Genomic DNA, 69,856 nt, shown 5'->3' with positions numbered 1-69,856 from the left:
ATCTTGTTATGGGGTTGGGCAAATTCCTCCTCCCTCACCTTTCGGCCAGCCTTTCTTCACCCAAATGCCTTAAAACAGTCATTGTATGTAAACCATGACATTTTCCCTAGGCATCTAGGATGCTTGCTCCTACCCTTAGGAGGATTGAGAGAATAATTACTAGAATCATTTTCTGTGTTCAGAGGAGTAACTTAGTTGAGAAAGGCTCCAGATTATTTTCAGCCCATTGCTCTTCTTTCTATATACATTTTGGAATCAACTTCTCAAATTTCTCAACAAACCAACAAAAACAAACAAACACCAACCAACAAAACTGTTGGGATTATGACTGAAATCACATTGACTCTACAGATCAATTTGGAGACAACTGATATCTTTGTGTTGTATATTTCTAGCCAAGTACAGTATTTAGGTTTTTTTCTTTTAATTTATTTTTTTTAATTTACATCCAAATTAGTTAGCATATAGTGCAACAGTGATTTCAGGAGTAGATTCCTTAATGCCCCTTCCCCATTTAGCCCATCCCCCCTCCCACACCCCCTCCAGTAACCCTCTGTTTGTTCTCCATATTTAAGAGTCTCTTATGTTTTGTCCCCTTCCCTGTTTTTATATTATTTTTGCTTCCCTTCCCTTATGTTCATCTGTTGTGTCTTAAAGTCCTCAAATGAATGAAGTCATATGATGTTTGTCTTTCTCTGACTAATTTCACTTAGCATAATACCCTCTAGTTCCATTCACGTAGTTGCAAATGGCAAGATTTCATTCTTTTCGCTTGCCGAGTAATACTCCATTGTGTATCTATACCCCATCTTCTTTAACCATTCATCCATCGGTGGACATTTGATCTCTTTCCATACTTTGGCTATTGTTGATAGTGCTCCTATAAACATGGGGGTGCATGTGCCCCCTCGAAACAGCACACCTGTATCCCTTGGATAAATACCTAGTATTGCAATTGCTGGGTCGTTGGGTAGTTCTATTTTTAATTTTTTGAGGAACTTCTATACTGTTTTCCAGAGTGGCTGCACCAGTTTGCATTCCCACCAACAAGGCAAAAGAGATCCTCTATCTCTGCATCCTCGCCAACATCTGTTGTTGCCTGAGTTGTTAATGTTAGCCATTCTGACAGGTGTAAGGTGGTGTATCTCATTGTGGTTTTGATTTGTATTTTAGGGTTGTTTTGAAATGTTTTATTTATTTTTGAGAGAGAGAGAGACAGAGAGACAGAGACAGAGCACAAGCAGGGTAGGGGCAGAGAGAGAGGGAGACACAGGATCCGAAGCAGGCTCCAGGCTCTGAACTGTCAGCATAGAGCCTGACGCAGGGCTCGAACCCACGAACTGTGAGACCATGACCTGAACCGAAGTTGGATGCTTAACTGACTGAGCCACCTAGGCGCCCCTACATCACATCTTTTTTAAAAATTATGTTTTTATTTGTTGCTTATGTATAAAGATACAATTGAATCTTGTACGTTGATCTCATTTGCAGCCATTTTGCTAAACCCTTTTATTAATTCTAACAATCAGGTCTGAGAATCTTGGGGGCTATCTCTTTGCAGATAATCATGTTATCTAGGAATTCTGATACTTCTGCTTTCTAACCCTCAAGCACTGTTTCCTCTTCTTGCCTTATCGTTCCAACTAGTACCCCCAGCACAATATTAAATAGAAACGGGAATGCGGGCACCTGACTGGCTCAGTCGGTAGAGCATACGACTCTTGATCTCAGGGTCCTTGAGTTGAATCCCCACGTTGGGTGTAGAGCTTACTTTAAAAAAAATGAAAGTTTGGTAGGCTTTACCTACAAACGTCTCTAGTACTGGTGTATTATCTTTGGGTCAATTTTTAACTATTAATTCAAACTTCTACATCCTCAATAATTATATGACTGTTTAAATTTTCTACTTCTTCAGTCAGTTTAATAAGCTATGTTTTCTATTAACTCGTCTTTTCCATCTACATTTTCCAATTGGCATAACATTTATTATATACTCTAATTATCTTCTTAATCTCAGCTACCTCTGCAGTTTCTTTTCCTATGTCAGATCTTGTTTATTTGGGAAAGTCTCTTTTTTCCTTGATTCATCTTGCTAGAGGTTTTACAATTTTTTTTTATCAGTCTTTTCAAAGAACCAAACTTTGGCTTTGTAGATACTAAGTACCAGGCACTATTCTAAATTATTTTTCTGTATTAACTAATTTAATTGAGTGTATATCATACTTTCTCATTCCATCTTCTTTATCATTCATATTTTCCATCTCCTTTTCTGTGTTTGGCATCCCAGATACTATTTTCAGATGTATCTCTCTCTTTTTTAAAAAAATTTTAATGTTTATTTTTTGAGAGAGAGACAGATCGTGATGGGGAGGAGAGACAGAGGGAGACACAGAATCTGAATGAGGCTCCAGGTTCTGAGCTGTCAGCACAGAGCGTGACTTGGGGCTCAAACCCATGAACCGCGAGATCATGACCTGAGCTGAAGCCAGGCGCTTAACTGACTGAGGCACCCAGGAGCCCCTACGATGTATCTCTTAATTCACTCATGCTTTTGCTAATCTGCTGCCTACCACATCCATTGAATTTCGGTGAATATATTTTTCATTTCCAGAAGTTCTACTAGGTTCTTTTTCCAGTCCGCCTGGTCAATTTTTGTGGTCTCTCGTTCTTTGTTCATTTTTAATGGCACATTTTTTCTACACACATTTCATACTTCTTTTTTTAATGTCTTACAATTGCAACGTCAGAAATTCATATGATTCTAAATCAGTATCTTGTTGATTCTGCTGATCTCACTCAGTGAAACTTATTGCCTTGAGTATTTGAGTTTTTTTGTTTGTTTTTTGTTTGTTTGTTTTTACTGTGAGCTTACGTTTGGTTGAGTATCTGCTGTAGGGATACTGAGAATCTAAACTGGTAATGTGTTCTTCCAGGGAGGATTTATGTTTGCTCTTCTTAAGGGCCAGAGGCTTGTTACCATGCTGGGCACACTCGAACTCATTTGAAGAATCAGGGCTTATGGAGGGAGGTCTAAGGGTACATGCTCCCATCCACAGGGAGCTCAGGGCTTAGCATCCCAATCCCAGGGCTGGTACTCACACCATTTCCTGCCATCATTACAGGTCCTGACTATTCCCACTCTGCTGTCATTGTATTATTCTCCCCCATGGCCCTACCAACCTTGGAAGTTGTTCTTATTTTCATACAAGCCTAGCAATCATTGAGGTATGTTTATTGCAATTTTCCTAGGATCTAGTTATATTATAGTAGGAGGGGCCTTTGGAAGAAATGATTTGCCATAGTCCCTGCGTGAGAAAATCAGTTCATTTTTCACCTTTGGATTATATCAAGGAGAAAGTCTGAAGGAATTGTCCTCGTGTCTTTAACACCTCCTGAAGACCTGCTAAGGGTCAGAGACTTCACCATCCAAAGTATCCAGCTGGAATTTAATACCATAGTTTTGTTATCATTACCTTTACCTCATGGTCACATTCTATTATGGAAAGTGACCCTGGGTTTCCATTTGCTATTGTGATATGAAATTTCCTTTAAAGAAGAGTTAATTTGTATACAAAAAAAAAAAATGATTTGATTAAAAGAAAATGCTCAATAAACAATAGAACAGCCTGCAGCCAAATGTTGCGAAAATCATATGAGGATGAGGGTTGGGAAACACCACCAGAATGTGTCTTCCTGACTCCTCAGATCCCATGACCCCCTAAAAGTTTGCCTTCTCAGCCCCGCCCCAAGTGCTTCCTCCCTCCTCTGAATGACTAAAGCACAGTGCTTCTCAGCCTCTCCCCTGCTAATCACACCCACTCTCTGTGTCATGCCCCCTAGCTCACTCCGAAACTCAAGTGAGCTCTTTGAGGACAGTCAAATAAAAAAACCCAAACCCGACTCCCCACAGATTGTCTCCTTGCACCTCTTTGTCTCCCCATGAGTCTTCATCTCCCCACGTCTCCCCAGGATCCTTGCCATGTGTCTTACATGTATTCTCGTGGCACTTGGTACACTCTGGTTTTGTTTGGACATGAAAACGAGTTGATGTAACCAGAAGGACCCAGCTGGGGGCGGGGGTCATAAGAGGCAAACCAGTCTCCGGTGGTGACAGCAAATGGGCTGTTGCTCCCAGACCGGCCAACAACTGGAGTGAAGGCACTAAGCAGCTTGTCTCCTGGCTTTTCATTTGTTTGTCTCATAAACAAACAAACTCAGGGCTTCTGTTTCTTGGGAAGTCAGTATAAACCCCTTCCCGTTTCCTGGCACTCGTGGCCAATGAGCCATCTGTGCTGACCACGGTGCTGGCCTCCAGTGGGCACTTAGGAGAGCAAAATTCTTACCTACTCCTGCTTTGCTAAGGTCTCATGACAGGCTTGCTTCAAGCACAGGGGCAACGCTACAGAGGTAAATGGGGGTGAGAGGGAGCTCCAAGTGGAAGAGGACGACAACTCCTGGCCCACGCATCTGCCTTTGGGAAACCAATAATTTGTTTTGTAAGATGTTGTTCCTTTTTCCACTCAAAGTTTATTCCTAGGACCTGGAAAAAAAAAAAAAGTACAATGAGGTTTTCTCTAGGACTTGCTACGGTCTGATAACTGTACTTATTTAGACTACTTTCTTTCCTTTCTTCAAGTCACAGCTGTTTTTTAATTCATGTATTGCAACAAATATTTACTGACAGCCTCTCTGGCTTGGAGTTTAAGAGCAAGGCTGTGGAGTCGGAACGCCTGGTTTCAATCCCCGCCCCCGCCCCCTGCTAACTGGGTGACCACAGACGTAGAAACTTCTCTGAGGCCAACTCTCCACTAAACGGGGATCGTAATAGTACCTGCTGCAGAGGGTTATGGTGATGGAATAGGATCATTTCTGTGAAGGAATCTGCATACTGCTTGGCACTTAATGGTATATGTTGGTGGTGGTGATGATGGGGGCACACGTCATATACCACGTTGGGTTCTGGGGACACCAGCATCAGTGAGAAAATGCCTTGCCCACAGGGGTTCACAAAACATCCATCAGATGTAGCAGGCGGTGGCGGAACACGGAATTCACTGGAACAAGGATGGTGTTAGTGAGAAATCCATTCCTTGGCCGTAGGTTCACGTGAGGTCAGGTCTGCTAGAGAAGCACTCTCAGACTCTTAGGAGAGGAGAAATGACCGGGGTTGGGCAGCTCAGAGAAGGTGCTGCACTGCCCATTCTCTCTGCAGGATGTCTTGTCTGAAGGTGCATTCTTGGCTTCTCCGAATATCAAGCCTACCTGACTGTGCTGGGTTCCTGCAGGGGGAGCCCCAGCTGTGACCAGGTGGCTAAGTGTGTCTACTTCAGGGAAGAGGGATTACCAAGTCCTTTGCGGCCATACATCTTCTGCCACATCCTCTGAGGCAGCTTTTTTTCATTTTAAAGCCATCATTTTGTTCTCCATCTTTCCTGTCTACCGGTAGGGAGCCTCCAAGATGGTTCCTGGGAATTCCTAGATGCTGGTATTTGTGCTCTCTTGGGGTGCCGTGTTGCATCAGGGGCGGTCTATCTGACCATTGGCATGTGGCAAATGGTGGCTGGCCACTCCCTCTCTCTTTTCCCCTCTCTCATCAGTTGCTTTGGGGGAAGCCAGCTTCAACATCCTGGGCACCCTTAGGGAGAAGCCTGCGTGGCAAGGAATGCCAACACCAAGTGAGGGAGCTTCGAAAGCAACTCCTCCAGCCCCCACTGAGCTCTGAGGTGACCACAGCCCTGGCTGACCTCTTGACCAAAATCTCTTAAGTGACCCTGTCTCATAATCACCCCGCTGATCTGCTCCCAAGATTCCTGACCCTCAGAAGCGGTGAGACAATGCACGTTTCTCATGGTCCGAAGCTGCCAAATTTGGGGAAAGTTTGTCACGCAGAAACAGATAGTTAACATCGTCTGTTTCTCAATTGTTGGTACACTCCGAAGGGGAGTAAAAGGTGTTATTGATCGGCCCCTTACCATTCCAACAGACGGCGCCCAGTAGACTCTGGTCTGCTTTGGGAGGAAACAGGGCTTGAGCACACACCTGAGTCTGAATCCTGGTTCCTGCAATTACTTCCTCCTCCATGATCATGGGCCACTCACTTTAACCATGGTAAGCCTCAGCCTTTTCAATTTTGTAAATGGAGGTAATAGCTACCTTGTAAAATTGTTGAGAATGAAATGAAATAATGCACGTAAGGAGCATAAGGATAAGAGTCCCCTCATGTGCTGGCTATTAATGTGAATAATAAAGCCAACTCTTTTCTTACCTCGAACTTGTGAGAGGTTCCCCGGGGGACAAGCTTCTTCACTGCCCACCCCCCATCTGCCATTCACCTGCGACCCAGTGGGGGAGGGGGAGGACCTCGGTTTTGAAAGCTAAGTGGGATGTGTTTATAGGATAGCCAACACTTATTTGCCTTTCGGAAGTCACCCCACACTTCACTTGAGTTGGTGCCACCACAAAATAGTCCCACACATGTGACATGTATACACATGGACAACCAGTTCTACTCACAGATTCGGTTAGAGGAAATTTGGGATAACTGGTCCCCTTCAGAGAGGGTCCTTTTTCTTTCCTTTCCTTTTCTTTTCTTTTCTTTTCTTTTCTTTTCTTTTCTTTTCTTTTCTTTTTTTCTTTTCTTTTCTTTTCTTTTTTTCTTTTCTTTTCTTTTCTTTTTTTCTTTTCTTTTCTCTTCTTTTCTTTTTTCTTTTTTTTCTTTTCTTTTCTTCTCTTTTCTTTTCTCTTTTTCTTTTCTTTTCTCTTTTTCTTTTCTTTTTTTCTTTTCTTTTCTTTTGTCTTCTTTTCTCTTTTTCTTTTCTTTTTTTGTTTTCTTTTCTTTCTTTCTTTCTTTTTTTTTCTTTTTTTGATTTCCAGGGTGGAATAGAGTCTGATTATTTTATCAAGAGTCCTTCTCAAGTGATGCCTCCCTAACAGACATGCAGGCGCTTGAAAGCAAGCATAATGCCCCGTATTAAGTTTACTTGGCTAATTTTAAAGCTCTGGGCATCCATCATGTACTTAGCTCTAAATTATATGGTGGATCTGGGTTTTTCTTAGGCTTCATCCACGCAGCAGGTAAATAAAACAACCCTGTGAAGGGACCGTAAAAAGCCCTGTAAAGGCCCAGTGTTTCTGTCCTCTCCTGGCAAGGGCTGCAAGTTGCCTGTCCAGGAAAGCTGTCCTTGTGCTGTTTGGTAGGCCTGTGACTTGGGACCATCCAGGATAAATAACAGCCCAGGTTAATGGAGGCCACCAGCCCAAGAAGCCCTCAGCTCCCCGGAGCCTCTCTGGCAGCTCACCAGTCCTCCTGGCTAAGTCCTTCACCATCGAAATCATCCCGTTACTCCCTCAGTCTGGAAAAATCACTTCTGGGCATACGCAGTGTCCGTCCTGACCACGAGAGGGCGCCGCAAGGCAACAAGCCTGGAGGACAGGTTTGCCTCCTTCCTTCCTCTCCCAGGATGACACCAGGAGACAGGACAAATATAACGTAAACAATAGTCAGAGGCTGCAATTTGGGTGCGACAGCCTCCGATGCCAGCCTCTTCTCCTTCTTTTTTTGACTTTTTTTTTTTTTTAAGATGTCTAATGAGAGGGAAGCGTGCTGAGTTTGGAAATAGAACCTCTATTTCAGGTCAAGGCCTGGGCTCAGATTTGCTGAGTTGGAGGAGGGCCCTGTTCCTTCTAACATGAATTAATAAACTCATTCACACAATCGACAACTAGTTATCAAACCACCATGTGTGGGGCACTCTGGGCACTCTGCAGGACACTGGGAACACAACAATATGCTCTGGTGCAGCTGGGGAGGAAAGTGCCCTCCAGGAGCAGGTGCTGTTGCGGGGTGGGGTCGGGGAGCGGGGGGAGAGAACATGCGCGGGGAAGGGGCAGAGGGAGAGGGAGAGAGAGAGAATCCCAAGCAGGCTCCGCACCATCAGTGCAGAGCCCTACGCGGGGCTCGAACTCACGACCTGTGAGATCATGAGCTGGGCTGAGACTAGGAGTCCAACGCTTAACTGACTGAGCCACGCAGGTGCCTCTAGCGGGTGGCTTTTGAGGTGCTGCTGAGGGCTGAGTGTGAGTGTGCAAGGCAAAGTTACCAGACACACAGAAGCCAGGTGAGGGCAGGGGATGAGCGAAAATCCGAGGCGTGACTGTGAGCCGCTGCAGGCACTTTGGCCTGTCCGTCTCCCCCACCACCTCTGCCTTCTCAGCTGGCTCCCTACTTACTCCCCCTTGGACCCCACTGCAACCAGTCCCACCCGGTGGCCAAGCGGATCTTTAAAAATATGAATCAAGTGGAGTCTCTCCCAGGCGCACAGCCCCATCACACCTTCCCACGGGCTACCGAAGTCTGCCTGATCACCTTTCTGACCTCCTCCTCTGCCCTCTGCCCTCTGGATCATGGGCCTTCTTACTAATTCTGGAAATTTCCAAGGGCTGTCAGACTGCTAGTCTTCTCAGGGCCCACTTCTTGAGCAAATGAGCTCGCAGTGACACGGAGCCCGAGCCTAGAGGGGCCCCACACTTCCTTCAATGCTCTGCTCACACCATCTGAAATTCTTCATGAGTTTGGAACCAGGCCCCATGTTTTCATTTTGCCCAGGACCGCAAGCATCATCTGGCAGGTGCTACCTCTACCTAGAACACTCTGGCCTTGGTATGTCTGTCTCCTTTAGTTACCGGAGCCTTCTTGGCTTGAGGGTCACTTCCTCAGGGAGTCCCTCCCTGGCCACCTGTCCAAGAAGACTCAGCAGGTCTTTCTTGGTCCTGGAACCGGTTTATTTCTCTTACAACACCATCTGTGTCTGAAATGACCTTATCGTTTCTTTCTGTCCATGTTTGTTGTCTGTCTCGTCTTGCTCACGCCGTCTGCCCACAGCTGTGTCCCCGCTCAGAGCACAGAGCTGGTTCAGTGGGCACCAGTGCCTGTGAGTGTTAGTACAGGAGTTGGGTGGGTGCGAGACAGTGGGGCAGAGCAGGAGGGAACTGGGCCATGCCGTGTGAAGAGGGGGGTAGTTCTCTCTCTCTCTCTCTCTTTAAAGCTTATTTATTTTGAGACAGAGAGAGAGAGAGAGAGAGAGAGAGTTAGCAGGGGAGAGGCAGACAGAGAGGGAGAGAGAGAATCCCAAGCAGGCTCTGCATTGTCAGAGTCAGCCGGACTCGGGATTCGAACTCACGAACCTGAGCTGAAATCAAGAGTCAGACGCTTAACTGACTGAGCCACCCAGGCGCCCGCCCCTCTCTTTTCTTTGTAAATCTCCCCGGAACACTGGCGTGCAGACCAGCCAAGCACCCTCTCTACCCCGCCGGCGCTGCTCTGTGCATCCATGATGGTGCTCATTTCTTCCAGCCGTGGCCAGTGTGAAATTCTAGACCAGAACAGGGGGAGTGGACTTGCCTCTGAAGTCAGAGATGGATCTGACCTGTGTCCTGAAGCCAAAGAAGAGAAGGAATGTGTGGCATTTTCTCTCCCACTTGGAGCCTCTCAGAGGTGATCGCCGAGACAGAGGCATGGCCTACCATCCAGACAGCCCTGCTCATAGCTGCCGGGCACTCAGCAGCTTCATCCAAGTGAAGTCAGGCTTAAGTTACGGACTAAATGTTTGCGTGTGCTTCTCCAGGGTAGAATGATCCAGAACCTTCCAAGGGCACCAGTGCTTCCTCTGAGTCTGTAATTTGTCAATGGATCGGGTCAGGAGTTTTCTTCTGAAATGTCTCCAGTGTGGGGGGAAAAATGTCTGAATTAAGGCTGTAACCTGGGGGACAAAGGGTTTCATTTGGACTGTATGCATTTTCTTTTTCAGTTAAAAGTGTGACTTCAGAGGCACCTGGGTGGCTCAGTCGGTAAAGCATCTGAGTTCAGCTCAGGTCATGATCTCGCCGTTCCATGTTTGAGCCCCGGGTCGGGCTCTGTGCTGACAGCTCAGAGCCTGGAGCCTGCTTCAGATTCTGTCTGTCTGTCTCTCTCTCTCTCTGTCTCTCTCTCTCTGCGCCTCCCCCATTCATGTTCCGTCTGTCCGTCTCTCAAAAATAAGTAAAAATTAAAACAAAATTAAAAGAAAAGTGAGACTTCATTACCATGATTACTATTACTATTGTTTGTTGATTTACCCAGAACCTGAGGGCAAGGCTGTCTCCCTCTTGGAGAAATGGAGCCTTTCATTCTATGCATTCAAGAAATCCTTATTGAACCCCTGCTATGTAACAAGCAGGGGGTGGGGCTCACCTGGGTGTCAGAGACTGAACCAGGGACAGTATGTGTGTGAACTCACTGGAAGCTGCAGTCACCCCATAGGGGTCCTACTATTAATCCCACTTGATGGCTGAGGAATCTGAGTCCCAGAGGGAGGTGAGGCCGCCTACCTAGTGGCTCAACTAATAACATGGACCAGACCCGTCTGTGCCACTCCAGTGCCCAAGCTCGTGACCACCATCCCGTCATGCCCGGCAGGTGCTTTCCTGAGCCAGGAAGAGAGATAATGACCTAAACCCTGGGGCTCTGTCTGCCACCTAAAGATGGGCCCACCAGCCAAAGTGAAAACCAGTCGCCTTACCACCACCTCTCTTGTTTGTCATCTTTGGAGATATTGCCCCATTTGCTCCATCCAGCAGAAAGTTCCATTGGGAATTGGCACAGCTAGAGCTGTGTGCATCTTATACCCCACCTCCAGGGGGCGCCATTCACACAGACAGCTGTCCCTGAAAGTCTGCAATGGCCAAGCTCTGGAAAGAAGACAACCCGTGTCCGTTTTCTATTGATGCAAAACAAATCATCCCCAAACCTAGCAGCCTCAAAGAACAAATGCTAATTATCTCACAAGTCCTGTGGGTCAGGAATCCAGGAGAGGCTTAGCTGGATGGTAATGGCCTAAGACCTCTCTGGAGGTTACAGTCAAGATGTCACACAGGGCTGTCCTCACCTGGGGCCGGGGTGTCCAAGCTCATTTACGTGGTTGTTGGCAGGAGGCTTCGCGTTCTCACTGACTGTTGGTGGGAGACCTCAGCTCTTGGCCACGTGGGCTTCTCTTTGACTTAGTGTCCTCGGTGGCAGCTGGCTTCCCCAGAGAAAATGATTTGAGAGAGAGAGCAAGAGAAGAGTGCCTGAGACAGAAATTAAAGTCTTTTCTTAACCTCGTATCAGAACTGAATTGCCATAAGTTACTGGTTGCAGTATGCTGTGGGAGGGGTATGCATCCCAGGGTGTGCATCCCAGGATGGTCGGGGGGACACTGGGGGCCATCTTGCAGGCCCACTGCCACGAGACTGCAAAACAGGAACACTGGCATCCTTAGAAAGTCACATTTCGGAGCCAGTGCCTAGATCCACCAGCTCGGGGTCCCCAGACTTTGTAGGCCTTGGGGGTTTCAGCCATGGAGACTTTCACTCCTGTTATGTGCTCTGCAGATGTGCCCCCCCTGCCTGTTCCTTCCCAGTTGAGCTTTGATGTTGAGGTCTCTGTCGTATTGCCCAGTCAGTGTTGCCCAAGCTGTCAGGAAAGTCAACAGATTTCATACAAGGTTTGCACTCAAGATCTAGACAGCAAAAGGTGGGGCTGCTTTCTTACCCTTCTGAAAGACTCTTAAGAAAGAAACCTGTTGGGGCGCCTGGGTGGCGCAGTCGGTTAAGCGTCCGACTTCAGCCAGGTCACGATCTCGCGGTCCGTGAGTTCGAGCCCTGCGTCAGGCTCTGGGCTGATGGCTCAGAGCCTGGAGCCTGTTTCCGATTCTGTGTCTCCCTCTCTCTCTGCCCCTCCCCCGTTCATGCTCTGTCTCTCTCTGTCCCAAAAATAAATAAACGTTAAAAAAAAAAAAGTTTAAAAAAAAAAAAGAAAGAAAGAAACCTGTTAGGGGGTGCCTGGGTGGCTCAGTCGGTTGGGCGTCCGACTTCGGCTCAGGTCATGATATGGTGGATGGTGAGTCCAAGCCCTGCATCAGGCTCTGTGCTTGGAGCCTAGAGCCTGCTTCAGATTCTGTGCCTCCCTCTTTCTCCCCTTCCCCTGCTCATGCTCTGTCTTTCTCTCTCTCAAAAATAAATAAACATGAAAGAAAGAAAGAAAGAAAGAGAAAAGAAAGGAAAGAAAGGAAGAAAGAAACCAAACCCATTAGAATCTGGGCTCCAGACCTGTTTCATTTAGCAGCTAAAGTTGTTGTTGGGGTCATTGTTTAGTGTTTTACTTTAGACCTTTAAACCAGATATCTCTGATGGAGGGGAAAATACTCCAAACCCAGAATCACCAGACCTGGTTTGAATTCGGCTCTGCCACTTTCAGGCGTGAACGTGGGTGAGTGACTTAAGCTGCCTGAACTTTATTATTGCATTAGAAAAAGAAGAAAATAATACCTAGTTCAGAGGTTGTTATGGGAATTAATTTAGATACAATGTAAAAATGTCTCATCTGGTGCCCCAAACTTAGAAACTACCCAGGAAATGGTGGTTGACACTGAAATTATTGTACCATATGGAGAAATAACCTTAGCACTTTATTTCATGTTCTTCAGCTTTTTTGGAATGTATTTTTTTTTTAATATAAGAAAATGGTCACTTCCAAGTATAAAAGCGATCACGTTAAAAGGGTTGCTGCGGTCTTAGCTGTGGTTTTATTATATCCTAGAGCCTAAGAATATTCTGAGGGCCCATTTTGCAAGGAGAGTAATGGGAAAAAAATGATTTAGGCTATAAAAATTCCAATTTGCGGTTAACTTTTCAGGAACACATCCCTTCCCTAAAGTGAGGGGCATGTGTATCCAGATGAGATCAGAAGTCCCCTTGTCTCTTTTCTGTTCATTCCTTCCTTCATAATCAGACAATGAGTGTCTTCTGGAGAAATAGCTGCCTGTCTACAGGCGCAATTTCTCAGAAATAATCACTTCGAAACTTCTTTTCCTGAGAGTCTCATCTGCAAAGTGCTTTCTCATCAAAGATACATTCCTATTTTCAAGGCAGGAACCGTGTTATTTTCCTTTTTCAATATGCATTGTCATTCTGCGCAGAGGGCTCTGTCTCTACGTTTTGCACTCGGGGATATTGAAAGTCGCCACAACCCCAAGGCAAGTGTCACCCATCAACAGCTCCCGAATAAGTAATCAGGGGTGGGAGACGGAGAATCACAATGCAGAACTCATTTTCTACTCCTACAGGGCTTGTGATGAAGCTGAGAAAAAGGCCTTGATTCACCCTCTGTGCGTGTTCGTGCTTGTGCCTTGCATTTGCTGGTGAAGGGTAGACCAGATGTCCACAGGGACTTTGCCTGTCGGGCCTGGAAACGGGATGGGGAGATTAGTAGTTAGGTGTCACTTCCTCTGAGGCATCCCCTCTCACCTCTTCCCATCCTTTCAGGTGATGAAATGTACCGTCTGCTGAGGTCATTTGCTCCCTGAGGAATCAGACGGCTGGCCTCCTAATAGACACTGGAAAGTTTCCAAATTCAGCATCTCCAATCTGATTTGAGCGGCCCTGCCTAAGTGCTTCTCCCCTTAAACCCAGTGATGATTAAGAACATTTCCATGATGAGTTTAGCCATGGGGAGATTAGAGTTTAATGGCTGCTGAGAACCAAGGACTCACGTCTGTGGCCCAGAACTTCCATTGCTTTCCTCTCCTCCCAAGGACCTGGTCCAGGACTGGTGCAGGGCTCTGCGTGCACGTAAGAGGTGCTCAATAAATGCTTACTGACCTACGTGTTTTCTTTCTTTCTTTTTTATTTTCGATTTTTTTACAGTAGGCTTCGAGCCCAGCATGGAGCCCAACACGGGGCTTGAAGTCACAACTGACCCTGTGATCAAGACCTGAGCCAAGATCAAGTGTTGCACGCTTAACCATTGAGCTACCCGGGTGCCCCTTTATTTTTACTGAAGAATAATTCACATATAATATGTTAGTTTCAGATGTGCAGCACAGTGATTGATATTCATATACATGATTATATGGTCACCACTGATAAGTCTAGTTATATCATCTGTCACCAAACAAAGTTGTCACAATATTATTGACTCTATTCCTTGTGCTGTACATTATATGCCTGTATCTTATTTATTTTATAACTAGAAGGTTGCACCTTTTCGTCCTTTTCACCTATTTCGCATCCCCCCACAGTCCTCCCCTCTGGCAACCCTCGGCTTGTTCTCTGTATCTATGAGTCTCTTTCGGTTCGTTTCATTTGCTGATTTGTTTTGGTTTTTTTTTTTTTTTTCTATATTTCCACATAGAAGCGAAATCACATAGTATCTGTCTTAATCTGACTTATTTCACGTAGTGTACTTCCCTCTAGGTCCATCCATGTTGTTGCAAATGGCAAGATTTCATTCTTTTTTTCCCCATTAATATCCCATTGTGCGTGTGTCATATCTTATTTTTAAAAATTTTTAACTTCTATTTATTTATTTTAGAGAGAGAGGGAGTGTGGACGGGGTGGGAGGGAGAGAAGGGCAGAGAGAGAGAGAGAGAAAGGGAATCTCAAGCAGGCTCCACACTCAGCATGGAAGAAGCTGCTCATCTCATTAAATGAAGTTTCAACACGTAGACATCATTTTACTTTTCTTTTACTCACCAGTACAAATCAAGAGATCAGTCAACATTCACATCAGAACTACAGGCGATCGTCAAAGATGCAAGCAGTTTCTTTGTGGAGTCAGATCAGTCATTTTGCCAACATGGTTGAATTGCACCCCTTGGATTGCTACAGATCAAGAGTTCTACAGAAGTCAGTGAGGGGTTCCTGGGTGGCTCAGTTGGTTAAGTGACCGACTTATGCTCAGGTCATGATCTCATGATCCGTGAGTTCAAGCCCTGCATCGGGCTCTGTGCCGACAGCTCAGAGCCTGGAGCCTGCTTCCAATTCTGTGTCTCCCTCTCTCTCTGTCCCTCTCCCACTCATGCTCTGTCTCTTTCTCTCAAAAATAAACAAACATTAAAAAAATTAAAAAAAAAAAGAAATCAGTGAAACTGTTTTGCAAGAATCATTTGGCTGTATGGAATTTATAATACACGTATTGTGTGACATTATCTGTAAATTATGTGCTATACATCATTTTTGTTGGCAAAATTTTTACTTATTGCAGGGCAGTTTTTTTTTTTTAAGTTTATTTTCAAGAAAGAGACAGAGCGTAAGTGGGGGAGGGGCCGAGAGAGGGAGACACAGAATCCGAAGCAGTCTCCAGGCCCTGAGCGCTCAGCACAGAGCCCGACTCGGGGCTCGAACTCACAAACCGCGAGATCATGCCCTGGGCTGAAGTTGGAGGCTTCACCTACTGAGTCACCCAGGCGCCCCCAATTTTTACTGATTTATGTACTTAAATATTAGTTTGGTTTTTGTTCTTGTTTTTCTGGAGAGCCAATGATTAACATTTACCAGCATGTCACTGGTTGCTATACATTTCTAGCGTGATAGGGCCCAACTTAAACGGGTACATTGCTTCAAAGAATTCCCCCAAATGTGACCATCCCACTGGAACTGCCATAAATTATCAAGACCCAGAGACATAGTTTTGGCAGCATTGAAGGTAAGGAGGACTGACACTTCATGGAAAAGGTAGGATAAATGAGCAAGAGACTGCTTGCTCAGAATTGGTGCAATTTATTTCCATCTGTCCATTGAAATGAATTCATTTCCCCCACTCAGAGACCAGTCTGCAATATAGACTTCAAATCTTCTTGTCCCCCAGAGTCCAGTCGGGGAACCAAGTTGTCTGATGTTTGAATGGATAAACAAAATGACACTTGTTTAGAGGACACTGCAGAAAATTCAGAACAAAACCTCTCGGCACACGAATAACCCATGAGCTTCTCGTATGCTTGCCAAGAAATACACATAATCTTCCGGGTAATTAATCTGGTAGGATATCCACAAAAGCACCGGTATGAAGTGCACTCTCCCTATCTCCCAAAGAACTTGGAACTCATCTGCTCTGTGACATCTGAGAAAGGGAACATTCTCAGTGGAAAACAGGTGCGCCTACCTTTTCTGCTCTTTCATACTCGAGTGAAGGATGGGTATGTCCTGGGCTTCAGAGGCGTGGGAGAAGGAGGACCTCACGTTTGCAAAGTGTTGCAGAACTTACCAGGAGCTTCATAGATACCATCCCATCCAATCCACGCAGCAAACTTGAAACACTTACTGAAATGCTGTGCTTGAGGGGAGCGAGCTGGGGCTCCGCGGGAGACACCAACTGGCTAGCCTCATAGGATTTCAGGAAAAGTCAGATTTGAACTCAGCCGGAAAACAAGCAAGAGCCAACTGACAAAAGCAGGCGGGAAGTAGCACCAGGGGTTTCCTAACTATCCCTGAGACGAAGAGAGGGTGGCTTTGGCGAGCGATGGTCAGAACTGAACAGCTTAGAGAAGAAAGTAAGAAAATAGAGCGTGTGCTGATCCGGCTTGCCGGTAACAGACACACAAAGAGGGAGACATAGGCGCGGGCAGGTGGCAGGGTTCACGGAGACTGGAAAAATACCTTCCCTCACTCCGACCTGGGTTCTGAATAAATTGAGAGTAAGAGGCTGGGACATTCTCTTTACTACTACGAAAGCTGACTTAGGAGAAGCTGGCTTAAATTCGAGCGCATGTAGACACCCTATGATGGATGGAAAATGGCAGGTGTGCCCGGGCACGGGCCTCCCCCTGCAAGGCAGAGCTGCTCCTGCAAATCCCCAGTTCTGAGGAGCACAGCTCCCCAAGAAGAGAGAAGGGCTGTGTTAGGCACACTCATTTTTCTTCCAGCTGCCCTTTTTCCCTGATGAGGAGGCCGAGACAGCTCCCTCTACGCGGCAGGAAACGTTACCCCGGGAGCCCTTTGAGCGCTGTGGCCAGCCGTGGCCTTAGCCGCTCTGCGTGGTACCCAGACCCTTCCTCAACCAGTGTTGAATCTGTGTGTAACCCATCACTTAGGCCATCGGGAGTTTCTGTTTGGATTTCAATATCTTTTTCTGATTATAAAATTCCACTTAGAAGCTTTGTTAATCTTTCATTCTTTTTCTCTGTGTGCACATCTGTAAAACTAATTGGAACCACAGTGCACGCACAGTTTTGTGAACAACCCATTTTCACCTAATGTTTTCCTCATCACCGAATGGTCTTCTAGAACAAGGTCTCTAAGTGCGGCACGGCATTTCATTACGTGGACATTGCACAATTTATGTAACCCGTCTTGTGTTGCTGGGTATTTGCTGTGGCCTGAGTGTTTTGTGTCTCCCCCGTCCAACAGATTCGCATATTGGAATCCTAACCCCCAAGGCGGCGGTGGTAGGAGGTGGGGCCTTTGGGAAGGGATTCAGTCATTAAAGTGGAGCCCTCAGGAGTGTGGTCAGTGCCCTTGTAAAAGACACCCCACAGAGCTCCCTAGACCCTTCCGCCATGGGAGGACAGAGCGAGAGGATGGCCATTTATGAACCAGGAGTAGGCCCTCACCAGACATGAACTGATTGCTGTTGTCTGTAAGACATAAGCATTTTGTTCTAGCAATTTGAATGGATGAAGACAATATTTCCAGTTGTTTCTTTCCCTTTCTTGCTTTCCTTCTTTCTTTCTTTCCTCCCTCCCTCCTTTCTTTCTTTCTTTCTTTCTTTCTTTCTTTCTTTCTCCTTCCTCCCTCCCTCTTTCTTTCTTTCTTTCTTTCTTTCTTTCTTTCTTTCACCATTATAAACAATGTGATGAACATCTTTGTGCACATCTCTGGTCATCAGAAGGCTCTAGGCAAAGATCAGATCTCTCTTTGGAAGACCACAGGGGTAGGAATGCTGAGCGAGATTTAGGTGGTGGCAGAGACTGGAGACAGGAAACCAGCTAGGAGAAATGTCTCATAACCATCAAGACGATGAGGCTCACTCTCCTGGACCACAACTGTGCTCAGCTGGGGAAGGGGATAAGGACACAAGAAATAGACGAAGGGAGATGTCCAGGACTTGCTGTCAGTGGATGTGGGAGAAACAGCAGCATCTGGGGACATAATAGTGATAATGGTGAAGACAATTAGAGCATTAGAACTCATACTTATCAAGGGCTATTCTAAGCTTGTATTATTCTTTTCATCCTCACGCAACCCTTGGACAGGGGTCCTATGATTCCCATTTTACGGAGGAGAAGAATAAAGCACAGACCGTTTAAATAACTTGAGCTAACCTCATGTAACTAGCAAATGGCAGAGCTGGGACTCAAATGCTGGCAGAGTTTTCTGCACCGTCTGCAAGCTTAGCTGGGTGCTCGCACTGCCCTCCTGTCCTTGCAGCCTGGACCACAGCAGGGTGGCTGGTGGCCCTTCTAACACGGGAGGGGAGGCGTTGGACAGAGCACGACCATTTTATCTCTGAATGGAGCGCAAAGTCCCTGAGGCCCCAAATGACCCCGTGGGATGCCTGTCTGCGTTCCCAGCCCAGTGCTTTGCGCCTGGATGTTTGCACAACAGGTCTGAAGTAAAGATTTGTCCAACGAGTACATGGCCATGTGACCAATCAGAGGCTCTGCCTTAGAAGCTGGGTGTGATTGGAGGAACACACTGGTGACTGGGACCGGCTAGGCTGCCTGCTTGGTTTGTGGGGTCTCGGTGCATCTGCAGAGCCCCAGCCACTGAGTGCCCCTGGACTGGCAGCCACCTGCCTGGCTGACCCAGGGCCATGGCTCTCACCTTGACGGCAGCCCGGAGGAGATACCACAGAGAGAAAATGCTACCAACTGGCTATTGACAGGTAACTTCAGTGTCTCCTTGTATGCTTGCCTTCTTTTCTCATCCCTGCTCCCTTCCAGGGAGGGGGTCAGCCTTATATAGAGGTGCAGTAGGCAGTGATCAGAAGTGTAGTGACCCCGAGGGACAGCCAGAAGCCCCCCAGTCCCAAATCTGCCCTGCCCCCCTCATTGTTACCTGTCCCCCCTGCACTGGCTGCTGCTTCCCAACCTCATGCCATCCCTCACCACTGTCAGTATTGGCCGTCCCCTCTGATGCACTCGACCATTTTCTTTACATAACCATACACTTTTAAAGTCACTTACTGACTTCTGCTTTGTGCTAAGCAGGAAGAGCTGTGAAATGCCCAGCCATTAAATGCAGATGTCCTGCAGATCCGCGGGAGGTCAGTTCTACAAGGGTTAGTCCTGGGAGACTCCGTTTGGTCAGCGCCTCCAAAAGGACCTTATTTGATGCAAAGGCATTTGCTGGTGAGTGAAGCTTATTAATCCAACTTTATCCAGGAGTAAGATTCAAAAATGAGTGGGTCCTCCATAAAAGCAGGTGCTGGTATATTCAATCGATTGGAATGGAGGGCGGTAGTGGAGGGGAAGTTGGAGGATGGCAGGAATGGACTATGGAAGGGATGTCCGGCACTCTCCAAAAGTCATGGCTGCCAGCAGACCTAGGAAAACAGCTGCGGGGGTGGTGGCTGTTGCTAAGAGTAGGCGAAAAATTGGAAGTCAAAGTCTGGCACCCACTGAGGACTTCCATGTGCCGGGCCTCTCCTTAATCCTCAACAACAGTCATATGAAGGAAGGATGTTGGTCCATTTCACGGATGAGAAGATTGAGGCTCACCGTCTCAGCTAGTCCACAGCTAGTAAATGGCACCAGGGTACAAACTCACCTCCCTCCAGCTCCAGCACCCTGTGTCCTCCTGGGAAGAGGCAAGGATAGTGGACCATTCACATGACAGGGTCTCGACATCTCTGGTCTCAGCCTGGAGCTGCACACCAGCCCGAAGTCCATTTGAAGTTAAGGCCAAGTCCCCTAGAACTATGCCCCCCTCTCCCCACAGTTGTCTTGGCTGAATTGTGTCCCCCAGCACTAACTCCTGCCCATTTCACTCAAGTCTTCCATTTGAAGATGAGGTATTGAGTAGTGAGGATAAGAAAAGGCAGGGTAGCGGGCTTTGGGGGCTCCAAAGGCAGGTCAGTGGGACCTGTGGTGGGCACACCCCCCACTCCACTCCTGTCCCTCACATCTGCCCCTTAAGAGATTTCCAGTCTCTTATCTCCCACTACCCAGACTACAGGTCAGAGCCCCATCGTCACCCTTGTTTTAAATAACGTTATTAAAATATAACTTACACACCGCCAACTTACACTCATTGTAAGTGTACAATTCAATGATTTTAATAAACGTATAGAGTTGTACAACCATCACCAAGGTCCAGCTTTAGAACATTTCCATCATGAAAAGTTTCCCCCTGCTTGTGTGTTAGACCCCACTGCCACTGTTTTCCGTGGGCAGATGTGTTTTCAGTCTCTCTAGATTTCTAGTCTCTCACTCATGATGTGCCACGGATCACTAGTTCCTTCTTTTTTATTGTTAAATGGTATTCCACTGTGTGGACGTGCAAACTTTATCAGTCTCCTGTTGGTGGACATTTGGGTTATTTTCAGTTTGGGGCACTTATGAATAATGCTGCTGGGAGCAGTAGCCTAGATGGTTTGGGGTGCACTTAGATTGTCCTTTCTTTGGGGTAGATTGCTAAGAGTGCTGGTGACATCATCTCCCCCTTAAATTGCTGTGGAAGTCTTCTAGAACTGTCTCTCCTGACTCCAGTCTCACCTCTCTCCAATCCAAGCCCAACGTTGTCCTCATAACCATCTCTCTGAAAGGCACACTCAGTTATGTCTTTTCTCAGCATAAAGCCTTGCAAGAGCTCAGAACAAGGTCCAGAGTCCTGACCCTGAAATATATATACAGCGTTCTCCCTGGTGCCACCCCACTGCCCCCTCTCGAGTAGCCCTCTCACAGTGGGGCTCACGTCATCCCAGGGATGTCATTGTATCCACAATATTCAAGCCCACTTAGAAGGCACCCAGTCAGTATTGCTGGATGAATCCATGGAGCTAGTAGCTGTGTGACCAGAGCTTTTCAAATACTGATACAACACCCAGGTATTGGGCCACCAGACCCTGGGACGGCTGCTAAAGAGGGTCAGATAAAAGCATGGACTAGGACTCAGGAGGCCTGGGTTGCTTTCCAGCATTGATTTTAGAAGTTTAAAGAGCCTCTCTCAAACATTCATGGCCAAATTCGGAAGGATGCTGTAAGATCTCTTTGCCTTTATATACACAGTTCTCCCAGAAACGTATTTTTCTTACGTGGAGCAGATTCCTCATCTGCTTGAAGAACTCCTATTCATCCTTCAAAAACATGGTCTGCCATCACCTCTTCTGTTGATACCTTGCCTGTTCCCTCCCACCCAGGGAGAATTATCATTCCCTTCCTCCTCTGTGCGCTGCATTTTGTATACATTTTGATCCGGGCATGTTTAAAATTCTTATTTATTTTTGAGAGAGAGAGAGAGAGAGAGAGAGAATGGGGGAGGGGCAGAGAGAAGGAGACTTGGCATCTGAAGCAGGCTCCAGGCTGCGAACTGTCAGCACCGAGCCCAACGCAGGGCTCAAACTCATGAACTGTGAGATCATGACCTGAGCTGAAGTCAGACACTTAACCGACTGAGCCACCCAGGCACCAAGGTCATGGCCTGGTTCACAAATTATTTGCTTGCAGGCCTGTATACGACACTAAGCTCCGTGTCACGGGATCTGGGGGAACTACCTCCCATTTGCCTCTTTATCCCAGGGTCTTGGCACACAGGAGCTCAATGCGGTTTATTCTTTAACTGAACTGAACACTCTCAAGCTTCTTCTTCCCCCGTTGTCAAAGGGGAATGACAACATTTGCCCTCGCCGCCCGAAGGCATTTTTTAAATGAGAGTAAAAGGACCAGTAAATAAAAATCCCTTGAAAACGAGCATGAGAGCCTCCATGAAGGCCAAGTCCAATAGATGCTGCTTGGCCAGAGCCTCTGGTTACTCAGCTGGACACAAGTTGACCTCACTTGGCTCAGGAAGTGCCTGGGGCTCTCCTAAGCCTTCAGGACCATCACTGTGACCATGGGTGTGGTTGGGGGGTCAGTTCAGAACTGTGATTAAGAGCTCATGACTGTCTAAAAATCTGTCCTCATCACCCTCCAGCCCCTTCCCCTGTCTTGTTTTTCTTCCTTGTCCTTATCACTCTGGGACATCATCCAATTTAGTGATTTGCTTGATGAATGTTATGCTGTGGCAACAGCGGCTGTTTGCCTACCCAGATCCTCTGGTCCATCCTCTTTGGTCTCTGGCCAGATCCCGCTCCCCAGCCCCTCTTGAGGTTGAATGTGGCCACTGGACTAAGTTTCGGTCACAGAAAAGAAAACAAGAATGACGGTTGCCTCTACCCCCAGGCCTAGGCTTTAGCACGCTGGTGGTAGTCCCTTGGTGCTCCCTTCCACATTCCTGCCCACTACACAGACATGGTAGCAGCCAAGCTCCCTCCAACCAGGTGAAGACAGTGTCCCAGGTGCTGAGCAGAGCAATGGCTTGGAAGGAACCTGGGTTGTCTCCAGTGACCATGAGGGGCAGGGCTGCCCCCCCCCCCCAATCTGGGAAACACGCCTTGAATTACTACTTGAGAGAGGAATCTACTTCTTTGTTCCTTGATTTAATACATCTCCAGATCTCTTTGTTACAGCAACCCAGCCTTCCCCTAACTAATGCACGCTGATGCTCTGGGATAGCTGGGACTTTGTCTTTTTTTGTTGTTCACTGCAGTGTTTCCACTGCCTGGCCCATAGTAGATGTTCGAGCTCAAATTTGCTGTATAAATAAATGAAGCCAGATGTCCAAGTTTGAACCGGGAGAAGCCATGTTACCCTAACCCTGTGGACCTCAGTTTTCCCACCTGTAAAGTAGGAATAGTTATGGGACCCAACATTCAGATTATCAGCAAGATTAAGATAATACAGTTACAGCCCACAGAGCAGTGCTTAACATATAGCAAGCCCTCCATGTTAGATACCATTATTATTAATTATTATTGTAAAAATGTCATGTTCTCAGCACCCTTGGAGGTCTTCAGTTATATTGAAAATGATTTCATGTCAAATGAGAGGAAATCTCAGGGAAAAAATGAGCCAAAGCAGCTAGGAGAGCAGATGTGTCTACTTTTGCCAGTGGCTGGCACCAATGAAGTATATTCACCCATTAATGGCTTGCTTCCTGAACTTGGGGAGTGATGGCTTTGGAAAATACATGCAGATTTATGCAAATCACATACAAATTCCCATAAAAATAGCCTCCGGTGTGCCCCCGCATTTGCTAGAAAGAAGTCGGGTGGCTCTACACTATTTGTTCCCATCTGCCCTCTCAGAAATTCCGACACACCTGGAAGGAGAGAGGTGCGTGCACGCACGTGGAGGTGTGCACGTGGGGCACGCGCAGGGCTGTGTGCGGTAAGGTGGGGGGAGGGCAGGAGAGGCTAGCGAGGACAGCTTAAATACTGCTGTGCAATCAGAGATGTGTGGCTCGTCCAAAATAAACTTTAAAATGCCAGGCTCCGAGGGCCTGCCTCCAATCAGTGCCTCCACTCTGCAGCCCCGCGTTCGTTACCACAGACCCCGCTTGAGGACACGGGAGCCACAAATGGAGCACAGGAACCTCGTTCCTGGTTTGAAAGAGCTCGCCAGCCGTGCAGAGCTGAGCCCTCCGAGTCTTGGTTTCCGTTAAACAGACACAATGACCCCTGGCCTGGTCACCCAAGTGCTTTAAGGACTATCTGCGATTATGGGTGGAAGGGGCTTTGCAGTCTGACAAGTGGTTCATGAGAGTGCTTGGGACCACCGTGCTTATTACTGTGAAGGAAGATGTAGGCAAGGGGCAGAAGCCACAGGGCCACGGAGCAGTCTGCAGGCCTTGTGGAGTTGAACAAATAGTTCTGTGGCATCATTACAGAGACCCATACCTCTTGAACTTTGCTTTGTTTTATATAGATCTTTTTTTATGCTTATTTATTTTTGAGAGAGACAGACAGAGACAGAGTGTGAGCTGGGTAGGGGCAAAGAGAGAGGGAGACACAGAATCCGAAGCAGGCTCCAGACTCCGAGCGGTCAGCGCAGAGCCCGACGCGGGGCTCGAACTCACGAACCGCTCAAGCTTTGCTTCAAAGCTTTGGAAAGCTTCAAATACTTCCATATGGCAGAATCATTCATTCATACATATGTGCACTCATTGATTCATTCAGCAAAGACATTGGGCACCTGCCCCAGGCAGAGCCCTATGCTGGGTTCCAAGATTCAAAGATGGCAAAGACACGATCTTTGCTCACAAGGACATTTCTCTGCTGTGTCCTTGCTCCCAAGGACCTCTTTCTTCTCACACCAGAGCTCACTAACCATCCAGCAGGGGAGACAAGTACGTCATCAACAACTGCCATGCTGCATGCAAGAAACAATAATAGAAGCCTGGAGAGCAAGAGGTGGAAAATAGAGAAGATTTGGCCGCACCTGGGAAGGTCAAGGCCACCTGGAAAAATGCATGGTGTCTTCCAGGGTGAGCAGGAGTCTGCCAGGTGGGCCGGCAGAGGGAATGCTGTGCGCCAGGGTACAGAAGCATGAAGCTACATGGCCATGTGCTCCAAGATCTGATTTGGGAAATATGGCCAACAGTGTCAAGATGTGCCTTTCCCCACTCACGCCAGCCCGGGCATCCCTGACGCCTCCAAATGCCTGTGACACTTACGAACCCATGAGATTTGTGTGGTGGTTATATTATACAGCGAGTCCTTGAATGGCTTGCTGCCTGCTGCTCCCGTGTGTCCCGTCTCCTCAAGGGGACTGTGAGTCATCTGAGAATAGAGGTTGTCTACTCCATCTCTGTCCCTCTAGGACCCAGGTCAGTGCCTTTCTTGTGACTATTAGGCAGGCAACAGACGTTTGTTGTGGGAAGTGTCCAAACGGACGACAGTGTCGGGACATTGCTACTTTTGAGATGTTGTGCCACATGCTGACTTGTACATTATCTCATTTAATCCTCCCAATGACCCTACGAAGTGGCTACTACGAGTCCCCATTTTACAGATGTAGCAACTGAGGCTTCGTGAGATTACTTGCAGATGAGATACAGCTTCATCCTGGTGAACTAGGATTTGAATACTGGGTGACTGGCCCAAGAACCGATGCTTTTAGCTCTGACTCTACCCAACTTTTACTGCCCTTGTTCAGTGCACTTAATAAAACAGTATGAATTGGAGTTTTACAGACGGGCATGTAAGTCCTAAGCTCTAACCAAATTGTGGTTATTTCTTCTCATGGCTGCTTCCTAAGCCATGGCTCCTAAAGCATGTGCCTGTTCTGTCTTTGTATCCCCACAACTAGCACGGCACCTATTCTCCCAGGATGGAGAATAAGGGGACCAGGGAATTGTCTGGGGCAATTCTGGAAGGACTCCCTGGAAGAGGCCAAGTTTCTTTGAGCCAAACTGGGAAGCTGGTGAGAGGCAAGACAGAAAGAAGGTGTGTGCGAAGGCTTGAAGGTGGGTGTGACAAAGCCATTTGCGGGTGCTGCGTGCTTTTGATGGAGTGGAGAGGAACTAGAAATGTATTTGGAGGAGCCCCCAAATCCCAGACTACTTTAGGGGTGTCACTGGAGCACTATGTGCTACACACACAGTTGCCTTTCCCTCCATGAGACCAGAGCTGAGGCCAGTTTTGGAGCGATGACAGTCCTTGCTCCCCGGAAGAGGTGGATGGACATCTTCAGGTGAGACACCACTGGAAGCTATTGATAAACTGGTAGGCTAGTTGAGAAGCATCACCTGCAGGTAGCAATGAACTTGATTAAACATTTCTTCCGGGCCTATTATGCTCTGGGGCTGAGTCTAGGAACTGGGTCTACATAATGGCCAGGTATTCCATTTAGTGGCAGAAGGTGAGTAAAGTAACAAGCAAGCTAGGTAATGTCAGGTGGTAATAAAAGCTTGGAAGTAGGTGAAACAAGATGGTAGCATGGAGAGTAACTGGGGAGAAAGTGAGGCCAGTGAAAGCCAGTCCAAGGAGGTGACAGTTGAGCTGAGGAAGCCTGATGACCAAATGGCACCAGCCATGCTAAAAAGCTGGGAGGAAATTGTTCCAGACAGAGTGTACAGATGAATTGGAAGCACAAAGGATCAGAGTGGCTAGAGGGTGGGGAGCCAGAGGGGGAGTGGTCCCCAAATGGCGTGGGAGAGGCATGTGGGGCCAGACTGCACAGGGTCTGGTAGGATTTTATGCCAAGTACCACAGTGTATTAGCTAGCTATTGCTGTGTAACAAGTTACCCCAAGAAGTAGCACTTTAAAACAAAACACGCTTTATTTTTACCTCCCAGTGCCTGTGGGTCAGGAATCTGGGATGCCCTCACCGTGCCCTCTACTTCAGGGTCTCTTACAGTCAGCCATCAAACTGTTGGCTGGGCTCGTGTGGTGGCTTGCTGCCCATGTGGTTGTTGGTAAGATTCAGTTCGTCACAGGCTGCTGGTCTGGAACCATCCTCACTTCTTTACTATGCAGGCCACTCCAATGTAGCAGCTTGCTTCATCAAAGCGCACAAGCCAAAGAGGCAGCAGAGAGAGAGAGAGTCTGACAGCAAGACGGAAGTGACCGTCTCTTGTAACCTAATCTTAGAAATGGCATCTGTCACCTTGGCCATATCCTACTCATTAGAAGTAAGTCATGGGCCTTGCCCCCGGTCAAAGAATATCAGCAGGGGGCATCACGGGGGGGGGGGGGGGGTCGTGTTAGAAGTCTGTTGGCCTCAGGGCGCCTGGGTGGCTCAGTCGGTTGAGCAACCAACTTCGGCTCAGGTCATGATCTCGCGGTCCGTGAGCTCGAGCCCTGCGTCGGGCTCTGTGCTGACAGCTCAGAGCCTGGAGCCTCTTTCAGATTCTGTGTCTCCCTCTCTCTGACCCTCCTCCGTTCATGCTCTGTCTGTCTCTGTCTCAAAAATAAATAAACGTTTAAAACAAAAAAAAGAAGTCTGTTGGCCACACACAGAAGGCCACTGGAGGTGTCTAAGCAGGGAGATGACGTGATCTGATGTATATTTTCAAAGGATCACGTTGACTTTCTTGAGCACGTGCAGTGTGGGCAGGGGTTGGGCAAGAATGGAAGCAGGGAGGCCAGTGGGGGCTTCTGTGTGAGATGATGCTGGTTTGGACTAAGGAGGTAACAGTGGAGAGGCAGAGAAGGTCAGCCAAGGATGCCTCACCAACCGATAGGAGGGGCTGGGGACAAACACAGAGGAACTGAGCATGACTCGTGAGCTTGCAGTCACATGGCAGCATGAGGGTGCCTTTGACTCCTGGGACGCACGCTCTGCGTTTCCTCTCCCCCTGGGAAAGAGAATCCTCCTCCTCCTCCGGCCCTCCCCAAGGTCACACGTTCGCTGGACGGCTAGCGAGCATCAGGAGCACCGGCCGGGAGCACAGCGCAGATGTCTCCTCGTGCCGGGCTGAGGGACTGACCCCCATGTCCTCGGTCTGATTAGTCCGCCCACGCTCAGACCAACCAAGCCAGCGAAGCGGGGGGTGTGGTTGGAGAACCGCTCACCTGGAACTGCACTGGCAAAGTCATTCAGCGCCCCCTGGTGCGTGCGTGCGCGTGCGTGCGCGTGCATGTGTGTGCGTGCGTGTATGTCTCAGAAGGTCTACGGTTGGAGTGGGGAATACGGTAGAGGGAAGGGAGAGTTCTGAAAACCCACCGTCAAGTTTTAGGGCGTTCCAAACAAATACGTTCCAGACAGGCAAACACGTTCTTCACCTGAAGAACACCACCTCTGTGGGTGAAATGAGAGATGATTATGTGGCTGCCATTTGTTGTGACGGCCCCGTGGCCAAGCACTTGACAGATACCTCACTTCATCCCCATAACAACCCAGTGAAGCAGGCACCAGGATTACCCCATTTCACAGATGGGAAACCCGAGGCTTCGGGAAGTTAAGCAACTTGCCCAAGGTGACAGAGCCAATGAGTGGGAGGGCCAGGATTTGATCCAGGTCTGTCCGACTCCAAACCCGCGTTCGAAACCACTACCACCTTACTGCCTCTCATTTAGGCCGATTGAAGATTCGTTTCCTGGCTCGAGGGATGAAACTAGGGGCAGGAGATCTTCTTCTAAGCGGGTCCAGGCTCATCAGAGCTCTCGTCAGCCCTGACCTAGTGGTTAGGAGACGGAGCAGTCACCCCAAGAAAGGGTCCAGCCCTTACCAGCGCAGGCAGTGGATAGCGTGAGAAAGGGGGGGGGGGGATATGGAAGAGCTCGGGGTTGGCCAGTTAGTTGGGGGGACAGAGTCACAGCAGTGTCCATGGGCCAGGGAGCTGGCTCCATGGAGTCAGGCTGTCCCAGGCACAGGGCCAGGGTGTATCTCCTTTCCCGGGGCCCTTGGGGTGTCCTTACGCCTCCTTCCCAGGTCAGCCAGGCGCTCATCAGAGGCAACACCCACCAGTAACCCAAATGACATCACCAAACACCAGCCACACTCATCATTCAAACCTAGCATCCGCTCCTAAACTCAGACTCCTGCACATACCATACTGGCATCATCTTGCTTACAATTTAGGGCCTGGGATTTTGGCTCATTTAGAGGTCTGTCTGCCAACCAAAGGGAGAAAACCTCATGACCGGATTGTTTCTGTTTACGGGGAGCAGGCCCCCACATAGGAAATTTCCTGGGGGGGGGGGGTCATTGTCCACATAGCTTCCCAAGACCCAACCTCACGGGGAGACAGATATGGGGCACTTATAAAACAAGGCGGGGAGGGCTCCGGGAGCACAGGAGGAGTGGGGAGCTCTGCTTGGCTAGTTGGGGAAGGCATGACATCAGGTTTTGAACACATCAGAATACCTTGGGTATTTGCCACCTCTTGAATAGGAATCACAAAGAAGGAGCTGGCTGACAGTCTCTGAAGGTCTGTCCCTGTCACCTGCAACATTTTCCCTCAGGTTGCAAGAGGCCCCCTTCCTGGGGCAGGAGCAGGGTGAGCAGAGCAGCTGGGGAGTCTGGATGCCTGTGTTCTATTTCCAGCAGCTATCACTGACTCACCGTGTGACCTTGCTGAGGTCACAGCTATGTTTTCTTTGCCTGGGGAAAATCAGAGGTGGCAAAGTTTGCATTTCCCCAAGGCATAGGAGTCCTGGGACATTAGGGGCCCCTCCCTGTCCCCCACAAACCCCAACAGAGTCTTCTCCCACTGACATTAATGAAAAAGGCTTAGATTTAGATTTGAGGGACTTTGGGGGAACACTCAAAGCAAGAAGCAAAGAGTTCTGCCATAGCGAGACTTACGGCCACTTTTTAATGTAGCGTTCCTCTAAATACGCTTCAGATCACGTCCCCTCCTGGTATTTCCCCACGTGGGCCTTACATAGTCTGTGGAAGAGGAGAGGGAAATTATTTTCTCCCTGGTTTCACGATGAGGAAATCCAGGCCAGGAGGGGGTATTTCTCAACATTTTTCATTACCGGGAGCCCCTTTTGTTACGTTACCATCCTGCATCTCCGTTTTGCAAGCCCTTGCTAAGTAAATACTCTGCATTTATTAAGTAGGAATGCATCTCTGTTTTCATTCATCAAAGTCATCCATGAGTGCCAGTTTCTGCTCTGCACAAAAGAACTAGGGCTACCGTCAAGTTCATCACCAAGAATTCCAGCATTGGCTCCGGGTGACCTCTTCACAGGTAAAGGTCCAGTTCTCACCAGAGTTTTACAAAACTCTGAAAAGAGTTCACCATCAAGGGGCCCAAGGACCCCAGGTGAAGAAGTGCTTCCCCAGAGACATCAAGGGGCCCGTGAAAGTTTCTGTGGCTCGCGGTGGGGCCAGGACCGGGGCCAGGAGCCTGACTCCCAGGCCAGGCTTCCAGCAACCACACTACTTTGGTAGGAATGGCTGGCACACACTGAGACACACTCGCAAGGTGGCCGCCACCAAATGCAGGTGTCCCAAAGCAAGGACGCTGAGGGCTCAGCCCGGTGACAAACGGGTTCTCCTGGGGACTGCAGTGAGCAGCCGGAACGAAGCCTGAGACTGGAAAGGGGGAGGAGGTAACAGATCGGTGCAGGGTGTTCCCGGAGAGTTGCAACAGGGGGACTTGTCTATTCTGCCACCGGCCTGTGCTTTGTCTGACATTAAAATACTACCTCATTTATGCAGCCTGGGGTACTCTCACCCACTCTAGGAGGATTCGGATTATTTCTCCCTGCACCTGGCTCTTCAAGGGGATGATGCCAGAGCGGGGGTTGAACCCCTGCACCTGGGGATGATAAAGGCAAGCGGGGGACCCTGGGAAAGCAGGGGCACAGAGGATTCGGGAGGTCTGGAATGGTGGCCTGGAGTACAAGCAGAGAAAAGAGCTGCAGGGCCCCAAGAGCTGTTCCCTGGAACTCTTATCCATGACCGCTCCCCACCCCCCACCCCCACCCGCCACCACACCCTGGTCTTCTGCAAACACTTGTCATCTGTTGAGCTGGTGGCTCAGCCCCAGAGGCTCAGGTTTTTGATCCATCGGAAGGCATCAAGACTGCATGTACCTTTGGAAAAAGGCTGAGGCTTAGCTCTTACGGTTTTAGAATCTGAGCCTCCACCAGTCTGTGTTGGGCCAGGGACCAGGGCAGGGTCTCCGGGGGCCTGTTGCCCAACAGCTGTTCCCTGGGTTATTTTGGTTCAGTGGGAGCTTATCAATTCCAGCGTATTTGGATCAAGAGAGCCAACAGCAAGACAATCTCCGGCTGGTTCTGTGGGGACATCTCCAACATTTCTGAAATGAGCGGGGGTGGGGAAAAGAGTTTGCTGGGGGAGTAGTTTCCCCAGGAGGGAAATCTCCTGCCAGTATCATACCTATCACCTTCTCCAATTTTATGCGGGGTCCAGACAGGCGGAGGCACTGGAACTGAGGCCACACCCCTGGGGAGCCAGGTCTCTGACCCCAGACCACAGTGCCTCTCCGCTAGGCCTCGGGCAGACCAGCAGCCAGGTCGGATCGTGCCAAGGGGGATTCCGGTTCCCGACAAGCTCCGGCCAGCATGGAAAGCGCTGACTGGCCCTGGCTTCCTTTTGGGCCACAGCGAGGGGGGGAGGGGGGTGGGGCAGGCAGCTGCCCGCCTCACTGACCCCGAGTGCCTCCCTGAGATGGGTCGAGTGCGGGTGGGCGGAGTGAGGCAGGAAAACGAGCCACTCTGGAGCCCCGCCCAACCCTAGGTCAGCAGCTCCTGGCTTGGCCCCCCAGAGCCCGCGGGGACTGCCCCCGGGGCGCAGAGCCAGAGGGACCCAGGCCGCTTTCCCTTTGGCAACCGGCCTGGCGCCCGGGGAGCGCGCTTAGGCACCAGGCGGGCGCACGCCCCCACACGCCCTCTGGAAATCGCCGGGGTGGGGGGCGCTCCGTAACCGAACTTAGTCGTCGAGCGCGCTCCTGGCAAGTCCCAGCGACAGGTCTTATTGCCGGGTCTCAGAAAACAAGCGGCCCCGGGTGGGGCCGCTTCGGCGAAGTCCCCTCGGCAACCTCTATCGCTCCCGCCTCTCCCTGGGATTTTCCAGCGGGTTAATTTCCTGTCCGGGTAAGTCCTTCGCGAGTGCTCGCCCCTCCCTCCCCGACTCTCCCCTGTGCGTCCCCGCCGCCCCGGACTCCCCCAGTCCGTCCGCGTCGCGCTCGGTCGCCCCCGCGCGCCCGGGCGCACGCCCTCCCCGCCCCGGCCGCCCTCCAGCTCCCAGCGCCCGGCCGCCCGGGGCCCCGCGCACCGCCCCGCGCCGGGAGGGCTCGCCCCGAGAGCCACGTCCGCGTAGCCGCGGCTCGCGCGGGTCCCCCCCGGCCATGCGCCCCCGCGCCGTCCCCCGCGCCCCCTCCGGCGCCCCCGCCGCCGCCGCCGCCGCCGCCGCGCTGGGCGTCCGCAGCCTCCTCCTGCTGCTACTGCTCCGGCCCGGGCACGCGTGCCCCGCGGGCTGCGCCTGCACCGACCCGCACACCGTGGACTGCCGCGACCGCGGGCTGCCCAGCGTGCCCGACCCTTTCCCCCTGGACGTGCGCAAGCTGCTGGTGGCCGGCAACCGCATCCAGCACATCCCCGAGGACTTCTTCATTTTCTACGGCGACCTGGTCTACCTGGACTTCAGGAACAACTCGCTGCGCTCGCTGGAGGAGGGCACGTTCAGCGGCTCGGCCAAGCTGGCCTTCCTCGACCTCAGCTACAACAACCTGACCCAGCTGGGCGCCGGCGCCTTCCGCTCGGCCGGGAGGCTGGTCAAGCTGAGCCTGGCCAACAACAACCTGACGGGCGTGCACGAGGCCGCCTTCGAGACGCTGGAGTCGCTGCAGGTGCTGGAGCTCAACGACAACAACCTGCGCAGCCTCAACGTGGCCACCCTGGCCGCGCTGCCCGCGCTGCGCACCCTGCGTCTGGACGGCAACCCCTGGCTCTGTGACTGCGACTTCGCCCACCTCTTCTCCTGGATCCAGGAGAACGCGTCCAAGCTGCCCAAAGGTGAGCCTGCAGGCGGGACCGTACCCTGGGCTGGGGGTGACGGGGAGGGAGCAGGCGGCCTCGGTCCGGCCCGGACGAGGCGGGACTGGGTGCTTCAGAGCAACTGCCCCAGGAGTGTGGCGCAGGCAGGTTCCCAGCCTGAACGTTGCCCGGAGGTCTGCCGGGGACAGCGGGTGGGCCAGCTCGCATCTGGACTCTCTGGGGTTTCTGGGCCCGGATGCTTCTACACCTGTTTCTCCAACAACTCACTTTCCAAAGTTAGGGACCTACCATCCCTCTGTTACCCACGTCCGAGATGGACGCATCGGGCTTTGGGTCCTAGTCCTGGTGGGTACAGATTATTTAGGGGCCCCTCCTAAGGGCAAGACGCCCTCCCGTGTGGGAAAGAGCTGAGTGCCGTCTTCGCCACGCTGAACGTGGAAGGATCCAGCCAATTCTGAGGGCTCTCCGGCAGCCTCCAGAGCCTGAGCAGGTCTGTTTCTCAGCTCTGGTGTCTGAGAGGGATGAGAGGTCTTTCTGGTGAGGAGTGATGGCAGCCTGCTTAACAGCCAGTGATGCAGTAAAGATTTGCAGTTCTGGGGCTTTGCAGCCCAGATGTGAAATAGCGGAATAAAAACCTTGCAGGCCGGTGCCCCCTTTCCTTTCCTGGCGTGCTTTTCCAGTGGCGACATGGGCATACGGACCCCTCTGGCAGATGGGGACACAGCGGGCACAGAAGTTAAGGGGCCCTGAAGCGAGGCAGAGCTGAGAAGAGGGGACCCCGGCATCCACAGAGATGAGCCCCAGGATGGGGAGCAGGCAGAATGTCCCTACCCTCAGTGGATTCCAGTGTTCCACTGGCGAGCATGTAAGCATCAGTCCTAGCAGTGACCTTGCGAAGCCTCCCACCTTGCCCCCAAGGCTTTGGCACAGTGGGACCCAGAGCTGTAAGTCACACGTTAGAATAGGTGACATAGATGCGGGTTTCGCTTTGGTGTATCTTTTTTCCATTTCTTGCGATTTCAAGGACGTTGCTCGTCTATGCCCTGAATTCCTGTGATCCCTTATTCACTCCAGACTTTCCTAAGCACGGCCCCCAGGCGTCGGGGGCAATCACTCCCCTGCAGACGCAGGCCCCTGAGCTGGCGTTTTCAGCCCAGGCCGGCTCTGCCACGTGAGCAAGTCCTAAGCAGATCTGACCTGCCTTCACTCAGCTGCCTGGTTCTCCGCACCTCCCCACCTCCGGGAGACCGGAATGTCCAGATAAAAACGTCATTGTGGGATGGCGGTACGCACTGGTTCTCACCGCTGCTGCCTTTGCTTTTGGGTGGAGTTGGCCTCCCTGAGCCCTGTTAGTAGTTGAGTTGGCATCATTGGTTCCACTTGCAGGAGGGCAAGGTGTTATAGAGTTGGAGGCTCTAGATTTCAGTCTCACTTCTGCCACGGATGGCTGTGACCTCGCACAGGGCTCGTACCCTGTCTGGGTTTCAGACTCCTCATCTCTAAAGGGCTTTGCCTGGGGGCCACCTGGGTGGCTCGGTCGGTTGAGTGTTCGACTTCGGCTCAGGTCATGATCTCGCAGTTCGTGGGTTTGAGCCTCGCGTCGGGCTCTGTGCTGACAGCTCGGAGCCTGGAGCCTGCTTCAGATTCTGTGTCTCCCTCTCTCTCTCCTCCCTTCCCCTGCTCATGCTCTCATTCTCTGTGTCTCTCAAAAAATAAGTAAACATTGAAAGAAAGAAAGAAAGAAAGAAAGAAAGAAAGAAAGAAAGAGCTTTGATTGACCCCTGAGGTGTCGACAGAACCCTGGATGTAGAGTCAGAAGACACAGGTTTGAGTCCCGGTGTAAAACACCGGGTGAGTCTGGCCAGGTCCCTTAACTTTTTTGAGCCCTGTCTTCCTCCCATGTGAAATTGGGACACGGATAACGCAGGGTGGCCCATCTGACCGCGTGGTCGTCCGGATCAAAACCGGATAATGTGGGCGAAAGTAGAGAGCAGTGAGACAGCAAGGTGCTATTCCTCCCAGGGTCTGTGATAGAGGGAAGAAAAGGGACACCAGATGGGGATGTGTGGCCGGGGGAAAGGATGGACAGGTTCAGAGCAAGGAGCAGAGTCCGGGCCCTGGCTGACGGTCGGTCTGGTTCAGCGGGGAGAGGACAGAGGCAGCGAGGAGGGAGCGCGTGGTCTCCATGGGGGCTGCCGTGAGCGTGGCCAGAGCGGCGTCCCGAGAACCGCGAACCACAGCGGGGTGCGTGGCGAGGGAACTAGCCCGGGGCCTCGACGCAAGAGAGCTGAGTTCCGATTTTGACTCACGTTTCTCTCTGAGCCTCAGTTTCCCTTGCCTCTGCCCTCAGAATGCAGTAAGAGTGTCCCCCGCGTCGTTTGCAGTGAGGTTTGAAGAAGGTCGGTTCTGGCGAGGGCGCAGCGGTGCTTAGCACAGCAAGGGTGCTCTCTGGAAGCCAGCCGCCCCGTCCCTCCTCCTCCCGCCTTGCGTCTTCGCAGAGGCTCAGGGCAGCGTGGCTGAGGAACCAGACTGGGCCCAAATGCTGCCTCGACTTCTTGCTAGTTGGGTGGCCTTGGTTTCCTCCTCTGTGAAATGGACATGATGCCTAGCACCCACCTCCTGGGGTTATTGGGAGGATTAAAGAGGTTTGGTTTATGAAACACCAAGAACAGTGCCCGGCACCCAGCAATCCTGTGGAAGTGTTAGTGCTGTTGTTATTATCCTGTTTTAACAGGAAGGCCCGGAGAGGTGAGGGCACCGAGAATTAACAACAGCTGGGGGGGGCACACGGGGACCTCAAGGCTTCCAGCCCCCTGCCACGATGTGGCCACCCACTTCCTGCCGAGGAAAATCGGGCTTCGTGGAGTCAGTCCAAGCTGCAGGGTTTTCTAGACAAGTGCCCTGCCTCCCCCAGGGGGAGGGGGTTCAAAGGCAGGAGCAAAGGGATCCTGTCCTCATTGCCTTTTCCTCGCCTCCCTGTCCCCTCCCCCAGAGAAGCAGAAAGGAGCAGAGCAAGTGACCTTGACAGGCTCAGACATTTACAAAAATACATTCATCCGCCAGGCGAACCTCTCGTGCGGCCGCTGTGCTGATGGGAGAGCTCCTCTCACAGACCACACCACAGCCGGGAGGAAGGGACATGTTGGGGATGACGGGTCCCCTCCATCCAGGCTCCTCTGGGGCTTAGGGCTGGGGCTGGGACCTTAGGAGGGACTGCCGGGCTGGGGCTGGGTCTGAAGGAAGAGGAGACCGAATGCCTGCTGGAATGCCCATCAGCCAACTTAGCAACAAAACAAACAAAGCTGACAAACCTAAACAAACAACCAAGGGACACCTCCCCCAGGATGCCTAATTAACTCTGAACTTCAGATAAATAATGCATAATATTTTAGTATAAGTATGCCTCACGCAGCCCCTGGGATATACTTACACACAAAGTTATTTGTTGTTTTCTGAAATTCAGCATAACTGAGCCACCCTGGCTCGACGTAACTGGCCTGACCTTGCGGTGTACGTCACTTTGTAGTTTACGAGTGCCACCCCCTTTAATACAACTGGGCCCAGCAGGTGCCTTTGCCCACAGTTTACCCAACAAGATGCAAAGAGGCGGTTTGTGGTCATGTGGTTAGTGGCTGAGATGAGTTTGTACTCAGGAGTGCCTGACCCTACACCTCATTCTTTCTGGTGGGCAGCGATCAGGGAGGAGGGCGAGAATATCCCCAACCCCCTCCCCCTAACCCCCCCCCCGTCTCTGATTGCCCTGGGTGACAGCTGGCGGACCTTCCAGCCCCAGATCCCGCACCTGGTCTGGTGAGACAGTGGGTTCCGGGCAGGTTGGGACAGTGTGTTGCCAAGGGGACAGTGACCATCCCTATTTAGGTAGAAAGGACTCTAGACCTGGAAGCAAGAGTCCTCAGCAACCACTCAGGCCAGCCACGGGGTAGAGAGGGAGAGGGTGGGAGTGTCTGGAAAGAGGGAGCAGCAAGGTAACACCCTTGAGCTCTAAAGCTTCGTGCTGGCCCAGCACCTGGTCTCTTTAGCAGCCCAGTGAGATGGATTGGGAATGAAGACACAAGGGAGCTCGGTTGAAAAGGAGATTCTTGGGCCCCCAGGCCTACTGAGTAGGCCGCTGCAGGTAGGGGCCCAAGGTCTGCATTTTTAACCCCCTGCCCTGGGCCTTTCAGTATACACGGAGGCCCCTGCAGGTAGGAGGAGCCCTGGAGGGCCTCTGCATCTCTAGAAACCCAAGGTCTTGTCTTGGGTCAGTAAGCAGCTCATTAGCTATGTGCCAGTATCTCAGATTTTTCCTTTGTGAACAAAGGAGTGGGTAGGCGGACTTTAAGGCTCCTTCCAACTCTAAAATTCGATGGTTTCAAGGAAGGGGGATCTTGTCCTCATTAAGGATCAGGAAGTTGAGGTGAGGGGAGGCCAGGTCCCTCTAGAGAGTCCTCTGCTGGAATCTAGGGGGCCGTGGTCTCTGTGTCGTAGTGTGGGGGCAGAGCACTCAGGACTCGGCGCTCCCAGGACGCCTCACCTGTCCCCAGCCTAGATCTGGGAGCCACAGGGAGGAAAGGCTGCTGGGTTTGAGAAACCCTAGGGACAGGCAAGGGGCTGTGTCTGTGCTCCACTTCGGAGGTGCATGGAGCCCGCGGACTGTCCACAACCCTCACCACGCCCCAGAGTGCCTCAAGGGCACATGCGGGTCCCAGGTGGAGGCCAAATTGCCTAGACATCTTCTTTCACCGTCTCTAACCACGGTGCACGTGGCCAGCAGGTCACAGCCCCCGGTCCCAGCGAAGAGATCTGAGGTTATCTTGTACCCCAAGGCCTTGACACAGGCAGCTATAGGGAGGAAAGGAAGGGCTGGGGGTGGGAAGGGGGACAGGGGGGCCACAGGTCATGCTTTGGGTCTGTAACCCTGGTCCCCTGCGTGGGCAGCCTCCTAGAGAAGGTCCACTATAGTGCCTGGAGTATCCAAGCGTTTGGGGGGCTCAGCTCCTGGGGGTCCCCGAGCCCTCTCTAGGAAGGGGTGTTGTGACAGGCAAGGTCCTGGACGAGTGACATGACTAACCCCTCCTTCCAGCCCCGACTCACTGCTCGCTGGGGGAGCTGCCCCCACTTGCCGGTAACCTACTTCCTTTTCTCATGTCAGACATAATGAGGGCCTGCCTTGGTCAGACGAGTGGGGACGTCTTGTCATACTGACAAAGTAAACAGTGTTTCAGCGAAAGGGACGACAACTGACGCTTTGCTGGAGGTAATTCGGGGCTGCAGGTGACTCCAAGGTGACTCTATTTCTTTTTCTTTAGAAATAAAAGCAGTTTGATTTTCCCAATTATAATATAACAGCCTCCTTGTATACGTGGGGAATATAGATGAGTATCGTGAAGGAAATAGAAACCACCCGAAATCCCACCACTACTAAAGTTTTGCTGTATTTTATTCCGGTCGTATTCTTATGCACATACATAGTTTTTTTTTTTGTTTGTTTAAAAAAAATTTTTTTTTAACGTTTATTTATTTTTGAGACAGAGACAGAGCATGAACGGGGGAGGGTCAGAGAGAGAGGGAGACACAGAATCGGAAACAGGCTCCAGGCTCTGAGCCATCAGCCCAGAGCCTGACGCGGGGCTCGAACTCATGGACCGCGAGATCGTGACCTGGCTGAAGTCGGACGCTTAACCGACTGAGCCACCCAGGTGCCCCGCACACATACATAGTTTTAAACTAATTGCTGTGGTATTATAGATCTTATTACTGATGTTTTTTTTCTCTTATTGGGTTGTGAGAGTTTCCTGTCATGACAGTACTTTGACAATGTAACCTGGGGCACGTGGGTGGCTCGGTTAAGCGTCTGAATTCAGCTCAGGTCATGATCTCACGGTTCGTGAGTTCAAGCCCCGCATCCGGCTCTGTGCTGACAGCTCAGAGCCTACCCACTTCAGATCCTCTCTCTCTGCCCCTCCCCGCTCACGTTCTGCCTCTCAAAACTAAATAAACGTGAAAAAAAAAAGATTTAGAAGATGTAACTTTGTTTTTAAGTTTATTTATTTTGATAGAGAAAGAGACAGAGAGAGAGAGAGAGAAAGTGCACACAAGCTGGGGAGGGGCAGAGAGAGAGGATCCCAAGCAGGCCCTGCCCTGTCAGCACAGAGCCCGATGCGGGGCTTGAACTCACAAACCATGAGATCATGACCGGAGCCAAAACCAAGGGTCGGACGTTTAACTGACTGAACCACCCAGGTGCCCCAAAAATGTAACCTTTAATGGCCACAGAATACGTCATTTTATGGATCTATTCGTTGAACCTGTCTCCTGTTGTTAGAAATGTGATTTATTTCTTTTTATCTTTTTTTTTTTTTTTGGTATATAAACAGTGCTGATCTAAACATCCCACACATGTAAAGCTTGTGGATGCTTCTTGGTATTTCATTTCTTCGGTGCAAATTCTTTGAAGCGGAAATGCAGGGTGAAAGTCTGTGGTTGTTTTAACCACACGTGTTTTGGTTAAACCATACGTTTTTGGTCTGGATACGTTTTTTGCCTAATGGCACCCTAGGGAGGTGGCACCATTGGCAGGCAGGGAAGACCTGTCTTGCCACGTCTTTCCCAGCGTGATGTGTTATTATTTTTAAACCTGTTTCCCAGCAGACAAAACAGGGACATCTTCTTTCTTTAATCTGCCCATTCGAGCGGATGTTTTGGGTATGTTTATACACCTGAGAACCACGTTCCTGGCGGAGGTTGACTGAGATCTTCTTCCCTTTAGGCAGGTGGTCTCCCTTGTGCCTTTGACGGGTCTGTGCATGTCCTGTGACCAGCGGGTGTATTCTTAACTCATCTCTTATTTAGAGTAGAGTCACGGGGTGACACCTCTCCCGTCACCACCGGCATCCAGGGCCGAGCGTCAGCTTTCACGGGCACCAGGGTCTGCAGTCCCGGTGGAGAGTGAGCCGAAAACGTGACACAAGGCCACCTCGCCCTGTCTTGTTGGCTCCCAGGAGAGCCCGGCCGAGGCCTGCCGCTTCGTCCCAAACACGGGATCTCTCTGGAAATGTCACATTGGTTGTGCCGTTCTGTCAGTTAACTCAAAGGGCAGCCTCATCGCTGGGCAACGTAGGACGGCGGACCTACCTTCCTGTCCAACTAGGGCAGCCCTGGGGGACACAGTTGGGGATTTTTTTTTCGGAGAGGCCCCGATTGCCGTTAGCTGGCTGCCAGCTGACTCACATACCCAAAGAGTGAGCCTTCCAGCCAGTGGCCCGTCCAGTTTCCGCTATCCCAGAATCTCGTGGTGTTGGATGTGGTGTGGAAGGGAGGGCTTGGCAGGCCTCGTCACCTTCGGGCTGGCTGTGTCAGTGATAGCACAGCAGGACCTCCACGGACCTATGTGAGTTGTCGTGAGGACCCGAAAGGGACGCAATTTGCAGAATAGCACGTTTGTCCTGAACGTGGGCGTTACAGGCCCACCGCAGGGTGCATGACCCAGGTCCTGGGGAGCTGTCCTGGGCTCCTGCCCTCAGGGCTCTGCCGCAGCCGTCACAGGTCCCCGATCCTACCCTCCCGCCCTCCCTCCCCTCCCCCACCTTTACTTCTTTATGTCTCTGGTTCCTACTTAGCCTCGCAGCCTCCAGCCCTCTGGCCCCCGAGGCTGGGTTGGGAGCCTTTCCTGTGTGACCTCATTGGATCCTGTACTGTCTCTGTGACCACTGCTTGAGACTGCCAGGTCACAGGAGTGGCCTGTTCGGAGGACACGAGATACGTCTTTTTCCTCCTTGAACCCTCAGAGGCTGGTACAGGATGTGGCATGTTTGGACGATGGCTTCCCCTGTGCTTAGAACAAGCCAGCTCCCTCCCATGCCCCAGAAGACCTACCCCCACCCACTCCCCCATCCCTGCCCACCCCACCCCAGCCACACCGACCCCCAGCTGTCCCTGGAACACACCAAGTGTCACTGTCCAACCGGGACCCTGAACTTACTGCTGTGTCTCCCGCTAGGACATTTCCTCCTCAGATGGCTGTATCTCCCTCACCTTCAGGTCCCCAGGCAGACGCCCCCGCCTCCGAGACCTCCCCTGTCCCCCCTGCCTAGGTAGTCCCGCACCACCCCCAGCCCAGCTCTGTTGCGTTTATGTCAGAGCACCCACGAGGTCCACGCTACCTTGTCCACGAGATATCTCGTGTCCCTGCAGACACACGAGCTCCCAGAGAACAGCATGCTCGCTGCTGTGTCCCCAGCACCTGGGGCCACGCCCAGCGCAGAAGGGGCTCGGTGGGGCCGTGGCATATGCGAGCAGACGCACCCAAGGCCTCTGTCACAGAGATCACTGGCCTTGGCTTCTGTCCTCAGCACATAGCCCTCTCCGACTGTGGTCGGCAAAGGCTATCCAGAGCATCTTTCAGCAAAGGCAGAGGCCTGGAAGGGAGGTTCTGCGGGTTCGTGTACCAGATCTGTGTGATCCCGGTCAGACCCCATCGGCCCCTGAGCTTCGGGCTCTCCACTGTGAAGGAGGAGGGGGGTGCAGCTGTGCCCGCCTCTCTGCTGGGGCACCGCTGGCAGGACGAAGGGGCGGCCATCTGGGGGTCCTGGGGCGACTAGTGCCCTGGTATTCTCTGCTGTGCAAGGTGCAGGTGAGCGGCCGGTGGACAGAGTTTGTGTCACCAAGGCCATTGGTCTCAGCTGAACCGGAAGCCGATTCCATCTGGAGCAAACAGAAGGGGTTCTGGTGAGGATGTGGGGTGTCACCGGCAAGCCTGGGTCCCAGGCCGTCGGGCCCCAGGAAGTGCTGTGGCTGAGACCTGGGAGGCCACAGGGAGCACAGGGCCTCTGTCCCGCTCATGTCTGCCTCCCACACTTCCTTATTCTCCCCTCCACGTGCTGACAGGCTCTCTCTACTTCCTCACCCACGTGGCAAAAGCAGACCGCTCCATTCAAGAGGCCAGCGGGGGGCGGGAGAGACTGTGCTCTGTTGGTCCCGATTTCCAGGTCCCCGTAGGAGGCTGTGTCTGGCTCCATTTGGGAGCTGTCCCTCTCAGTCCAGTCGGCTGGGGGTACAGCCGCGGTGACATTGTACCCAGGGGCTGCCAGGGCGTGGGGGGCTGGGCAGCCACCATGAGGCATCTGTGACCATGGCCGTGCTTCCACTTAACTGTCTGATGGCAGATAAATCCCCTGATGCTCTGGGTCCCAGTGTCCCCTCGGTCAAATACAGGTGATGGCATCTGCCCTTTGACCTCGAGTGACATCATATGAAGAAGCTCAAAGTGCAATTTCCTTCACCACCACACATAGGAGCTATTTTTTTTTCTCTTTATGCAGATCATAGAAATGCTGATGCACAGACCAGATATGCACACAGCCTTACAAATCCCACTGGGTTTCAGCATGGCTGGTCAAATCCCAAGTGTCTGGTGACCCACGCAGGTGGACACTGTGTTTTTACAGCACATCCTCCCGGTGGCTCTCAGCCTGGCCTGTCCGCTTCAGAGGCTGCAGAGCGAAGAGCCCCTGGTGCCCCATGACCCCCATCCTCTGGGCTGGTCGTGGCATAAATGCCAAGGGCAAGGGTCAGGACCTTGAGGGAGCATCAGACCCCTCGGGATTAAAGGGAAGATCCTTAGAGGTGAACCCAAACCAAAGAGGCAGGAATTAGGGTCCCGGTCCTGGCTGCATCTGTAGCTGTCAGTGGGACCCTAGATCGCCTCAGAGGCCCCTCGGGGTAGCAGGTGGGAGTCACTGGAGAAGGTGGGGCCGGAGCAGAACCAGAGAACCCGTGCATGAAAGATAATTTAGAGCACCCACTGGAACTCCCCAAACAAGCTGGTGGCTGTGTTCCTCCAACTGACTTCCAGTCTTTGGCCCCCGGGCTAGATGGCAGTGAGGACTCCTTCTTGCTCTGATTCTGGCTGATTCTGTTCCCTCCTGAGTCAGCCTCCTCCAGGTCACAGGATGAGGGGTCCAAAGGGACCCCAGCTCCTAGCAAGAATCTCTGGGATGGGTTCCCTTGCCACAGGTCCTACCCGCCAGCAGCTGTCTTTTAAATAAGGAGGTACAAGAGTATTTTCCCCTCTTCTCCCTCTCGATATCAAGAAAAGACCCCCCAAAGTTAGGGGCGCTTGGGTGCTGCGGTCGGTTAAGTGTCTGACTCTTGATTTCAGCTCAGGTCACGATCTCACGGTTTATGAGTTCGAACCCCGTGTCGGGCTCTGCATTGACAGTGCAAAGCGTGCTTGGGATTCTCTGTCTCTGGCTCTCTCTCTCTCTCTGCTCCCCCCCCCCCCCCACTTGTGCTCTCTCTCCCAAAAATAAACAAATAAAAATTTTTAAAAATACGCCCCCCTCCAAGTTATCAGGATAGCCTTGCTTTTTCACAAGATGCCAACGAGACAATATCTGTTTTTAAACACAACCACCACAAATGATTGTCTGCATCAGAAATGAAAGTTGCCCACGGTCACGCTGAGGGGCTGGGAGCTTAGAGCCGAGGTCAGGACATCCTGCCCCCAATGCCACCCCCTTGACTTGGGCAGGTCGCTAACTCTTCTGGGCTTTGGTTTCTTCATCTGTCCTTCCACCCTCCCCCCGCCCCGGGTCATCAGGGAAATACTGACATGAAAAAGCTTTAGAAGAAAATTGGGGAGCATTTGCGAAAGAGAAGGGCCATTGTCAACACAGTATAATGACAAGACAATGGTTTCTAGGTCTTCAGCCCCCTAGACAGAACCACAGAACAGCGACCAGCGGCCAATGCTCTGTACCCCCTTGATGGGACACAGGAGAGAGGGCGGACGTTCCAGGTCACAGAAACTGCTGGATGATGGAAAAGCCTCAGCTCTAATGTTCGTTGGTGGGGACGGGAGCAGAGGGAGGGGGTGGTGTGGAGAGAAAAGATTGCCCAGCCAGTGCAGGGGCGGGGAGGCTGGGGAAGCTTGTGGGGAGCCCCCGGGGAGGCCGGGACAAAGAACCAGGTCCCACGGGAAAATGAGTGGAAAAGGGAGGCAGCCAAGTGCCACTGGTGATTTTTCTCTGGGTGAAAGAGTTGTTTTGTTTTATTTTAAGAAATAATTAATAGACTTTTTTAGAGCAGTTACAGGTTTATGGAAAATAAAGCAGATGATACAGAGAGTTCCCATAAACCCCCTCCGGCTCAGTTCCCTATTACTGACACCTTGCATTAGTCTGGCCCATTTGTCACAATAGAGGAACTGATGATACTATTACATTATTATTAACTAAAGTCCATAGCTTACACCAGGTTCACTCTTTGTGATGTACATCCTATGGGTTTGGACAAATGGATAATGTCATGTACCCACCATCGTGGTATCACACAGGGAATTTCACTGTCCTAAAAACGTCCTGTGCTGCACGGATTTATTCCTCTCCCCTCCCTCCGGAACCCCTGTCTGGGAAACACTATTTTTTTGTTTTTTTTGTTTTTTTACTGTCTCTATCATCTGGCCTTTTCCAGAATGTCATAGAGTTTTTAATTTATTCCTTTTCCTCTGTGTGCTTTTCCATGTTGGTGCAGTGGGGAAGTATTATGTTCCCCCTCCCCCACCTTACCTTTATTTTTAATACAGCACGTGACAGATAGGTGCACACATCTGCGTTAGCCGCAGCTCTCCTGCCTCGCCAGGTTATCCCTTTATCCTGTCTGGTAAGGCCGCCCCGTCCCCCTGGCAGAGCCCTGGCTACCTCACTGCCCCTTGCTGACTTCCGGAGGCCAGTCCACACCTTTGTAAACAGCTCCTCGGTTAGATTCCCGTCCAATAACCCATGCGGGTGGGCCATACTCGCCTGCTGGGACCCTGACTTGAGGAGGTCTTGCAGATTCTTCCGCAAGGAATGGAAAGAGAAAGAGAATGCTGTGGGCTAAATTATGTTTCCCCAAAATCAGGTGTGCAAGTCCTGACCCTCAGTAACTCAGACTATGACTTTATTTGGAGATAGGGTCGGAAGCAGGCTCCAAGCTGTCGGCACAGAGCCTGACGCGGGGCTCGAACTCACACACCATGAGATCATGACCTGAGCCGAAGTTGGACGCTTAACCCACGGAGCCACCCAGGTGCCCTGAGATGGGGTTGTTTTAAATGTCGCTGGGATTTGTTTTAATTAGGCCTGGTAAGACCTGCAGACACAGAAATGACCGTCACGAAGGAGGACGCTTAGCACTCACAGATCTCTACAAAGAGGAAGTGTGGATGCCATGCAGGACTGCCCTGGGAGGCACCAGGGATGGTCGGGGGGCAGAGGGGGTAACGGGAAGGTGTAGGCAAGAATCTTTAGTGTGTTTTTTGCAGGAGGAAGGGGCAGGGTAGACGGGGTGGCAGGTTTGGGGTTGGCTTGTTTGAAGAATTGGGGCAGGCTGGGCGCTTTAGGGGTGGTCCCCAGTCATCAGGTCCCTGGCCCTGGCGTCATCCAGGGCCCAAGACAGTGTTCCAGACCACAAGAGTCTGACAGGAAAAGGTGGGTGGGGGTGTGGACCAGTCAGTGTGCATATCAAAGGTGTGCTGTTGAGCTGGTTGTTGACTTTCTGTCTCTAGGAATTGGCTAACCCTTGGAGGGGCCGTCGCTCCCCAGGCAGCAAGGCCCTAAGATGTCAGAAACGTGATTAATCCAAGGGTCATTGAAGATGTATCTAGTCAGGGTAAGGTCAGGAGGGTGGGCCCTAAAGGATGAACACGAATGATGCCCTCATGAAGAGGGGAAATTTGGACACAGGCTGGAAGGGAGAAGGCATGTAATGATGAAGGCAGAGGTCAAGGTCCACAGGCCAAGGATCGCCAAGGATTACCAGCAAACCCCCAGGAGCTGGGGTTGAATAGCCTCCAAAATGGTGTCCAGCCGTCAGATTTTAGGACGATTTTATGACGTCAAAGCAAATTGCTTCACTCTGTTTGCATGTTGGGGACATAAGCCCTCAAGGTGCAAATCGGCCTCTTGTTTATTTCTCTGGGGGTTGTCCCTGCCCCCTGCCTTGAGCAGGCTGCCCCCCATGGCTTATTTTGTGTCTTACTGTGTCCCCGGCACTGAGCTAAGCACCCTATGGTAGCTCCACCCAGTGAAAAGACAAAGTGAGCCACAAATGAGCAGGTGAAGTTAATTTTAGTATTTTATTTAATCCAGCATATCCGGAATGTTACTTTTTTTCAACCTGGAATCAGTAGAAAAGTCATTCATGAGATATTTTCCTGTTGCTTTTTTCACACTAAGGCTTCAAAATCTGGGGTGTATTTCACACCTACAGCACATCTCCTGCAGACTGGCCGTGTATCAACTGCTCGACATGTGGCCAGTGGCTACTGCAGTGGGTGGCATAGCTCCGAGTCTGTTAGTGTCTTCCAGGGAGAATGTTTCCAGCTGGCATCACCCCCTTTTACAGATGAGAAAGCCAAGGCACAGGCAGGTTAATGTAACTTGGCCCAGGACACCAGCCAGAGTGGAGGTATGGCTCCAGGATCCTTGTCAGCGGTCACTGTACAGCTTCTCAAATCTCATGTCAGAAACCAGGGTACCTTCTCTACGAGCCCATCCTCTCGGGTCCAGAGCCTCTGTTTTGAGCTCAGAACCCCACTTAGTCAGTGAGCTTTCCAGATTCAGAACCTGGCCTGAATCCAAAGAGGACCTGAATGTCTTAGCAGAAACCAGAGCAGACCAAACATCTGTGAAAACAAATGCAGCGCCAAGTGAAGGACATGGCAGTGACTTTGCTCTCTTGGAGGGAACATTCTAGAAAACTCAACAAGCTTAGATTATAGAGTTTTCTGGTGTATCTTTCTTCATTTTCGGTTAGGAAAACATGGCTCAGAGAGAACAAGTGGCGTGCCCAAAGCCACACAGCAAACTAGTGAATAGCAGACAAAGGTCAAGGCCCCCCAGTTCCGGGCTGGTGCTCTTGTCTCATATCGCTCATCACTCACCAGATGGGGATGTGGCACCATGACTGAGAACTCAGGCTTTGCATCGAGAGCCCCCACCATTTGAACCCCGCTCCTGTATTTACTAGCTGGGTGAGCCTGGGCAGATCACTTCACCTCTCTCGGCTTCTGTTTTCTCATGTATAAAATATGGACAATAATAATATTCATGACTCTCTCATGAGGGTCAAAGAGAGAACCCTTGTAATGGGCTTAGCACAGTGCCTGATACACTGAAAGCCCATTATAAACACTAGCTGTTATCACTATCAGCTGTAAATCAACACCCATGTGTCGCCTCCCCAGGGACCCAGGTCCGGAGGCTCACGCCGAACCACCAATATGCAGTGTCGCTGCAGGTGCTCAGGACTCAGAGTTGGTTCCCAGGCAGGGCTCTGCCACTGACTCACTGTATGATCTTGGGGGCTGTGTTGGTTTTGTGTTCATTTCCTGTAACAGACTACCACAAAATCAGTGTCTTAGGATACCACAGATCTATAATCTTACAGTTCTGTAGGTCTACAGTCCAAAACAGGTCCCATGGGCGCACCTGAGGGGCTCTGTCGGTTAAGCGTCGGGCTCTTGGTTTTGGCTCAAGTCATGATCCCACGGTTTGGGAGTTCAAGCCCCATCTTGGGCTCTGTGCTGACCGTGTGGAGCCTGCTTGGGATTCTCTGTCTCCCTCTCTCTCTGCCCTTCTCCAGCTTCCTCTCTCCCTCCCTCCGTCTATCCCTCTCAAAATCAGTAAATAAATATTAAAAAAACACATCACTGGGGCGCCTGGGTGGCGCAGTCGGTTAAGCGTCCGACTTCGGCCAGGTCACGATCTCGCGGTCCGTGAGTTCGAGCCCCGCGTCAGGCTCTGGGCTGATGGCTCGGAGCCTGGAGCCTGTTTCCGATTCTGTGTCTCCCTCTCTCTCTGCCCCTCCCCCATTCATGCTCTGTCTCTCTCTGTCCCAGAAATAAATAAACGTTGAAAAAAAAAAATTTATAAAAAAACACATCAGGTCTTACGGCCTGAGATGGCTGTGCTTCTTTGGCCTTTCCCAGCTTTAACAGGCTGCCCCACACTCTTGGCTCGTGGGCCACATCACTGTGACCTCTGTCACATCTCCTCCCTGAGGTCGGCCCTCCCGCCTCCGTCTTACAAGGAATCTGGTGACGACATTGGGCCCGCCTGGATAATCAGGATTTTCTCCCCATCTCAAGACCTTAATCACACATCTTGAAAGTCCCTTTTGCGTATGAGGTAACATAGTCACAGACTCCGGGGATTAGGGCACGGGCATTTTGGGGGCATTCTTCTGTCTACCGCAGGGAATTAACTGCGCCTCTCTGGGTCTGTTTCCCCACCTGTGAAAGTGGAGGGTCAGTAAAGGTGATGGCCTCTCTGCCTGCACAGGTTGTTTCTAATGACACCCCCCAACCCCAGCCCCTGCCGACCCCTGACCCCGCAGTCACTTCCAAACATGCACAACTCTGGCCCCAGTGACACCAGTTGTCACAGTGCTGGGATCTACTGAAAACTGCAAGGGGAGGTGTCTGCTTCGGGGACCCCAGGTCTACCCTTGGCCGCCTAGCTGCTGGCAGATTCATAAATATAACAAAAAAATCCAATCTGATTCCTGACTTCCCAAGAAAACCAGAATTGCTGTGTTGGTTTCACAGACGGTTGAGGCATCAACGCCAGCAGGTCGCGGGCAGCTGTCCTGGGGTGACCGTCTGAAGCAGCCACCGGGGAGCTCCAGAGAGAGGCAGGTCTCACATGCTGAGAGCGAAGGATGGATGGGGCCTAGACAGAGAGGGGAGGTGGCACCGGTGAGCGGAGATGGGGAGACATGAAGGCGAGTTTTGCAACTGGGATGAAATTGTCCGCCCGATAGCGGCCCAGGGAAGTTCCAGAAATGACCACTGTGTGCGTGAGCCCACACGGTCCTGAGGACACCATGGTGTGACGGAAAGAGAATGGGCTTTGGTGACGGCCAGGCCTGCCTTTAAGTCCAGGCCCTCACAGACAAGTTGTGTGACTTCGGGAAAGCCACACAGCTTCTCTGAGCCCTGGTCTCTGCATCTAAAACATACCTCACATTTGTGCATTCAAGTCCATGGCGGTATTATTCACAACAACCAAAAGGTAGAAGCAACCCAAGTGTCCATCGATAGATGAATAGACAAGCAAAATGTGGTTTGTCCTTACAATGGGATATCAATCAGCCTTAAAAGAAGGACATTCTGGCACCTGTTGTGATAGGGATGAACTCTGGGGACACTACACCAAGTGAAACAAACCAGTTACAAAAGGACAAAATCGCTCTAACTTCCACTTATGTGAGGCACCGTACAGGAATTAAATTCATAGAGACAGAAACTGAATGGAGGGTGCTAGGGACTAGGGTCAGGGGAATGGGGAATTAGTGTTTAATGGGGACAAGGTTTCAGTTTTGCAGGCTGACATGAGTTCTGGTGATAGAAGGTGGTGATACCTCCAGATACCACCAAATGCCTGCTGAGGGGCAAAATCACCCCCCGTTGTGAGAAGCACTGGTCCAAAGGGCTGTTGAGGAAGAGAATTAAGTGAGTTGATAATGGTGAACCCACCATAGTTCCTGGTAAACAGTAGGAGTTGCAATAAATATGACTTCCCTATCGAATGTCATCTCAACAGTGTAATTGGAAGGGGCCCACTTCCCATGCATGCCCCACATTTACCCCCAACACACTCAACACATCACTGTACCCACCTGGCCAGTGGGCCCACTGTTAGAGATTTCCTTGGGGCAATGAGAACTCCAAAGGACAGGTCCAGGGAGGGAGCCACAGTGGGTGTCCCTGAGTACTCCATGGCAATGTGGAACATTGATCATCATAAGTATGGGAAGTACCAGCCTCAGGGGGCCAGTCTTAGACTTCCCCACACAGAGGAGCCTGCCAGAATGTTCTCTTTAACTAGATCATCGATAACAACTAGACACAGGTGAGTATCCCTAGCCCTAGCAAATAGTGTTTGCTACTGAGGTGGCAGTGATGAGAGTGATAGAAATGGTGGAGGTGGTGGACACGGGACAGGCGGTGACATCACCATGGTGGCTGGGACGGGTGGGAGACATCACGGTGGGATGGAGGCCACGGGACGGGTGGGAGAAATAGTAATGGTGACAGTCGAGACGATGGCAGTGATGGTGGTGCGGGTGGTGGCAGTGAAAGTGAGCGCCTGCCTCCCCAGAGAATACGATTTTCAGCCCTCGGTGATCATCTCTGCTCCTTTCTTACCAGGAGGAGGACAGGCTGGGAAAACTGTACTGTGCGTCTGTCGATCTTCTGTGCATGTGCAGTGACCGATGTGGGTGTCCTGAGGTCCAGGGCTGCCAGTCAGGCTGGAGTCACAACCCTGGCACCGGACCGACTGCACTCTGCTGCCCATTCTACGGAACATGCTCCGTGGGGCCAGGACCGCGCAGGAGCCCTTGACCCCACGCTGCCGGTGCATCTTCCCCTGGTAGAAATGAGCTGATTGCTTGATCAGAGTGTCTGCGGCCGAGACAGGGAGGACAGTTGGGAATTTCCCCTGATGCAGCAGCCCATATTTAATGAAAGTTACGGTGGGGAACAAAGGCCAGCACTACGGGAAATTAGAGCTGCCGTTCCCAGCGCCCCACTCCCTTGCAGTCCACGCAGGGAGGCCTCGCTGAGAAGTCTTCCTCTGCGACACCAAGAGCCTGCAGCAAGGGCCATGGTACCCACAACTTCGGGTGCTCATAGTAAACTAAGAGCTGTGTGCTTGGAAAGAGCACAAAACTAGGAGTTAGGGAACCTGGGCTCCATCCAGCCTCCATGTGACCTTAGACAGGGTGTCTAACTTCATTGGACCTCTCATCTGTAAAATAAAGGGGAGACGTGGCGAGGGGGGGGGGTTGGGTAGACTCACAGATGCGTTTGGATCTAACCTTCTATGCTGCTGTGAAATCAGGAAGCCCTGGCTGGAAGTCTGGCTGAGCATGTGAAAGAACACAAGGGTGATTCTGTCTCCTGATCCTTTGGGTTTGGAGTTCCGGGAGGCTGGCAGGCAGGGCCTGGCAGGATTTCACCAGCCCAAACTGAGTCCTCTTACTCCAGGGAGCAGGAGAGAAAAGTGATAGGAGGGTGAGCGCTGGCCAAGCGCAGTGGGACGGATGCCCAGGGGTTGGTCCTTCCTCCCGGAGGGTGGGAGTGGAGGCCCCTTCCCTGGGAGTTGGAGCTCTGGCAGTGGGCTGGGTGGAGACAATCAGCTGCACTCTCTCCCCAACCCTCCTTGGCCCCAGGGCCTTCTCACCCCTTGATAAGACTCGTGAAGTTTTTAGTACAGGTCCTGGGCAGGCAGTTCACAAAAGAGCCACTCCAAATGGTCAGTGAGCACATGATACAACATTTAGCTCTTCTAGTAATCAGAGGAATGTAAATTAAATCCATAATTGTGCTCTGTTATGGCTTATGAGATTGGCCAAGACGAAAAAGTGACAAAATCCCATCACTGGCACAAGTTCAGCGGACAATCTTCAACCTGTGGGAATGTTATCGCGGGGAGATAATTAAGAATGTGTACATCGATGCCCATAGCAGATTGCTTCTAGGAAGAAGTCACTCTGGAAGAGTGTTCTAGGATTGTGTAAGTAAATTATGACTCGTCTACATAATACAGTGCCCGCAACCGTTACTTATGATGTTTGGTAATTATACGGGTCGAATGGAAAGAGGTTCCCAGTATGGTTATCCAACAGAGTGGCTGAGTAGATTCCTACTTGGACGATTTATGTACACGTACGCACAGAAAAAAATCTAGAAAGGTATAAGCCAGTGTGTTAAACGTGTATTTATCGGTCCTTTTATCTTGCTTCTTTTTGTTTATTTCTCTTCTCTCAGTGTATACACGGGCTTTGCGTAAGTGGAGTTGGGAAAACAAAAAAATATTTTTGATGACAAAAAGTACTTTGGACAGCCTATCGCTGATCTGGATTAGGCAGTTCCCGGGAGGCCGGATCAGGGGAAGGGCCCCAAGAGATCCTCTGGCCGCAGGCCTGTTTGTTGGCAAGGGGCAAGAGATTAATCTCAATCTATCATCCGCTGTGTCACCATCTATTTTGGGAGAGTGGCAGCTCTTCACCCTCTCCAGCTCCGGTGTCAGCTGCTGGGAGAAGTCATCAGTCAAGGGGACAGAGCGGCAGCGGGCGGGGCGCTGGCCACCCTGCACGAGGAAGGAGGCATGTCCCTTTGGAGTGCGCCCCGTGGAGAAGGAAGAAATGTTTCTAAAGGGAAGGAGTGGTGGGGTCCTTCTGGCCTCGGCCGGAATGAGCTGGACCCCAGTTTGTTTCGGCGGACGGTGGATGTGGATGGGAGGGAACCCCCTAGCAAGACAGAGGTAGGAGCTCAACCTCCCATCAGCGGGGCCCTTCCGCTGTGTCGTCTCCCCAGGAGGGGGTGGGAGCTGCACCGAAACATCTCCACCCCCTCAGGACCCGGCGGCCACGGAGCACATGCTTTTGTAGGACAGCTGCGGAGAGCCAGCTGATTTACAGCCGGGGAAGCAGAGGCTGACAGCCTGGGCGTTTAGCTCACCCTTGAACTCCGTTTTCGTGCAGTCCACTTGTGGGGCCTCTTGACTGTAAGCAGCAGAAGCCAACCTCTGGCTGACATAGGCGAGGAAGGGACTCACTGCAGGGATGTCGGGGAGTTCACACAATAGAAGGGAAGCCCGGAAAGCAAGCTCAGAAAAGAGTGCATTTTAAGAAGCCCCAGGGGGGTGAGAGGTGATTGCCCAGAATGAAACCTGGGAGCAGCCTCCAAATAAGGAGACACGGAGGAGGAGAAGCCAAAGGGCAGGAGAGGACTGTCTCCCATATAAGACACCTGGAGTGTGTTGCATTGTGTCCCCCCAAAGATATGTCCAAGTCCTAAAGCCTGGAACCTGTGAATGGGACCTTATTTGATAAAAGAGTCTTGGCCAATGTAGTCAAGGATCTCAAGACGAGATCATCCTGGATTTAGGATGGGCCCTAAAATCCAATGACAGGTGTTTCTTTTTTTATTTTTTTAAGGTTTATTCATTTTTTTTGAGAGCGAGCGAGAGAGAGAGAACATGTGTGCGGGAGCAGGGGAGGGGCAGAGAGAGAGGGAGACACAGAATCCGAAGCAGGGTCCAGGCTCTGAGCCGTCAGCACAGAGCCCGACGCGGGGCTTGAACTCATGAACTATGTTTGTGACCTGAGCCGACGTCAGATGCTTAACCGACTGAGCCAGGCACCCCCCGCCAGGTGTGTTTTTATGAGAGGGAGGTTTGACAGACAGAGGCAGAAGGTGGAGCGATGCCATCGTAAAGCGGAGAAGTTCTGGAGCCAGCAGAACCAGAGAAGGCCAGGACCTCTTCTCCCCTTGTGCCTTCAGAGGGAGCCTGGCCTTGTGGCTTCATTTACAGACTCTGGCCTCCAGAGCTGTGAGGGAGTAAACTTGTTTGAAGACACCCAGTCTGGGGGCACCTGCACGGCTCAGTCAGTTAAGTGTCCAACTCTTGGTTTCAGCTCAGGTCATGATCTCCCGGTTCATGAGTTCAAGCCCCACAGCGGGCTCTGTGCTGACGGCTCAGAGCCTGCTTGGGATTCTGTCTCTCTGCCCCTCCTCTCCATGCTTTCTTTCTCAGAATGAATGGATAAACTTAAAAAAAAAAAAAAGCCACCCAGTTTGTGGTAAGTCGTCAGGGCAGCCCTAGGAGACAAATACAGCACCCAGATCCTTGAGCATGACCTTGTATGTTCTTTCCACTGAGAACCCTGGGCTGGGGCCGCCTCTGGAGGTGGCATGGATTCCAAATTGGGTTTGCACTTTTACCAAGCAGCCTTGGCATAATTATATGACCCACTGGGGCTTAGTGTCCCCTGCAAGAACTTTGTGGGAGCACTTTGAAGGCAACGGGGGGAGGGTCACAGCTGACCGCACAGACCCTGGAGTCAGACTGCCTGATGCCAAATCCTGGCTCTACTGTTTCTTAGCTGCATGACCTTAAGCAGGTAACACAACTGTTCTGTCTCCTTACCTGCGAACCAGTCGTCACAGTGCTGCCCCAGAGTTTGTTTTGTGGATTAAAGCAGCGTAGACAGTGCAGAGTGCTTAGAAGAGCACCAGGCATTGGGGTTCCTCCAGGGGGTTAGCTGATCTGGCCCCACTATTTGTGGGGGCTCTTTGTTCCCACGCCATCCGTACCCAGAGAGTGCTGAGAATTTCCAGCCTTCGAGAGGGAGAAGCGTGGGAGAAACACAGCTTCTCTTTCATCGTAGGGAACGGAGAATTATCTGCTGCTGAATTTGGGGAGAAGGACTTTTGTCCTGCAGGGGAAGGGTCTGTGCTTGTCCAGCACAATCGGACACCAGGTGGGACGGTCTGTCACAGGAGATGGTTTAGGAAAGTCTTCGTGGCTGTACAGCTAAGCCACATTCTCCAATCCTATCTCTATTCATATATTCATTCAAAAATATGTTTTGAGAGTTCTAGTTACTGGGAATCCAAGAGGGAACAAAACCAAAAGCCTGACCTCACAGAGATGACATTGGAGTGGGGAGGGGCAGGGAAGCAGAAAATAAACAAGTATATACATACGTCATAGGTCACGCGGTGCTGAGTGCTGTAGAGAAAACTAAAGCCACGTCGGGGGGTGGCTGGAGAATGATCATGGCGGGGGTGGAGTAGGGGGAGCGTCTCTGATAAAGCGCCATCTGAGCAGAGGCCCAAAGAAAGTGAAGGAGTGGGCCAGACGCAGGGAGCAGGTGCAAAGGCCCTGAGGTCACCTGTGCTTGGGGTGTTTGAGGGATGGCAGGCAAGGTGCAGTGACAAGTTTGGGGGCGTGGCAGTAAGGATCGTGGCTGTCACTTTGAGACAGACGAAGAGGCTTGGGAGGGAAATGTGTCGAGCAGAAGAATGATGGGATGAGTGCTTTTCTGCACAAGACACTTCGGGGCTGCTGAAGGGAGGATTGGGGCAGCCTGTAGAGCAAAAACATCAGGGCAGCTCCGAGGCCCCCGCAGTTAACGGGACCGATTGTCTAGTCTCCTTCCTCGGGATCCCACGTCATCCACGCAGTTCTAGACTCAGGGCGGGAAGGGTGTTATCCGCTGAGCCCATCCGCTGTCACGGGTGTTCTTGCGGAGGTAGTGTCTGTTACACGGCTAACTACCTGTGATGAGTAGGAAGAGTTCACATCTGGGATGCATGTCATTGAAGAAGGTCGAGGAGTCATAAAAATTGGTCGCTCCCAACAGTTTTGCCACTAAGAGCCTGATGGGTTACTGTTTCCAGAGCCCAGCTTTGAGAGATTTTGTCCACCAAACAAACCCCATGTTTGACGGATAGCTCTGTGGCCTTGTCACAAACAAGTGAGTGGCTGCTGATTGGCTTTCTTGAGAGACCGGTCCTCCCTTACCGACCCGCAGCCCACCTTTCGGGACCCTGGCCAGGCATCACACGCTAGGATCCTTCCCACCTAGACATTTCTGACCTGTTCTGGATTTTCTTGGTTTTTGTGACATTCGTATATTGTGTGCCAGCTCGAAGCTGGGAGCTGTGGGTGCAGACATGGTAAGCACAGCCCCCCTACCCCGTGGAGGAGACATGGGGGCGGGCAGGGAGGAGAGGGGAAGGGGGAACACAGGTAGCATTCACGGCAGGCTTCCCACAGGAGGCGTTTCCTGCACTGAGTTTTGAACAGGAACTGGCAAACCTCCTCTGAAAGGGCCAGATGGTAAATGTTTTAGGCCTCGAGAGACATACAGTCTCTTGTAAGTCCTCAGATTTGCCATTGTAGTGCAAAGCCGCCCTGGATGATGTGTAAACCTGTGGGCCTGGCTGTGCTCCAATAGGACTTTACTCACAAACACATATGGGAGGGGCGGAAGAAGGGGGGTGTGGCCCTGGGCTGTGGTTTGCGGACCTCTGCTCTCGAAGAATAAGGAAGCGATCGCCCAGCACTTGTCCAGGAGAAATGGAGCGTGTGGAATATGGCCCTGGAGCGTGGTAGATGGTGCTTCCCAAAGGCGGCCCTGGAACCGTGGTCACATGTCCAGGCACGCACAGACCCTTCGCAAAATGAGAACAATACGGGCGTTGCGGTGAGTTGTTCTTAAGGCTCAACGTATTTACTGCTGTTTCCTTTTATTCCACCCTTCCTAACTTCAATGGCGTACAAAGGTTTCTCTTACAAAATGTTGATGTCGGGGCGCCTGGGTGGCTCGGTCAGTTAAGCGTCCGACTTCAGCTCGGGTCATGATCTCGCGGTCCGTGAGTTCGAGCCCTGCATCGGGCTCTGCGCTGACAGCTCGGAGCCCGGAGCCTGCTTCGGATTCTGTGTCTTCCTCTCTCTGCCCCTCCCCTGCTCGTACTCTCTCTCTCTGTCAAAAATAAATAAATGTAAAAAATAAAATAAGATATGACAACGATGATGTTGTTGATGATGATAGTGTGTTTTTCATGTCCTCACAGGGCAGAATTATAAGCTGCCGTCCTATGTCAGTCTCTCCGTTTCTTATTATTTTTTCTTTTTACCAGCATATAAGATCCAAAAGTCTGAGGACCACAGCTCTGGACCATAGGCTCTCGAGAGATCTTTGTCACGGGCACACGGTCTTTGCCTCAACCTCTGGTCATGCCTTTCATTCCAGGGCCACCTCTGGGACATGGGACATGGGACAGAAGCCCACTACCCCGGGGGCACTCAGATGCTTGCACGAGGACCAGCCGGGTGACACGAATGAGTGAAGAGGCTCACGGCATGTGTCCTGTCTCATTATGGCAGCCTGACAGTTGTGTCCATATAACTATGCCGCTTGGTCTCCTGATTTAAATTGTGGTGTTTTGGTTTTTTTAGATTCTTTTTTTTTAACATTTTTTTTAAGGTTTATTTATTTTTGAGACAGAGAGAGACAGAGCATGAACGGGGGAGGGGCAGAGAGAGAGGGAGACACAGAATCGGAAGCAGGCTCCAGGCTCTGAGCCATCAGCCCAGAACCCGAAGTGGGGCTCGAATTCATGGACCACGAGATCGTGACCTGAGCTGAAGTTGGACGCTTAACCGACTGAGCCACCCAGGTGCCCCTTTTTTTTAGATTCTTAAAAGACCACCACCATCGCATTGACAAGAAAAAGAAAATGCAGCCTGAGTGGGGCTCATGGTTGCCATTAAAAAATTTTTTTTTATAATGTTTATTTATTTTTTGAGAGAGACAGAGCGTGAGCAGGAGAGGGGCAGAGTGAGAGGGAGACACAGAAGCCGAAGCAGGTTCCAGACTCTGGCTGTCAGCACGGAGCCCGACGCGGGGCTCGAACTCTCGAACTGCAAGATCATGGCCTGAACCGTCAGTCAGACGGTTAACTGACTGAGCCACCCAGGCGCCCTTCATAGGCTGCCATTTTAATCTCTTAATCCAAATTCTCAATTCCTGGCAATGAGTCTGCGGTGACTGCACACACAGCCCGACATCCGCCAAGAGACAGTCCTTTGGGAAGATACCGTATCTCGGGGGCTCCATCCTAGTCCTGAGGTGCATCTAACACCCACCCACACTTTCAGATTCCACCCGCGCCTCTTGTGTGCAAGGCCTTTCGCATTCCGCTCTAATAATCCCTCAAACTCCAAGGTATTCACTCGTTCCATAAATATTGATGAGAACACACGAGACCTTCCAGACACCCTGTCTCTTCATTCTTCAATTTGTGAAGCCCTGCAGATTCTCCAACTGTATATTATCTTCCTTTCCGGTGGCTTCGTGTTTTTTAGTTCTGGTTCCTTTGTTGGATTATTAATGTCCTGGGGCCCGGGAACTCACTTTCTTCAGGACTACAGACAACGGAGGCAGACGGAAAAAACACGGGCTTCGGAATAAGACCGAGTGTAGCTCGAATTCTGGCTCCATCACTTAATAGGAGAATTGCCAATGATTTCTGAGCCCCGTTTCCTCGGCTATGCCCTGGGCATATTCCCGCTCACCTCCCAGAGGGAAGTCAGCGATGAATGACATGTGTTAAGGGGTATGCTCTTAACACAGTAGGTGCCCAACACATGATACCCCCACACGGGCACACATGTCCTTCCGACTGAGGGCATGGGTGAGAGCTCAGGAAGGTGTAGGTGAATTATACTGAATGGGAGGTTATGCCTATTTTCTCTTTTCAGAAATCGGCCCAGTGGGTCTCCCCTGGGCTCTCCCAGCCCTACCCTCCAGTGTTGACTCCCTTGGGACTAGCCCTTTGCGCTACGGCTGCTAATCCCTGATGAAATATCACATAGAGTCTCTTTAGGAGACCATGGCCTTCATTTAAAAAGAAGGAGCAACCCAATAAGTACCTGAAAGGATGCTCAACGTCACTAGTCGTTAGAGGAATGCAGAACAAAATCACACCCACAAAAAATGAGATAAGACTTTACACCCACTAGGATGGCCATTATTATTATTTTAATGTCACATAACAAGCGTAGGCAAGGACGTGGAGAAATGGGAACCTTCGTGCACCGCTGGTGGGAATGTAACATAGTGCCACCATTGTGGAACGCAGCATGGCGGTTCCCCGAAGAGTTAAACGTAGAATCACCAAATGATCGAGCCATTCTACTTCTGAGTATATATCCCAAGGAACAGAGCAGAGACTCCCAACAGCTTTTTATATGCCGATGTTCACAGCAGAAGTATTTACAGTAGCCACAAGGTGGAAACAACCCCGTGTCCATCAACAGATGGATGGACAAACAAATGTGGTGTATCCTTGCAAGGGAAGACCATTCCGCTTAAAAAATAAGGAAATTCTGATACGTGCTACCACATGGAGGGACCTTAAAAACCTTATGCTTGGTGAAAGAAGCCAGTCACACAAGGACAAATATCGTATGATTTCGTGTATATGAGTAGGCAAGTTCATAGAGACAGAGAGTAGGATGAGGGAGACAGGGGGAAGGGGAGAGTTATTGTTTCTTGGACACGGAGTTTGGGGGATGAGAAAGTTCTGGAAACAGAGAGTAGTGATGATTGTACAACATCACGGGTATACGTAATGGCACTGAATTGTGTACTTATAAACAAAACGGTAAGCTTTGTGTCGTGTCGAGTTGGCCACAATGAAAAGTACAAAGGGGAAGAAAGAGGAGGAGAGAGGGAGGAGGAGGAGGAGAAGGTTAGAGTGAAGATGAAGGAGGAGAAGCCGCCACCCCCTCTGTAGACGGAGAATGGTTCTGGGCGTGCAGATTGTCCGTTCTCCTCAATGCTAAACCCCGAGCCGTTTCCGCCTCTTGGCAGCTATTCCAAGCAAGTAGAGGACAGAAGACAATTTCGTTTCAATTTCCACCTCAGACTAATATGATGAGAAAAATGTCTTCTCTCTTGTTGCTGAGGAAAAGCACAGAGAGCACCGTGATGGGCCTAGATATTTGGGCAGACATTACTGGGTGTGCCCAGGAGCGTGTTTTTGGATGAAACGAACATTTGAACCAGGAAAGTGGGTACAGCAGAGGGTCCTCCCCAAGGTGGGTGGGCCTCATCTAATCAGTTGATTAGAACAAAACCACTGGCCCTCCCCTCCTGTGAATAGGGGGGAGCTCCTCCTGCCTGATGGCCTCAAGCTGGGGCATCAGTTCTTTCTTTCTTGCCTTCTGACTTGAACTGAAACATCGTCTCTTCCTGAATGTTGAGCCAGTATTCAGACTAGAACTACACCCTTGGTTCTCCTGGGTCTCCAGCTTCTTGGCTGTGGATTTGGGAATTTGTCACCTTCCATAATCATGGGGGCCAATTCCTTATAATAAATCCCTTTACACACACACACACACACACACACCCTATTAACTGTCTCTGGAGAACCCTGACTAATGCAAGCACCCTCCTCAGATATCTGGAGTCAGGTGTGGGCACAATTTGAAACCTTGAAAATCTGAACAAAACTAACACTTTTTTTCAAGCACAAATGGTGGCCAGGCGCCATGTTAGGAGCTTTTCAGATATCCCTTTATTTCATGCTCATGACCATGAGCCGGGGGTCTGTTCTGAGACTCACGAGAGGCTGTCCCTCCACGTCTGCATTTCAGAACCCATCTCCTGACGAGGGAGACTTCTCCAGTCTGTCTAGGTCAGGGCGTGGGAACAGGAGGGTTGCTGGAGAGTTCTAGAGAGTCTCTTTAAGAGACAGCCTGCCCAAAGGGAACTTGTTCTGAGTTGCTGGGTGGGACTGTGCAGCCCTGGGAGAGTGGGTGTGGCAGGGTAGTGGTCAGAGTGTGGACTTGAGCCAGACTGGCTGGGGCCACTCTCAGCTCTGTCGTTCCCTGGCTGTGTGGTCTTGGGCAAGTCACTTGATGTCTCTGTGCCTCAGTTTCATCATCTGTAAAATGAGGATAATTACAGTAGGTCCCTCATTGGGTTGGCATGAGGGTTAACTAAGCTGACAGGTGTAAAACCCCAGTTGCATCACCTAGCATACACACAGTGCTGTATCTGTGCTGGCTTTTATCTGCTCTTCTTAACTCGGACAGCTGAAGAGATGCGGGTCAGGAAAGGAGGGAGAACGTTCCAAATCAAGTAGGGACATCCCAGCGACTCCTTCCCTTCCCTCATGTGCCCATGCCCACCCGCCTTTCCACTCACCCTGTCCTGGTGACCCTCCTGTTAGACCTAAAGTCCTTGAGGCCTGATCTGTGTCTTTCTCTTCTTCCTTCTTTCCCTCCCACCTTTCCTCCTTTCCTTCCTTCCTCTTTTCCTTTCTTTCTTCTTCTTCTTCTTCTTCTTCTTCTTCTTCTTCTTCTTCGTGTGTGCTTCATAGCCTCTAGCGTAAAGCTTTGCTTGTTTTGTTTCATGCCCGAATCAAAGAAAGCCATTTAATAACTAAGCTCAGCAACGAATAATAGCCCTGCCTTAGAAGGTAACTTACTTTTCCAGGCACTTCCACCTGAAGTTCTCAACCAGAGGGACTTTAGTCCCCCCACCCAGGGGACATGTGGCACTGTTGGGAGACATTTGTGATTGTCATACTGGGTGGGGTGCTACCAGCATCTAGTGGGTAGAGGGCAGGAATGCTCATAAACGTCCTGTACCATGTGGGATAGCTCTCCTACAACAAGTGTATATATATATATATTTTTAATTTTTTAATGTTTATTTTTGAGAGAAAGAGACAGAGACAGAGACAGAGTATGAGCAGGGGAGGGGCAGAGAGAGAGGGAGACACAGAATCTGAAACAGGGCTCCAGGCTCTGAGCTGTCAGCATGGAGCCCATTGCGGGGCTCGAACTCACAAACCACAAGATCGTGACCTAGGCCGAAGTCCGACGCTTAACCGACGGAGCCACCCAGGTGCCCCCCGACAACAATGATCTGATGCAACATATCAATAGTGTCAAGGGTGAGAAGCTCTGGTGTAGAGTAAGATCCTGCAGGGGAGAAGAGGGGACGGGACCCCCAAAATCAGATTACCGTGACTCCTGAGTTTGTAGCCTGCCTAGAACGCGTCTCCAGAACGCTCTCTCTGGCAGCAATGCCCTGCCCCCTCTCCTGGGCCTTGTCTGCCCAGCTAACGCTCTTTGACTTTTTTTATTCCTCTGCCTTTCCTGAGCTACGAAAACCCATGAAGACAGTGTATCTTATCGTGCTAGCTCCATCAATTGTGGTTCCAGAGTCCCTTACCCCTGGTGGGTTTGCATGTGACATTTGGCAAACAAGCCTGTTTCTTCCAGCCGCAGAGAAATGTGAGATGACATTTTCTAAAAGGGTCACTTTGTAAAAATGCCAAGCTTAATCTCAAGGCACAAAAAACATCGTAGAAACCGGAATTGACTCAAGGAGTCTTGGCAGGCCAAGGGTGGGCTTAAACAGCAGGTGCTGTGGGCTGGTGTTGTTCTGTTGTGGTTGTTTTCCAGTGAATACGGCTTATTGAAGACAGGGACTGCTGGAAAGTTTCTCTAGATAACAGTGACCCGTTGCGGGTTTGAAGATTACAAATACGGTAAAACCTCGATTTGCGAGCAGAATTTGTTCTGGAAATACGTTTGTAATCCAAAGCACTTGTATATCAAAACAAATTTCAAGAACCATTGGTTCAGTCGTGATCATGTGACATGATGATCATGTCCCATACGACTTGTATTGCAAGACATCGCTCATTTATGAGGTTAAAATTTACTAGAAATGTTGCCCGTCTTGCGGAACACTCTAACAAGTTACTCGCAATCCAGGGTTTTACTGTATTATCTTAGAGTTAGAAACTGTCTGTGTTTCATGGAGTCCATTCGCGTCTACCTTGTTTATGTTCATAACATCTTTGGCTCAGGGGAAGAGGTGTTTAGAAGAGGCAGGTCAGTGGATTTTTCCCACTTTTCCATTGAAGAAAACTGTCTACAAGGGAACCCCAATATAACTCTGTCTTCAAGTTCTCCTATTCTGTTCAAATGCATTTAAAATGCTCATAAGAAGTAAACAAAACTTTGGCTTCTGCCAAAGCATAAGAGACTCTTAAAAACTGAGAACAAACTGAGGGTTGATGGGGGGTGGGAGGGAGGGGGGGGTGGGTGATGGGTATTGAGGAGGGCACCTTTTGGGATGAGCACTGGGTGTTGTATGGAAACCAATTTGACAATAAATTTCATATGTTAAAAAAAAACCAACTTTGGCTTCTTTCAGAAAAAGAAAGTCAAAAACTAGTCAAGCATACCTGGAGAAAGACACAGAGTTTTGTCCAGCTAATCCCTTGGGGATATAAGGTCGGCATTGAATCAGGGAGAGGAGGTGCTGTAAGGCTGGTTGCCAGGCAACGGCTCCCATGGGGAGGAGAGCATCAGCCCCAGTGGGTTGGCTGTACATTACAGAAAAGGTGGGCCAAGACCCAAGGAGGGAGGAAGCCTCTGTTTCTGAGCTGGGGAAGGAAAGATATGCAAATAAAGACCCAAAGGGTGGTCACTGGGTTGCCGTGCAATTAGCAAGCTGCTCTTTGCAGTACAGAAGCCAGTTAATTAGTGAGATGTGAAAAGATCATTCTGACTTTCAGACAATTCAGGAGATGGGTTGAGGGCCAGCTTTCTGAAACCTGGAGGCACTGAAAAAGAGAGGAGTTGAAGGTTTTCCTGAAAGTTGAAAGGAAGCCAAAGGTAAGTGTCCTGCAGTGTCCTCACCGCAATGGTGTCCTCACATTTCCGGGAAGGTGTGTTGCTAAAAGCAAGCTGTGAAAACTCTTGATGCTTCAGTTTTTTTCATCCATAGAACAGGCATAATGGTACCACCTACCTCATGAACTTGTTGCAAGAATTAAAAGTCAGTATGTATGTAGCAGTTAGAACAGTGTTTGCACATAGTAAGTGCAGTATGAGTCCTAGTTTCTACTGCTTTATTTTTCTCCCCTCTTCCAGATCAGAAACAGATGATCTGATATCTTTATGGATTTTAATATTAAGCACTTTCTTGTACCTGAAGTTTGTGAAATCATGGTAGTAACTCGACTTTGTATATAGTTCATATTGTGTATCAGTCAGGATGTGTAGATTACCCTTGGTAACAAACAGTCTTTGCTGGCTGACTACTCACACGAGTCTTTATCTTTTGTTCATGTCCAGTGAGAGTTTGTAGTAGTTTTCTAGGGCTGCCACAAGAGAATACCCCAGACTGGGTGACTTAAATAACAGAAATGTATTTTCTCACAGTTCTGGAGTCTGGAAGTCCCAGATCAAGGTGCTGGCATGGTCAGTTTCAGGTGAAGCCTCTCTTCCTGACACGTAGGTGGCCACCTTTTTGCAGAGTTCTCACATGGCCTTACCTCCGTGCACATGCAGAGAGAGAGAGTGAGTGAGATCTGTGAGAGAGTGAGATCTCTTCCTCTACTTTTTCTTTTAATTTGTAAAAATTATTTATTTTAGAGAGAGAGCACACATGCACAAGCATGGGAGTGGGGGCAGAGGGAGAAAGAGAGAATCTTAAGCAGGCTCCACGCTCAGTGCAGAGCCTGATGTGGGGCTTGATTCCACAACCTTGAGATCATGGCCTGAGTCGAAATCAAGAGTTGAACATTCAACTGACTGAGCCACCCAGGTGACCCATGTCTCTTCCTCTTCTCTCTTTTTTTTAAATTTTTAATGTTTATTTATTTTTGAGAGAGAGAAACAGAGCACAAGCAATGGAGGGGCAGAGAGAGAGGGAGACACAGAATCTGAAGCACAGAGCCCAATGTGGAGCTTGAACTCATGTACTGTGAGATCATAACCTGAGCTGAAGTCGGACACTTAACTGACTGAGCCACCCACGCGCCCCCTGTCTCTTCCTCTTCTTATGAGGACACCAGTCCTATGAGATTAGGGCCACGCCCTTCTGATCTCATTTAACCTGAATTATCTCTCATTATTATCTCTAATTACAGACACATTGAGGGTTAGGTCTTCAACATCTAAATTTCAGGGGGATACAATTCGGTCCAGGTTGGTGGTACAGGTGGGGCCTCTGTTCATGATACTCATTTGGAGACCCTGGTGAGCTGGGGGCTTCATCTTCAGCCGTGCTCACCTCTCCCACCTCAGCTCATACTAAATGCCCCTTTGCTCACTCTTCTGCCCCTGGCTACATGGTGTTCCCCAAACACCAAACTCTTTGCCAACTTCCTGTCTCCTCTGCCTAGACTGGTCTTTCATGACTTGTTCCATCTCATTCTTTAGATCTTTACTAAAATAGTACCCCGTGAACACCCATCTAAAGACAGTCCTCTGTCCCAGACACTCATCCTCTCATGCTAGTGTGTCATCTTAACATTTATGTGTTTCTTGATCTACTCACTAACTGTCTAAACCTAAGCTGCATTAGGTTTTGTTCACTGCTGTATCCCCAGGGCCAAGTATATAGTAGATACTCAATAAACGTTTTTTGAATGCATGAATGAGTGTCTGTCTTCTAGAATTGATACTCTTTGAGTGTAGGGGCCTTTTTTTTTTTTTTTTTTTGGCCTTGTTTATCACCAATCCCTTGGCACAGGATAAAGCGCTCAATAAATGTGTGTTGAATGAATAAACGAGTATCTGGAGACCCATCCTTATGGTGTTCAGATTATCATGCCTTGGGCAAGTTTTCCTTTGGGCTTACTGAGTCAACAGAGGGTGTAGAATTCACCCACCTGCAATCCTCATAGCTGTCTCTCCCTCTTCCCCTGATGGCATGATGAGGATTCTTATTGTATGTGAAGTGCTTAGAACAGCATCTGGCCCATGGTAAGTTCTAGTTAGCATTTATGGTTATTGTGTTTTTTTAAATTTATTTATTTGAGAGAGAGAGAGAAGGCATGTGAGTGAGGGAGATGGGCAGAGGGAGAGAGAGAGAGAATCTTAAGCAGGCTCCATGCTCAGCACAGAGCCTGACGTGGGGCTTGATCCCTGGGATCATGACCTAAGCTGAAATCCAAAGTCGGACGCTTAACCGACTGAGCCACCCAGGCGCCCCATTCATGGTTATTGTTTTAAAGCACTTTCTCACACGTACTCAGATGCCTTGTTTTTCTGGACTGGAGGGTATGAAACTCCTTTTTAAATGAGCCAAACACTCTTCCAGTGAAATCTTAAGGGGGCCCTCAATATATAACCCAGAGGTTAACAAGGGCTCCTCTGGGCACAGCTGGAGTGGATGTCCCGGAAGCTCTCAAACTCCCCAGGGGAACTCACATCTTAAAGCACTCTTCAGGTGGCTGTGAAGAACATGGAGGCCTCGCAGGAGCTTCAGTACCTGCTGTTTGAAGACCTCCTTCACAGATAGCCTATTTTCCCCACTCCTGTCGCAGGAAAACCCTTCTGGGGTAGTGCTGTGCTAACCCTGTTTGTGCCCTGAGGACAATGACGGAGAAGATTGGGGCAGTGACGTTGCCCACTGGAGCGTATTGTATGGATGGGCACTGTCACCCCCCTTCCCCTCCCCCTGCACTGGCCCCTCCTCCACCCGCCACCCCCAAGGCCACATAGTACCCAGGTCTGGATGAAGGTCTACAGAGGCCCTGACCTTGAATCTCCCCTTCTGTCACCATCTGAGTGGTTCAAAACCTAGAGTTCCACACCTTAAGAGCAGGGCAGGGGAGACCAAGGCGTTCGGATTTTCTCATGGTGGTTACTCTGGGACTTTAAAAAACAAAAAAAAAAGCTTATACAATCAATCCCCTCCCCTCTTCCGTTCTGGGGGAACACTCCTGCTCTGCACTCGGTAAGCACTCGCCTTGCCAACTTCTAGGCAACCCTGCAGACCTCTCTCTCACCCCTCCCCCTGCCTCTTTCACAGGCCGTGAGGAAATCCAGTGCTCTCTGCCCCTGGGGAACAGGAGGATATTCCTGCACGAGCTGTCCGAGGCCAGCTTCAGCGAGTGTAGGTTCAGCCTGTCGCTCACGGACCTGTTCATCATCATCTTCTCGGGCGTGGCGGTGTCCATCGCTGCCATCATCTCCAGCTTCTTCCTGGCCACCGTGGTGCAGTGCTTCCAGAGATGTGCCCCCAACAAGGACACCGAAGACGAGGAGGACGAGGATGAGGACGACTGAGCCGCCCCCTCCCTTCCTGGATTGCCAGAGCCCAGGCGGGGCTCCCCTCCGAGCCTAGCGGGAAGAGGGGAAGCTGGAAGTGGGAAGCAGTCAACCCACGGTGCCCAGAGCAGCACCTGCTCCCGGCCGTGCACCTGGCCGTGCACCTGGCTGCGCACCTGGCCACACACCCCAGGTGCCCGCTGGGACCTCCCATCTCCGAGTTTAAGACCTTAGGGGTGGACGAGCCCAGGAAGGATTCTGGAGGGACCTGCCTCTTGGCTTGAGGTTCGAGAATGGGGTAGAGAGAGGCTTCCCCGCTGACCCTGAACCCCAAGCCGGGGGGAGCAGACGCTTGCAGCTCTGACCACCGAGCTGGCTTGTGCATCTGTTCTCTGGCCTGGCTTGGGACACTGAGCAGCAGCCTCTTCATCCCGGGATGCAGCTGCTCAGACAGGGACTCACGTCCAGGGCCCTGTCCCTGGAGTGGACTTCTGCCGTACAGGGCTTCGGCAGCCTCTAGAGGTCCACAGGACAGATCCCCATTTGGCTAAAGTGGCACCGAGGGAAAAGCTAAGATCTGGCCAAAGGGCGTTTGTTGCTGTAATTTGGTGAGCAGGTGAGGAAGACTTTTCCTGACAGAGCTCACACCCTGTCCTTAGCCCGAGAGGAAGCAACTTGTAGAGGAAGAAGGGTCCGTCTTGTATACAGTCTCCATGGCCTCTGTGCCCCATCACTCCTTCCCTGAAACACAGCCACTTGTCTCCCTTCCCTGGCCCCTTCCCCAGCCCCCCCACCACTGGAATCCCTCCTCAGCCAGCTAATGCCTGGCTGGTCTCTGTGCTGGCACGGGTCCAGACTTGTCACCTCCAGAACTTGTGGTAAACTTTCCCCCGAGGCCAGGATTCCACAAAGCAAGTTGTGCTGGACCAAGAAAATGCTAAAAAAACCAACCAACCAACCAAACAAACAACCACCAGAGATTTGGCCTCTGAGAAACCTCCATCAGTGGCCTTAGGGTATGTGTTACATTTCCTTGGAGCATAGTTTGTGACAGGCCGTGTTTTCCTGGATGTGGAAGACGGCGCTGGGTTCAGAGATAATATGAAGCCACGTCATGTGCCTGGCGGGTTAATGTAGGGCGACGGTGTCAGCAGCATTGGACTCTGCTGGGGACTGAGACTTTGAGGGAGCCTGAGAGAAGCCCTGGGTGTTTCTGGGAACCACCTCTCCACTGTTTCTCCTAATATATTCCTTATGTGCTCTATCCTCCATTGCTCCCTCCCATCTCTGCCTCCACAAAGACCCACTGTCGCTTGCTAAGGGCCAGGCACTGGTCTGGGCAGCGTGGGTGTGCGCTAAGAAGACAGGGCCCCTGCTCGCTTGGCCTCTTTGTTTTTAAGTTTATTTATTTATTTTGAGAGAGAGAGATGAGGAGGGGCAGAGAGAGAGGGAGAGAGAGAATCCCAAGTAGGCTCTGTGCTCTCAGGGCAGAGCCCGATTCAGGGCTCGATCCTGCAAACTGCCGGATCACGACCTGAGCCAAAACCGAGAGTTGGATGCTCAACTGACTGAGCCACCCAGGCGCCCCTCTCTTGGCCTCTGTTCTTGCGGGGGAAGCATAAAACAAGCAGGTAGACAGAACTGTAATTAAGGTGGTGATAGGCACCGTGAAAGAAAGAAATGAGGTCCTGCAACAGAGTAATGGTAGAAGCTATACAAGAATGGGTGAATGGGTATATTAGCCAGGGCTCTCCAGAGAAACAGAACCCACAGGGGATATGTATTCTATATATCTATTACTGTTTGTCCATCCACTCGTCCATCCATTCAACCATCCATCCATCCATCCATCCATCTAGATTATAAGGAATTGACTCACATTATATGGAAGTTGCAAAGTCCCAGTATCTACTGCTGGCCAGCTGGAGACCCAAGGGAAAACAGTGGTGTAGTTCCAGTCTGAGTCCAAAGGTCTGAGAACTGACAGAGCCACTGGTCTCCGTTCTAGTCCAAGGTCAGGAGAGGACTCAGCTCAAGCAGTCAGGCAGACAGAGAAAGCTGGGGCTTGTGGCGGGGGGGGGGGGGCAGGGGTAATTCTCCCTTCCTTCACCTTTTTGTTCTCTTCAGACCCCCAATGGATTGGATGCTGCCCGCCCACACTGGGGATGACATTGTGCTTTACAGTGTCTACAGATACAATGCTATTCTCATCCAGAGACATCCTTAAGGTCATACCCTTAATAATGTTTCACCACATATCCAGGCACCCCGGACCCAGGCAAGTTGATGCATGAAACTAACCCTCACATCAGGGAAGGTCTCATTGGGTAGCTTCAAGCTGAATCCTGCCTCCTTCCCTCCCTCTCTTCTCTTCTTCTATCTCTCTACTCCTCTTCCCCCTTCCCCCTGGAGGAGACTCGGGCCCCTGTCTGGCCCCCAGCATTGTTGGCCCCAGGGGAGACCACTAGCTCAGGAGCTGTCTTGTCACAGAGTCACTGGGCAGGCGGGCAGCATCTTTCACACGCTCCGTTGCACCCCAGCGCCAGAAGGAGCCACCTCTGTGGGCTCCCCCTCAGCCCAGGTACCACTTCCCTGGAGAAAACTGTATGAGCAGCCTGAAGGCAGTCATCATGAACGTTAGGTGCTGCGTGAATTCCAGGTTCCAGCACCTTCCTGTGAATGAAGGCTCACGGAGAAGGTGCTCAGTCAGGGGAGGGGACTCTACTGACACCGGGCTACCTGAGAACAGGGAAAAGACCATGGCAGAGGTGTGTGTCACAGGCTCGGAGGCTGAGAGTGTGAGGCACAAAACAGTCTAACGTCAGCACCTCCCCAGCCTGGCCGCGGACTCACTGAGATTTGTGTGGGGTCAGAATTGCTGTCTGTTGTCACAGGGTCCGGTCCCCACCCCCACAAGCACCCTACCAGGGACACCGCTAAAGGCCCTGGATCCAACTGGGCCCCTGCCAAAGTTACAACTTGTTTCTCCCAGAATCCTGGGGAATTGGTGCCCCGGGCTGTGAAATTAGTACCACGGCCTTGGTCTGATGGGTTCCAGTGGGACTTAATGAGTCTTAATGAGACTTAATGAGTCTATTTCACCCCTCGTGGCCAACAGAGTCAGCTGTTTCCTTAGAAGGCACAAGCCCTGCATGGCACAGGGGCCCATGGTTATTTCCTGAATGAACGAGTGAGTGGGGGAGGGACAGCCAAGGGCTCGTTGGGCACAGATCAACCCCCACTTCTGCTGGCTGCACCCCAGAGTTTTGGAAGGAACATGACTCTGGGGAAGAAGGGCTTTAAAATATTACCAGCTGAAACCATCACTGCCCGGACATAAAGCCTGTGAAACGCTCAGGACGTTGGGGACGGGAGGGACATCCAAGCCCAAGAAAATATATACTGACCGGGAGGCCCGGCTCCACTGGGTAAATGCCTTTCAAGAAGTGACAGTGGCACAAGCAAGAGGCAGTGACTCAGTGATCTCTGGCTGGCTGTGGGGTCTCAGGTTATAACTAACAGCAACAAGGACAAGGCTACATACCGACTGAGGGCCTCCTGCACCAGAAATACCCGCTGTCAGATCATTGTGTCTCAGTGTCATTGTGTCTCAGATGTCACCTCCTCAGAGTAGCACAGTACCTCGTGCAACTTTCTGCACAGCACGTACCCATGATGTGACATTGTTCCACCTGTTTACGTGGTTATAGTCTACCTCTCTGGACTGGAACAGGAGCTCCCCAAGAGCCGGGATTCGGGCTGTCCGTGTCCCCAGAGCCGTGCCTGGCACACAGCGGTGGCACAACCAATATGCATGTTGATTAAAAGACCAAACAAAAGAATTCCATGCGCCATACCAGGAACACCACCAACATAAGCTCTTTTCAAACCTCTTTATAACTCCAGGGGAGAGCTGCTACTATCCCAAGTTTATAGATGAGGGAAACTGAGGCTCAGAGAAGGTGGGTAGGTGACAGGACCTGGCAGAGCTAGACCAGATTCACATTTGGGCTTGGAGGCCTGTGCTCCTGGTTACGATCATAGTTCGTGTGCATTGAGAACATTCTATGCTAGATGCTGGACGAGGCCCATTAGGCGACTCACAACCCCTGTAAGGCAGTGTATTCATCCGGGTTTCCCCAAGAAATAGAACCAATAGGATGCGTATAG

The 69,856-nt window shown here is 50.8% G+C and overlaps 1 protein-coding gene across 1 annotated transcript; it reads left to right on the top strand.

Moving 5' to 3' along the window:
* Positions 1 to 30,270: 30,270 nt before the first annotated feature.
* On the top strand, positions 30,271 to 66,957 carry LRRC38 (leucine rich repeat containing 38). Its single transcript, XM_043573795.1, has 2 exons — positions 30,271 to 32,267; positions 65,448 to 66,957. Exons 1-2 carry the CDS (start codon positions 31,601 to 31,603, stop codon positions 65,702 to 65,704), a joined length of 924 nt encoding a protein of 307 aa, XP_043429730.1. The 5' UTR covers positions 30,271 to 31,600; the 3' UTR covers positions 65,705 to 66,957.
* Positions 66,958 to 69,856: the final 2,899 nt, after the last annotated feature.

The sequence above is a fragment of the Prionailurus bengalensis genome, chromosome C1 (genome assembly GCF_016509475.1).
Source record: "Prionailurus bengalensis isolate Pbe53 chromosome C1, Fcat_Pben_1.1_paternal_pri, whole genome shotgun sequence".
In the NCBI taxonomy this organism is placed as follows: domain Eukaryota; kingdom Metazoa; phylum Chordata; class Mammalia; order Carnivora; family Felidae; genus Prionailurus; species Prionailurus bengalensis.
This window is presented reverse-complemented; position numbering and strand designations above follow the sequence as displayed.

Bases quoted from the DNA above. Each gene is read 5' to 3' on its own strand.
- LRRC38 (XM_043573795.1), top strand. From the start codon at position 31,601: ATGCGCCCCCGCGCCGTCCCCCGCGCCCCCTCCGGCGCCCCCGCCGCC. The intron at 32,268-65,447 runs GTGAGCCTGCAG...CCTCTTTCACAG, and splicing joins CGCGTCCAAGCTGCCCAAAG to GCCGTGAGGAAATCCAGTGC.